Consider the following 57,772-nt stretch of genomic DNA (forward strand, 5'->3'; position numbering starts at 1 on the left):
AACAGATCTTCTTGACCCTCTCTCAGCCGTCAAACCTCCCCCATGCCTTTAGCAGGAATCGGGACACACCCGTGGTCATCACCCCCCGCCCCTCACTCAAACAGCTGCCCGCAGGGCTGCGAAACTGAGCTCACGTTCTCTTTGTCCTCTTCAGAGTCACAGGACTGAAAGGTGCTGCAGCCCAGCACATCCGAATGGCTCCTCTTCAGAGCAGGGCTACATCCCAGAAGGCTTTGCTGTAAAGTTGGAGGGGGGGGAGAATTAATCGAGAAGTTGAAAGCTGTCACTTAGAGGAGGGAATGGAGCTGTTGGCAGCAGAGGATAGGACTTTCAATAATGGTTTTAAATTGAGGGCAGAAAGGTACCGGCTGGATATTAGGAAAATTTTGTTTACAGTCAGAGTTGTTCGACAGTGGAATCAGCTACCTAGGGAGGTGGGTGAGCTCCCCCTCACTGGCAGTCTCTAAGCAGAGGCTGGACAAGCACTTGTCAGGGATGCTCGAGTCTAGGCTGATCCTGCATTGAGCAGAGGGTTGGACTAGATGGCCTGTATGGCCCCTTCCAACTCTATGATTCTATAAGTGAATTACAACACTTTCCCCCCCAAGACCACCCCAAATGAACACCAACCCAATCCAATTTGCTGGAAACAAAGTGTTACGGCTACCCTCATATTTAAGTCCAAAGCGGATGGAAAGTGAATAGGGGTGCCAGGCTGCTACCGGGCACCCTGGGAGCTTTAGGAGCAGACGTAGCGTCAGCCAATGCTCTGGAAGCTCTATGGTATTACCAGTTTCCAGAGCATTAGCTGATGCACAGACGTCACACACCCAGGTTTTCACCCAAATGTGACATCAAAGCATTACGTGGTGCCATTTCTGCCCTCTGCTGTTCTCCTGCCAGTCCAGACCCAAGGGTAGGTAGAAGGGCCCACCTAATGGGAGAATGCCCATCAGAAGCGGGCAAATGGCATGCCTAAAAGCAAATCATATCATACCCTAATCTTTCTCTCCTCCCCTGCTGCTGAGCACTTTCCCCCATTTTGGGGGGAGGTTAGAGCCAACCATTGAGCTGCAGCCAGCTATTTCTGTGATTTTAGCACCATCGGGGGGGGGGAGTATTATTCACCCTATTTATTGAACTGACTGGGTTATTTTTAAATGTATTTACCGTATATACTCGCGTATAAGCCAAGTTTTTTAGCCATGATTTTTGGCTTTAAAAACTCACCTCGACTTATACTCGGGTCAATACGGTAATTTGCGGTAGGCGGCAGTTTCTTCAGAGCCGCGCTGAATCTCCTGCCGGGCCCTCTCCCAGCGCGCTCCCGCCAGCCAACTGATGGGCAGGCTGTCCCGCCTTCCCCCCCACACCCAATCGCGCCTTCTGCGCGGAGGCGGTTTCTTCCCCCTCCCACCCCACCCGATCGCGCCTTCTGCGTGGCGGCGGCAGTTTCTTCCCACCCCACCCCACCGTGCCTTCTGCTGGGTGGCGGCAGCGGTTTCTTCTCCCCCCCCCACCTCACCCGGGCCGGTCCTCCAGCTTGTCAGCTGATCCGCGGGCCTTGTCCTCCCGCTCTAAAATGGTGGCCGCCATTTTAGAGCGCAGCATCGCTGCCTCTCCCAGTGAGTAGGGGGTTCAGGGGCTCTTCCCCCTCCCCCCCTTGGATGGCGCTGGGGTCGGGGTGGGTCTGGAGGGCTCGGGAGGCCGGGCGGGAGGGCGACCTGGGGCAGGGGCGAGATCGTCCTGGTGCTCTAAAATGGCGGCCGCCATTTTAGAGTGTAGCATTTCCGACCCTCGGCTTATACTCGGGTCAATTAAAAATTCCCTTTTCTGGCCTCAAATTTGGTGCCTCGGCTTATACTAGGGTCGGCTTATACGCGAGTATATACGGTAAATTATATTTTAATGTTTTATTGGTTTTATTATTCTGGATTTTGTAAGCTGCCCTGACCTTTGGGCTGAGGACAGCGGGGCAAAAATGTAATTAATAAACAAAGCCTGAAGCATCAAGGGCCAAGACAGGGCCACCAGGACAGTGAGAAGACCGTTTTTGAATGCGGTACTCAAGCTTAAAATGCTATTGTTTGACAGACAGCCATATAATACACACACAAGCAGGGTTGGGTTCCCCCCCCCCCCCCCGCGAATTTCTAGATACCAGCAGCATTCACACTTGCAAAACGCTTTATGTGAGAATCATCATCAGGTGATATAACAGCTAGGGTTCCCAACCCCCCAAACCCTTCACCTGAGGTTTTGTCATGAGTCAGCCTGCAGAGAGTCAGCCTGCAGAGACCTCCTCTGACGAAGAGGAAGTAGAGGCCAGAATAGAGGATCAGCCAAAGTCAGGAGATGACTCACCATGCCTGCAGCCTGCCAGCTCAAGGACTCCAGTTGGACCTGACACCTTGCAACATGGAGTGTCTCCAGAGGCCTCGCCAAGGCCACTGGAGCAGAAAAGAAAACAGGTTCGTCTGGCAATGCAGCAGAGACGGCAGAGTGCTAGACTGAAGGCTTTACACAGGAACCTCCCCAGTAGCAGTGATGAGGAAGAGCAGGGCTGAAGCACCACCTGTGAACTCAGCCTCATCAGCATCAGCTGGCTCTGCTACAGCAGCAGGGGAAGGGATTTAAGCCATCAGTTAGGCTTGGCTGTTGTGCAAGCAACTTGTCACCAACCTCCTGGTGTACCGGCCTTGTTTCCCTGCTATCCTTTGGATTCCTGGTATCCTGACTTCTTGGACTGGCTCTGACTAACACCTTGGACTTCCCTTGCCTGTACTGATATCTCGGACTCTGCCTTCACTGTGAATGATCTTGGACTGTTCCTCAGACTACGCTTACAGCTTACAGCCCTCGCTCCTCGCCTGCACCACAACAGGTTTATGAAATGTGATCACTCTATCGCACACAAAAAGCAGCAGAACGTAGAAGTCACAGCAAGGGAGTCTCTTTCCCAAGCCACTTACCGGGATGGAATGCATCCTTTGCACTGGAAGTCGGAAGCTGAAATGAGAAAGCGCACACAGGCCTCAGCCTGGATTCCGGCCAACACCCAACATCTAAGCTCAAACTGTATTGGCAGCAAGCTAGCGGCACGACCTCAGACTTCCAAATACTTTTTTCAATTTTTTCTGATAGGAGTCTTTTTTCAACGCTACCCAATTTTTCTTTTTTAGAATGAGTAAAATGCTTCATAAGGCAAGGTTTTTCACACTAAAATGTACAGCAAAAACAAAACAAAAACTGAGGCCTTTTTTTTTTCTTTCAATTTTTCCAAGTTAAAAATTGGGAAATTTTGAAAAATGTTAAAAATACTTTCTACAAAATATTGTCTCTTTTGAGTGAGCAAAACTTTGCCTTGTAACACATTTCATTTCATTCATTGGTTTTGTTTTCATTTGGAGGTGACCAGTGGCTGCTCTTGTGTATTCAGCTGTTGGCTTCTTTGCACCAGGGAAGGCATGGATTTTTTTCTCCCAAAGGAAACACGGGAGACCAATAGGATGGCTGGTGGCACATTGTTTTTAAGGGCCTATAGAATTGGACCCCTTGACCCAAGTTGCTTGAAATGGGGGAAGGAATCTTTAGTGGACAAGGCAGGACTAGGTTCCCTGCAATTGTGGTCTAATTTGCTTGAAGAACACTCCAGCTCCCTGAAAGAGCCCCCAAGAGGGAGTGGACTTGAAAAATGTTGGATTCAGGAGCGAAACCCAAATCTGAATCCCAAAATAGTATTAGGGATCCTAGTAATCCAGGATATCAGCATGGAAACCATCCCTGAAATCCAAATCCAAGAAATACTGATTTTTGGCGTGCACATCCATACCATCCACACCTTCCAAATGTTTAATGCAAACCCCTCTGAACCCGACTCTCTTGGGCTAACCCCCTCCCAGAAGCTTTAAACAACAGACAAAGCCCAAAGGTGGGTGTGTTTTCTACATACGGGTCATCGAGGTCCTTCATGCCCTGCAAGGTGGGAGAATCCATACAGCAGCCTGTGGAAGAGAAATATTCTTTCAGATGAAAGATGCCTCATAGCTCTTTAAAGTAGTCAGTAGCACTAAATCGTAGTAATTTTCATAACAGCAGTACATACAGCAAAACTTGAAAGGAATCTCTTCCACCTGAGAGAATGGAACTTCAGTGTAAGTATAAAATGAAACATACTGGGTACAAAAATAAATCCTAACGTCATACATACACTGACAGACTATGACCGGCACTGCCTGAGAAGGAGTGAGACCTTGGGAGTCATGACAGATAGAAATAATGAAAAGATTCTTACAAAAGGGTTTGGAAAACATAACCTTGGTATAGTACTGCCCTTATAAAGATCTATAGTGCAGCCACATTTGGAACACTGTCTACAGTTCTAGTCACTCCCATCGAAAAAGGGACACCATAAAACTGGAAAAGGTACAGAAAAAGACAACCAAAACGATCAAGGGGATGAAGCACAGGAACACATGAAGGTGCCTTGTGCTGGGTCACACCATTGATCCAGTCAGCATAGAATCATAGAGTTGGAAGGGACCACCAGGGTCATCTAGTCCAACCCCCCGCACAATGCAGGAAATTCACAACTACCTCCCCCCCACACCCCCAGTGACCCATACTCCATGCCCAGAAGATGGCCACGGTGCCTTCCCTCTCATCATCTGCCTAAGGTCATAGAATCATCAGCATTGCTGACAGATGGCCATCTAGCCTCTGCTTAAAAACCTCCAGGGAAGGAGAGCTTAGCACCTCCCGAGGAAGCCTGTTCCACTGAGGAACCGCTCTGTTAGAAAATTCTTCCTAATGTCTAGACACTAGTCAAACTGAACGTGACTCTCCAGGGTCCAACATATAGAGGTCCTTAACAGGACCTGCTACTTGATCATTTTTACTGGAGAAGCTGGGGATTGAACCTGGGGCCTTCTCTACCACTGAGCCACAGTCCCTCCCTGGCAGGGAAAGACTGAGAAGCATTGGATTCAGGGACACCCAATTCCAACTAATAAAATACTTCTTCACTTAACATATACTTAACAGAATTCACTGACAGGTGACATGGCCACAAGTTTAGATGACCAGAAAAGTGAATCAGACAGATCCTTGGAGGACAGCTCTGACAACAGTTACTAGCCATGATGGAGCCTCCATATTCAGGGGCTGTATGCCTCTGAAAGCTAGTTGCTGAGGGGGGAGAGTTACAGTGGAAGGCCATGGACTTCATGTCCTGCTTGTGAACTCCCTGGAGGCATCTGGTTGGGCTTTCTGGGACACAGGATGCTGGACGTTTGATTATGATCCCCTCCACCTCTTCTTCTGCCTAAGGCCCTCTAGCAATCTCATGGCTGAACCGATATTTGAATCAAGGGCTTTTCAATTTACAGTGCAGCTATCCAAAAATTTGCACACAGAAATAAGATACAGACCTGAATCTGTAGAATCAGAGGAGGTGGTCCTTTGCAGATTGATATTCCTTTCTTCCAACATCTGCACACAATTTTCACTTTGGCTGTAAAGATTCAGAGATGTTCCTGTTATCTTACAGAACATTACGAACAAAAAGCATTCCCACTGCATTCAAATGGAGCACACTACGAGTTAGATGCCCCTGACACATGCAGTGCCCAAAGGGTGGCTGGGAAAGCCAGACAGACCTTGCTTCTGAGTATGAACGTCTGTCACAAGCAACAGACATACAAGCGTTTCCACATTCCAGGCAGCAGCCGTCCACCTGACTGTAGCGCCCATTTGTTTGGCAAACTTTTACTCAGTTTATTTGTGTCAATGGTAGGGTAGAGGTTGAGGATCCTCACTACATGCTGTGTTGTCCTCTACATTGGGAACCCAGATATAAATTTCTGGCAGCCATTTTAGCTAATATAACTGCATACACAGTTGCAGAGAAAGCAATATTCCTCCTTCAGGATGTAGACCTATCTGCTACATACATGGCAGTCCTATATGCTCTGGTAGCCAAGAAAATATTAGCAAAAATAGTGCCTGAAACTTAAAATCTCTAGGTTTTTAAGCTATTTCAATTGTGTGGCATCTTATCTTGGTGACTATTTTAATTCTTTTTATATTTTATTTAGACCAACTTTGTAATGGCCTTTGGCCTCATGCAATAAACAAGTACAATTACAAATTTTGCAAACTAGCCTGTTGCCAGAAAATGCCAGAAATTAATTTTCATCAAAATATTTATTTATTTATTGCACTTTTATCCCGCCCTCCCCAGCCAAAAGCTTCTATCTAGCTTCTTCACATGAGGAAATGAGAAATCGGTTGGGGGCTAGCAAAAGCCTTCCAAGATTTTTCACAGTACTAGTTTACAGGAATTAACACCGTGCAAAATCTCATGGGAATGTTCTAAACTGGGAAGGCCAGATTATCTGGTGTAGGAGTGGCAAATTTTACTGGCTCTGCTCAAAACACATCGAATCAGGCCACTGCACAGATCTATAAGTGAAATGGCATTCAAGAGAAGCTTAATCTCATCCAAGCTCCACATGCATAGAATTTCAAGGGTGATTTACATATACACACAAAGACATTAGTCAGTTGCTGATGAACATGTGAACTGATTCCAGGAAGAATGCCTTGTTGAAGGGAATGATCTCAACTGTCCCTTTGTCCACCCCACTTATCATTGACTAAAACAATGTAATTTCGTCAGCATATATTCTACCCTACTCCTCAAGGGAGTATACATGAACTCCCACGCCCTAATCTCTCAGTTCTAAGAGGCAGTTTAAGGTGAGAAACTGAGTGGATGGGGCTAGTTGGAGGTTTGGACCTGGGTGACATAAACCAGTATTTCCAGCTACAAAATTATTCTGGCTTTTCGCAGTTGCTGCCTCTCACCTGCCTGTCCCTCATCTGGGATCTCTCTAGATCAGAGTCTCCCTGCATTTTTCAGGTACATTCCTGCACTGCAAGACTGCATGCATATAAGGCGCATTCACACCACCCCTTAAGCAAGGAGACCCCCACATTCCCACCTAACATTGCCTGACTGAAAGAGAGAAGTGGGAGCCTCTCCCCATGAGACACATGAAGCTGCCTTATACTGAATCAGACCCTTGGTGCATCCAAGTTAGTATTGTCTACTCAGACCGGCTGCGGCTCTCTAGGGTCCTCAGGCAGGGGTCTTTCACATCACCCACTTGCCTAGTCCCTTTCTGGAGATGCTGGGGATTGAACCTGGGATCTTCTGCACGCCAAGCAGATGCTCTACCACTGAGCCACAGCCCCTCCCCTAAGGAGACCCACTGACTCATCCCTTCCTGCCCTCCCTCTCATGATCTGCTTAAGTACACAGAATCCCACAAAAAAGTGAGATAAAAACACAATAGACCGATCTCGGGCTACACACCCTCTCTCAGCCTCAAAGCATTGTTAGGATAAAATGAAGAAACTAGAGCCACAAGCACCACCACAGAAGAAGGGTGAGATAAAAAATGTGCTAGAGCAGACGGTGACAAAGACCCAGGCGCCTGGTCACCATGGCCATTAGAAACTTCATTTTGGTGCGCAGTATTAGGTTTCGTGGTAGCCGTAATTAAGAGATCCAGCATGGTGTAGTGGAGAGAGTGTCAGACTAGGGTCTGAGCATAAGAAAGGCCCTGCTGGATCAGACCCAGGCCCATCAAGTCCAGCAGTGGGCTCACACAGTGGCCAACCAGGTGCCTCTAGGAAGCCCACAAACAAGACGACTGCAGCAGCATTGTCCTGCCTGGGTTCCACAGCACCCAATATAATGGGCATGCTCCTCTGATCCTGGAGAGAAAAGGCATGCATCATGACTTATACTCATAAGAACATAAGAAAGGCCATGCTGGATCAGAACCAGGAGGCCCATCAAGTCCAGTGGTCTGTTCACACAGTGGCTAACCAGGCACCTCCAGGAAGCCCACAAACAAGACGACTGCAGCAGCATTTATCCTGCCTGTGTTCCACAGCACCTAATATATTCGGCTTGCTCCTCTGATCCTGGAGAGAATAGGGATGCATCATGACTAGTATCCATTTTGACTAGTAGCTATGAATAGCCCTCCATGAGCATGTCTACTCCCCTCTTAAAGCCTTAAAATGTAAGAAAGGCCCTGTTGGATCAGACCCAGGCCCACCAAGTCCAGCAGTCTGTTCACACAGTGGCCAACCAGGTGCCTCCAGGAAGCCCCCAAACAAGACAACTGCAGCAGCATTTATCCTGCCTGTGTTCCACAGCACCTAAGATAATAGGCGTGCTCCTCTGATACCGTAGGGAATAGGTATGTATAATGACTAGTATTCATACGAATGTAAGAAAAGCCATGCTGGATCCAAGCAAGGTCCATCAAGTCCAGCAGTCTGTTCACACAGCGGCCAACCAGGTGCCTCTAGGAAGCCACAAACAAGACGACTGCAGTAGCATTTATCCTGCCTGTTGTCCACAGCACCTGATATGATGGGCCTGCTCCTATTAGTAGGGTTCAAATTCTCCCTGATATGGGAGCTCACCGGGGGACCTCGGGCCGGTCACACCCTTCCCGGCCTAGCCTTCCTCACAGGGTCGTTGTGAGGATAAACGGGAAGACACAGGAACTATGCAAGCCCCCGTGGGGTGAAAAAATGGGAGTATAAATAAGGCAAGTAGCCAATTAATTAGAAAAGGTGGTCATTGGAACAGGGAGCCCTGGAGGCGGGAATGCCGGTCCGGCTCCTACAGCCACTGGGGGCTACCGCACTTTGTATTCCCAGCGATATATTAACAGTTTGAAAACGTTATAAAAAAACATCGCTTTAAAAGGGTTTTTGGATACCACGGCTTACAAATGGTTGGAAGACGCCTTCACGGCTAAAGGGGCCCAAGTGCGGACAGTACTTTGTTTGGCCCCTTTAGCCGTGAAGGCGTCTTCCAACCATTTGTAAGCCGTGGTATCCAAAAACCCTTTTAAAGCGATGTTTTTTATAACGTTTCCAAAGTCTTTATACATTGCTGGGGATACAAAGTGCGGTGACCCTGATTGTCTTTGCGAGGAGGAGTCGAAGCGCGTATTGGAGAACCTGCAGGGGGGGGGCAAGGCAGGGGGGGGCATTGAGATGTTGGTGGGGAGGGGGGGTCATACAAACCAAGCCCCACGTGACTGTCCGGGGCGCAACGAGGCGGCGGAGGCGCGACTCACCCGCCGCAGTCCGTGTCCATACGGGGGCCCGCGGCGGCGCAGAGGTCGCCCCCCTGCGCGGGGAAGCGGTGGTGGTGGTGGGGCACGAGCAGGAGGCGGCGGCGGTGGGAGGCCCGCAGCGAGACGGGGGAACCGGCGGCCTCCATGGCGAGGCGAGGCTGGGCCGGCGGGCAGCGCTCTCACCTCCCTCTCGCCGCCTCAACCCTCGGAGGCGGAATGACCCCTCCGGCCCCCCGTCGCCCCGACACAGCCAACCGAAGCGCCGCGAGCGCGCCTGCGCGAGAAAAAGGCGCCCCCGGGACGGCTTCCCTCGCGGCGCCGCCCACTCTGGGAAGGCTTCGCGTCCTCCCGCCAAAAGTGGGAGCCGCCAATGGGAGAACGGGAGCGGCCGGCTGCCGCGCGTACGCCCGCCCCCTCGCATCCCAGGGATGATCGACAGCAACTCTGGACGGCAGAACGTCAGGTCTGTTTTCAAGCAACCAATCAGATCGACAGCAACTCTGGCCGGTAGAACGTCAGGTCTGTTTTCAAGCAACCAATCAGATCGACAGCAACTCTGGACGGTAGAACGTCAGGTCTGTTTTCAAGCAACCAATCAGATCGACAGCAACTCTGGACGGTAGAACGTCAGGTCTGTTTTCAAGCAACCAATCAGATCGACAGCAACTCTGGACGGTAGAACGTCAGGTCTGTTTTCAAGCAACCAATCAGATCGACAGCAACTCTGGACGGTAGAACGTCAGGTCTGTTTTCAAGCAACCAATCAGATCGACAGCAACTCTGGACGGTAGAACGTCAGGTCTGTTTTCAAGCAACCAATCAGATCGACAGCAACTCTGGACGGTAGAACGTCAGGTCTGTTTTCAAGCAACCAATCAGATCGACAGGACGGTCGAATCCCCGGTGGGGAAACTCCTGAAGATTTGGGGGTGGAGCCTGGGGCGGGCTGGGACTTCCGTGGGGTGCAATGCCGAAGAATCCCCCCCCTCCAAAGCATCCATTTCCTCTAGGGCCTCTAGTGGTTCTTGACCTTTTTTGCTCCGTTCCCCCCTTTCACCATTGTTCAGAATATAATTCCCCCCTTCCCAAGAGAGTCTAATTCAAAAAAAAAAAAAACCCTACAATTTTACAGATTGTACATAATCCGCAGGACATCACACTTTGCTGAATAGTGGTCCCAATTCCCCCCCTGAAACCCAAAAATTTCCCCCTGGGGGGGATTCCCCCCCTGTTGAGAACCCCTGCTCTAGGGGAACTGATTTCTGTAGTCTGAACATCAGTTGTAATTCCAGGATATCTCCAGACCCCACCTGGAAGAGGGCATCCCTAGTCCAACACTTTAACCACCCTACTCCAGAAAATCTTATGCCATCTTATCTCTAAAGTGCCACAGACTCCCAACTGATTTTCATTGTATCACTCTGGTTCTCTGCATCCTCATAGGCAACCAACAAAGGGGGAGGGACAAACTAAAAAAACCCTCCCAAATGCGCAGAGAACCTAAGAGTTGAGCTGAGAACTAAAAATTATTTTAAAATATTTTTATATAAAGGGGTACAAAGAAAAGAAAAAGGGGACAAAAGGTATGAGAGGGAAAACAAGAATATCCACCTATCTGTGCCCAAGCCACCATATCATAGTGCATTTTTATCCCTGTCGCCAACTTTAGACTTTGATTAATAATCTCCAACCTTTATCAGCATGGCGTAGTGGTTAAGAGCGGTGGTTTGGAGGGGTGGATTCCGATCTGGAGAACTGGGCCACTCCTACACGCGAAGCCAGCTGGGTTACCTTGGGCTAGTCACACTCAGCCCCACCTACCTCACAAGGTGTCTTGTGCGGAAAGGAAGGTGATTGTAAACCGGTTTGAGTGTCCCTTAAGTGGCAAAGAAAGTCGCCATATAAAAACCAACTCTTCTTCTATCAATAATATATTCTTAAAATATTGTATTTATATATTTATCGGGTATTAGGGTTGCCAGGTCCCTCTTCGCTACTGGTGGGAAATTTTTGGGGCGGAGCCTGAGTAGGGTGGGGTATGGGGAGGGGAGGGACTTCAATGCCACAGAGTCCAATTGCCAAAGCGGCCGTTTTCTCCAGGGGAACTGATCTTGTTGTGCAACAATCTCTATCGGCTGGAGATCAGTTGTAATAGCAGATCTCCAGCTAGTACCTGGAGGTTGGCAACCCTATTGGGTGTACACAATAAAATGGATAAAAACAATGGGCCTGGACTGCAGGCTACATATAAAACCACAAGTATAAGCCGTTTAAAAATAGCACCGTTGATGATATAACAAAATATGAATGACCAATAGACCATATGTGTTTCTGCATGGTAATTTGCTCACACAAGTATCTGGTGCAAAAAAAACATATTTATGTCTCCAGATGTGCTGTGACATCAACACGTGACAAAATCTGTTAGCCATTGGTGTTATTAATTTACATCTACCCACACAGGATATAAGGTTTACAAATTTCAGATAAAATACTCTGTAAAGGGCATTTTCAGATGTGTTTTTGATTAATCATGTTTTGTATAATTTGACCACTGCGAAAGGCCCAAGAGGCTGAAACACATATGGTCTATTGGTCATTTATATTTTGTTATATCATCAAAGGTATTATTTTTATAACAGTTTATACTTGTGATTTTATATGTAGCCTGCAGCCCAGGCCCATTGTTTTTATCAATTTTGTTGTATACACCTAATAAATATATAAATATAATATTTTAAAATCTGTAATTCTCAGCTCAACTCTTAGTCTCTTTGCATCCTCATACCAACAGTCTCACTGGAATTCTGGCTCCTTCATAGTCCCTCTCCATGGACTCATTTGTGGAGGAGGTTCTTCCAGTGTGTGTTAAATGCGATCAAGTCGCTTCCGACTCAGGCCGACCCTGTAAATCAATGTCCTCCAAAACACCCTATCATTAACAGCCTTGCTCAGGTCTTACAAACTGAGGGCCGTGGTTTTCTTAATCAAGTCCATGTTGGGTTTTCCTCTTTTCCTGCTGCCTTCAACTTTTCCTAGTGTTCTTGTCTTTTCCAGTGACTCTTGTCTTCTCATAATGTGACCAAAGTACGATAGCCTCAGTTATTTTAGCTTCTAGGGTCAGTTCAGGCTTGATTTGATCTAAAACCCACTGATTTATTTATTTTTGTGGCGGTCCACGGTATCTGTAACACTCTCTTCCAATATCACATTTCAAAGTAATCTACTATTTCTGTCAGCTTCCGGAGGGTTTTCCAAATTCCTATTCTAGCTAGCATTCAAAAGCACTTTACAAAACAGAGAAGGATTTTGTGTGGGCCCTGCATAATAAGCAGGAGACTAAATGAATAAGATTAAAGAATGATATGATTGATTTAGGGAAAAGAAAGCATGAAGTAGCAGAGGCACAAACTGTCTTTGAAAACAGAGACAAAAGAGGATCATGATTATTTCAAAGGATGATTGTGTCATGGGAAAGTCTTTTGATCAGGGTGATGTGATGCACAGGCTGAAGTCAATCCCAGAATATTCAGTCTTTAAACCCACTTATAACTGATTTAATCAATATGCAAATAGAACAGGCAGAACAGATTAGCAAGAAGAGGAACTAAGTTAAAATGCATGCATTCTTTCAGTCTGGTCTCCAAGTATATTTAATTTCTCAAATTTGTTTCGCATGGGCATCCCAATGTCTAGGGTTACACAAGTGTAGCAGGAGAAGCAGAAATGTGTACTTTCCATCTGCTCCTGGCTGCATGATTTTCTGTAGCAGTAGAACTTAGTTTGCAAGAGATGTCAATTCAGTTAGTTTTTGTGTTTTGGTGGCTGGAGGCAAAGGAACAGCTGATAAGCTTGTTGACTGTAATAGTCCTGTGAGGTAGGGTCCCAATTCAGAGTCCTCAAAGCCGAGAGACACACCCTGGCACCCTCTCCTGCTCTGAAAGCTGCTCACCCCTCAAGCACTTCTGCATTCTAACAGGCCAATCAATGCTCCTAATGAATTCTTAAGCAGCTGGAGGAAAACTGCTGTGGTCTTGATCTGAGTCTCTCCTGTGAGGCTCTCCTGGCACCTTATTATTGGGCTTTATTTATTAATTTTTAAAATGCCTTTTTACCTTACAGCAACTCAAGGCAGCTTAAAATATAAACAGAAATAAAGTACTATAAAATAAAATTAAACCACTAATTTAAAATCAGTAATTTAAAACTGCCAGTAGGAAGAAGAACTGAATTTAATTGAATGCTGTAATTAATAAAAATGTCTTCAGCTGCCTCCTAAAGGTCAAGAATAAGGGGGTCAGGTACACCTTCATGGGGAGGTTGTTCCATAATCATGAGGCTGCCACTGAAAAGGCCCTCTCTTGTGTACCCAACAACCGAGCTTCTTGGGTTGATGGGACAGTCAAGAGGGCCTCTCCCTGTGATCTGAATTCCCAGGCAGGAACACATAGGACCAGAATTCCTTTTTGTTCTGACATGCTTTCAAGTTGATTCCTACACCTGCTGTGGTTTTTGTTCAGTTACGAGTGATATGGTTGTGTTGATAATATATTAATTTAATTTTAAATATATTAATTTTAAATTTTGCCGGCTGCTTTGAATGATATACAGGCTGTAAATAACAAATTGCACCAAGTCCCCTTGCATAAATCTTGAAAAGCATAAGATGACGCATCTGTCTTACGCTTCTACATTTAATAAGATACATAAAAATGGCCTGGATATTTGCTGCTATTGTGGGATACGGGGGTAGTTCTATAGGTAACAATGATCATAATTTAATTTGAAATCTTTTGATGGCAGCAAAGACCGTGGGGAGGGGAAGGGAAGGTGATTGTAAGCCGGTTTGATTCTTCCTTAAGTGGTAGAGACAGTCGGCATATAAAAACCAACACTTCTTCTTCTAGTAGTTTGAAGTAGCTATTTTCTGATAACTTTAACTGTTAAAATGGTTAAGTCATGCCTGGAAAACGTGGACGGAATTGTCCCAAATTGCTGAATTTGACCAAGTAAAGAGAATGAAAAATAACAGCAAAACATGTTAAAGATTAGTCACCTTTTATTGATTGTGTAAACAGCTGTTCAATCTCAATATATGTAAATATGGTCGATTCTTTCATTTAAACCATTTTTTTACTATGTCAGCTCCTTTATTTCAAAGACATGTATTAAGTGCTTATTGTTGAGCCTTTATTCTAGATTGTGCCTTGCAAGAATTTCGACAATACTGTATGTACGGTATTTGTTTCAGTACTAAAAATGAGCATCAGAAGTGTTTCATTTGCTAAGAGGGCCAAGGAGGGATTGTCCCCTGCTCCATCTTTGGTCTGCATCGTCTACAAAAGATCTACTTTGCTCAGAAAACACAAGCGAAAATAATTTTTTTCCTTTAGGCCAAAAATGCTGCTTTGACACTGATGAAACAAGATGTCTCAGTCTTAGAAGTGAAAAAGATTTCTGCTGCATTTTAGTTACGTTTCAGAATATACACTATTTTCCCTGTAGGCAAAATGGGAAGATTCAGTAGCATTAGGATTCAGAAGTACACACATGATTACTACGTATTTGGGAGCAAATACATCCTCCATACAGTAATATTTTGAGTTCAAATGTACTCAGTACATTATGACAAAGTTTGACAAAAAGGAGAAAATTTGTTTGCATGGGAAATCTATAAATGCTTACTTCCCACTCTCCATATCTTTATAGACAAGAGGTGGGTTCAGAAAAAGATACTTAAAATTGGCAAGAAATAAAGCACAACTTTAAGAAAGGATAAGAAGCCAGGAATCTATGCTGGTATCAATAACCAAAGTAGGATTTGGTATCTCCAATTCAGTTTTATATTACTTGGAATCAATTCTAGCAAAACCAAAAGTCTTAGTTGGAAGAAACTAAGAATTATGGACAGCAAGACCATTTAGATTTCCTCCTAATTGCTTACTACAAATTAAATGCTAATTATTTGACAGGCACCATTTAATCAATTCATTATTTAACTTCTTGGGATATATCTAAATGTTGAGCTAGTGCCAGTTTTCCTCCCTGGGCTTCTTATCTTGAACCGCAAACATGTTCCCTCAGTCTAACTGCAAAATTCTGTACTGTGAAATGTAGTTTATGACCATTTTAGTCAATGTAATAATAACCATGGCTTCATAACTGGATATAATATGGTTGGACTAGCATCAAAACACATTTGGAAACTGACTAGAAGGCACATTCTTGCATTAGCAGAACACACTTTTATAACTGGCTTTTTCATAGGTAACCTTTTGTTCTGTAATGGGACTCTATAAAACAAGCCATGCTGCTGTTTGAATTTGGCCTGTTTAACTGCTGTGGGTTGGACCATGATGCTCCATTGAGCCATGACAGTGATGATGAATTCCACTGGCACAAGGCGCATCCTTCCGCCAGCCGAACATGCCTGGATTTCTTTATTTGAAGATTTATACCTCACCTTTGTTTAAAAATAAATATGCATGGCAGTTTACAATAAAATCCACACACAACCATTAAAAATAGAAAAGTTTTAGCCACTAAAATTTACAAACACTAATAACAAATTTTGACTAAAGAAATTCTGGGGGGGGGGGAAGGTCTTAGTTTGACACCAGAAAGCCTCTCAAAGAACCACAGTGCAAGAAGGAACAATTCCCAGAGAAGGAGAAGAGTTGGTTTTTATATGCCGACTTTCTCTACCACTTAAGGAAGACTCAAACCGTATTACAATCACCTTCCCTTCCCCTCCCCACAACAGACACCCTGGGAGGTAGGTGGGGCTGAGAGAGCTGTGACTAGCCAAGGTCACCCAGAAGGCTTCATGTGGAGGAGTCGGGAAACAAATCCAGTTCACCAGATTAGCCTCCGCCGCTCATGTGGAGGAGTGGGGAATCAAACCCAGTTCTCCAGATCAGACTCCACCGTGCCAAATCACCGCTCTTAACCACTTCACCACGCTGCAGAGAAAGCCTGTATGTGGGTTACCACTGATCAGATTATACCAGCAGAGGCTTCCCACTGTAAGGTTTCCTTAGCAAACCTCAGAATGCCAGCTGGTATGTACAGGGGGAAGCCTACAGCCAGGGTGCTTGGTCCAAAACCATTTAAGGCCTTAAATGGCTCCAGAAGCACACTGGTAGTCAATATAATTAGCCCAGGATAGAAGAGTTGTACTCGCCGCAGCCAGCCCCTATACGTATCCAACTGCAGCATTCTGAACCATCTTCAAAGGCAGACCCACAGAGAGTGTTACAGTAGTCCATCCTGCATGTTACCAAAGTAGGTATGACTGCAGCTGGTCTCCCTTTCCCAGAAAAAGTCACAGCTGGTGAACCTACATTGGAAAAATGAATTCATGTCTACCCTGGTCATTGGGATATCCAGGATCAACGAGATATCCAGAAGTACACCTAAAGCACAACCCCCTCCAACACAGACTGAAACCTATTTGGGTGGATCAGGTTAACCTCAGGCCCACAACACTTTTGTTGTATCTACTAGAAGCAGGCGAAATTTAAACCCAAGCCTTGCAATTTTCTAATGAAGGGAAGACCACCACTTGCTCTGGGTCACAGGGTTCTGGGTGGGGCAGGTGCCACATGGATGTTCTTGGCAGACTTGGTGAAGGCCAAGGCTCCATTCAAATATAGGCAATCAGTGACCGCGCTGGTTCATACGGTTCCATTGGGTCGTTCGCACCATACCCCTTGGTCCAGTCCTCCTGACTCTCACTCTCTTGGTTTCCTGTCCTTGGCCACCTCCCAACTCCTCTGCACCACTAGCTTAAGAGCTCACCCTAACAACTGGCAATGCCCTTCCTCCCTACCGGGGTCCCTGCCTGCAGGCCTCCAGCCTCCCCAAGTGTGTAGACCCAGTGGGATTCCTTCACCCGTGTAGATTAGCCAACCCCACCCAGCTGTCAGCGTTCTCAGCAATACTCTCCGTATGGGACAACTAGTGCTCCCAGCTCCTGTAGGCTCTCCCCATGAACCCTGATGGCTCCAGGCGACCTGATCCCTTGACCCCTGTGACGGGCCCCTGCCCCAGGGTCTGTCACACCCTGTCATGTCACCAATGCCTATGCTAGAGTGTTTCCAGGAAGTGGCCAGCGCTCAAAGGGCCAAAAAATGTGCAAAGCAAGTTCCCATAACAGTATTCCCCAGCACTACAAAGTGTAAAAATAAAAGTAAGTAAAGTGTGCTGTCGAGTTGCAACCGACTCGTGGCAATCCCATAAATGTCCACCTCATGGAGTTTTCAATGCAAGAGATGAGCACAGGTCACATGAACATATGAAGCTGCCTTACACTGAATCAGACCCTTGGTCCACCAAAGTCAGTATTGTCTACTCAGACCAGCAGCATCACTCCAGGGTCTCAGGCAGAGGCCTTTCACATCACCTGCTTGCCTAGTCTCTATTAACCGGAAAGGCTGGGAATTGAACCTGGGACCTTCTGCATGCCAAGCAGATGCTCTACCACTGAGCCACTGACCCCACCAGAATCTGCGGGCCTTGGCACCAGCCCCACTTCAGGGTATGCTGATGCAGGGCCTGGACCAGTGACACGATCATCAGACAACCTACAGCTGTACTGCTGATGCGCAACTGAGCATCAGCAAAGAGAGAAAGTAGGTTCAGCAACAATTATGTTGTATGCTACAAAAGTGGTCTACTGGAATCTTTTTGGCACGAGGTCTTCAAGGCAGTAACAGAGAAATGGGAACAGTAAGCTGTTTCAGGGGGAGGTTAATGCATAATCTGAATATCTGCACTAACAAATTTTATGGTCGCACTGGAGAGTTGCAATCAGAAATACCGGAAAGCTAGAAATCCTCCCAACATAGCTTTAGATGTCATAAACGTTAATTCTGTTCATATTTTTAAAAAATGTTATAATACTTTAAGAAAGATCCTGGACTATTACTTCAATATCAGATATTAGTACTTTATCTTTTTCTAATAAGATGCTATATAGTTTCTTAAAAATTGTGTCTTGCATAAACCACATTTAGATTGCACTGACTATTATAGGACACAGACAATTAATGAGGGCTAGTCCAGAAGAACATTATTCAGAAAAGTTTTTTTAATGTCACGTGCCCAGATCATTAGAGGCAAAAGTATGGGAACACAGTCTGCAATATAGCTCCCATGTCCTTTAATCAATCAATGTTAAAAAAGTAGAGACCATATGAAGGGGGCTTTTAGAGGACAAAAAAATATGATTCAAAATTGCTTTTGCTAAATCAGACCAAACATGGCCACGCTTCTGGAACTGAGACAACCATGTCTATGAAAGGAATAATTGGATATTTCACTCATTTTAAAAAATGAGTAACTATTTGGATTGCATCCTCTGTCGTGCACTGGCTTTGAGCAGGTCTCAGGACTTTGGTGCACAGACATCGCATTTCTTTCTCCACAGGCGTCCATCCAGGAGAGGGTTCTGCTCAACAACCACCCTCACACCGGGAGAGTTTTAGACACACGACGCCGTACAAAACCGGTTAAGAACCCACCAACATAGCGCAGTCCTGTGGTGCCGCCTGGCAGAGAGGCCAACAAATAGGCCCCACCAGCCACCAGCTGGACAGCAGCCCCCAGAGTAGTAAGCAAGGTGCTCCGGAGACCAAGGGCAGCATACAGGGTGGCGCCCACAGAGCCCAAGTAAAGAAGGGCAAGGCCCCGGCGGTCAGGTTCACCAAGGAGACGACTTGGGCCCCGCAGGAAGCCAGCGGCACCCAATGCAAAGGCCGAGCCCAGGGACCAAAGCAGAGCAAACTTTCTCAGCAGCAGGAGCGAGCCATACAGGGCAGCGAGGCCGAAGCAAAGAACTGCCAGCAAAACACACAAGGCACTCCCCACCAGGCGCTGCCAACGCGACAGGCCAGTTGGCAGCCATGGGTCTGGCTCCGGTTCGGCTGCCCAAGGCAACGTTCCTGTGGCAGGGAAAGGGTTCATCCGGCCGAACCAAGCTCCCAAGCCTGACCCACGCTCAACCATTTCATCTTGTGGTGGGCTCTGAGGTGCTGATGGGACTGCTGAGCCGCTGCCCCCCTTTGACTGGGCCAGGTATTCTTGCAACTGCCGGTTCAGATCCGCCATCTTGAACAAGAAGTGGGCGGTCAGCAACTTGGCAGGGATGGGATGCAAAGACAGTAGCCTATCTGCAGCTTCTTCACTGCTCCTTGCTTGAACAATGCACTTCAAGGTTGCCGCCTGCCGCCTAGACAATAGTGCCAGCGCAGTCCCACCATCATGTTGGTCTTCAAGCAGAGGAAAGCCAGCCCATGTTTAATCGCCACATGAAGCCTCCTTCTCCAGGGTTTGGTAGTCCACGTGTTCAAACAAAGTCCTGCCGGGCGTCTCACAACTGAAGGGAAGACAAAAGTTACAACAATCATCTGAGGACAGAGAAAGCCCGTTCTCACTGTCGGAGCCCATCCACTGCTCAGCTAGTGCTGCCAACCTACAGGGAGGGCCTGAAATTCTTCTGGGATTAGAAATATTTACATAAGAAAGGCCCTGCTGGACCAGACCCAGGCCCATCAAGTCCAGCAGGCTGTTCACACAGTGGCCAAGACGACTGCAGCAGCATTTATCCGGCCTGTGTTCCACAGCACCTAATAGCGTGCCTTTCTGACCGACAGTCAAGGCAGACGATACAGTAGAAAGCAAGACAACCAACTGGATGTAAGGTTGCCAACCTCCAGGTGGGGCCTGGAGATCCCACGCTTTTGCAACTGATCTCCAGGCAAAAGGGATCCGTTCCCCTGGAGAGAATGGCTGCTGGGGAGGGGGGAGCCCCGTGGCATCACTGAGGCCCCTCCGCAAACCCTGCCCTCCCCGCCCCCACCCACAAACCCCCCGGAATTTCTCAAGCCGCAGTTGGCAACCGGAGCCCACCAGCGCCTCTCCGTCCGCCATCTCTTCACCTGACGGAGAAGAGGGCACCGCCCGCCCACCGGAAGCGCCCGCGACGCCCGCCTCCTCTCCGCCTATCCCGTCAAGCGATTCTAGGAACAAGCCCCGCCCCTCCCTTCGAGAGTCCGCAGCGTCTCAGCGTTCATTGGACGCGGGTCCGGGTGGTATTAAAAACAAAAAACCCTCAGTAAAGATGGCGCTGCCGGTACTTCCGCTCCCTTGTCTGGACGCGACGCCAAGGAGGGGGCGAGAGAGGTGCGCGTCGCAGAGGAAATGACGCCGTTGTCGCGCGACGGGCGCCGGTCTTTCCTGGCGGCTGTGCACGCGCGGGCGATTGCTCGAGGTCAGCGCTGGCGGAGGAGGAGGAGGAGGAGGAGGAGACCCGCGCAAGTGAGGGAGGGGGTGGCGGGGGCGGGTCGCTGCGCCCTGCGTCACCGGCACTGGGGGCGGGTCGCGGGCTGGAAGCGGGCTTGGGGGGGGCAGGAGGGGGGGGCGCGCCCCCAGGCCCATGGAAGGTGGGCGCTCCCCATTAGGGGCTCCTGCTTCTTTCTTTCCTTTCTTTGTATCTCCTTTTTTCTCCCCAATGGGGATCCAGAGAAGCTTACACTGCCCTCCTCTCTCCCGTTTTATCCTCACAACAACCCTGCGAGGTGGGCGAGGCCGTAGGGTTGCCAGCCTCCAGGTACTAGCTGGAGATTTGCTGTGACGACTGATCTCCAGGCGATAGAGATCAGTTCCCCTGGGGGAAATGACCGTTTGGACTCTATGGCATTGAAGTCCCCAAACCCCGCCCTCCTCAGGCTCCGCCCAAAAACCTCCCGCCAGTGGTGAAGAGGGACCTGGCAATCCTACTAGGCGAAGAGATTTGCCAGATGTTGGCATGTGACGCCTGGACCCTATTTTTGCGTTGCCTCTTCCTTTATCCCATTCTAATCCCTTCTCGTCTTTGCAAGGTGCTCTGGATACCGAGCATAGCTCTTCTCTGTCTGTGGTTGCCAACCTCCAGGTAGGACATGGAGAACTCCCAGTATTACAACTGATCCCACACGACAGAGTTTGGCTTCCTTGAAGAAAATGGCATATTTGGCAGGTGGACTCTGGCATTATACCTCTCCCTAAACTCTGCCCTCCCCAGGCTCCATCCCTCCCCCTAAATCACCAGATATTTCCCAACCCAGAGCTGGCAATTCTACATTCCTCTACCTTTTTTTTATTGTTCTTACAACAACTTTGTTAGGTAGGTTTTATCCTACCCCAAGCCTTCCTCAAAACTGACACTCAGTAGGGTTTTGAGTCTTTAAAAGGTAAAGGTCCCCTGTGCAAGCACCGGGTCATTCCTGACCCATGGGGTGACGTCACATCCCGACGTTTCCAAGGCAGACTTTGTTTGCGGGGTGGTTTGCCAGTGCCTTCCCCAGCACTTAATTGGTTGCGCTTTTCTACAGCAATGACAACCGGGAACTGGGTACAATGTTAAAAAAAGGATTCAGTATGAATTTGCTTGTTCCCAAGGTAATTGAGTAGATATTTCTTTATAGCTGGAGATCCTGATCCTGCAAGCATGTCAGATTTCAGTGCTCTAAGCGCAAAATACACTTCCATAGGATTTCCTGGGTTAATTCAAAATCCATACTTCTAATTTGCCATGAATGAGTTAATCACATTGATTTTTCCTTTAGTGTTTTGAACTCTGGTGAGCACAACGGGAGCTGAGAAGAATCCCAATAGTTGTATAGTTCAGATCTCTTTTACTGAAATGCCATTGTCAATTGCATGGCATTCCCAAGTGGTGCAGGTCCAGCTCATTCATCAAAGGAGATGTGGAAGGAAATGCCTCAGTCTCCTCTCGTGATTCAGTTCCTCTAGGACTGTATTTTTCATTGATTTTTAGCAGATGCTTATTATTAACAGCAACAAGATTTTTCACCCTGTCTTTCTGCCCTTATAGGGCAACTAAGGCTGCTAACAAATTAAGACACACCGATCAAAATCTCAAAAAGCCATTAAAACCAATGCATGAATGCATTGTTTAAATAATTTAAAATCAGAGCTTAAAGTAAGTACCAAAGCTAAAAGCTGCAGTTAAAACATTTGGGAGGAAGGAGAAATCAGGCCACTTTCCTGTGCTGTAGAGCTCGTATGATTCTCATTGTACTTTATTTGGCATTCTTGCATCCCTTTATTTTTGCTCAGCGGGTCTCTTTCCGAGTGTTGTATCCAGAATTTATTGCAGGGCTCTAAAATGGATCTCAGTGCTGTCTAGAGTGGTGTATTTATTTCCCTAGGCTTGGAAATGGTGTTTTGTACATTCTGGCAACCTTGTGTTTTTCTTTTTCCTTTTTCTGTTTGATCTTATGCAGAACCTTGGAAATGATATGTTGATGTCAATACCACTCTCTCCCACCCTCATCCCTCCCTAGAGATATAAAATGGCTGCCAAGTTGATGCAGCGCTGCCATCGATTGTTTGGTCTCTCGTCTCCCTTGTGCATCCACACGAATGCAATGTGTGCAGGGAGCAAGATGGTAATTTCTAGAGCACCATCCCAGATCCCTCTTGCCTCATTCAGAGTTCTGAGCTTCACGCAACGAACAGACAAACTCTCAGTCCAAGAGCAAGTATACAGAACTCCCCACAACCGCGATGAGATGGAAGGCCTCATTGGCTCAGCAGCCACCATAGAGGACCTCTTGCATTGCGGGGAACTTCACCACGTAAACGCAAACCAGGCTGCCTTAATAATCACCCGGCTCTCCCGTATGGTGGTGGAACAAAAATTGGAACCTGGCAGTGTTTTGGAGGATGCACGCTTCCAGCGCCTGCTTCAAACTGTGCATACTGAGGTAGGTTCCATAGCTCTGGAGAGAGTGGACAAAAAACCCTTTCCTGGGAAAAGCTGATTACAGGGGCAAGAAGTGTTGTAATAATGCACCTGATTCCCAAGGTTAGACCCGGCCACAGGGATCTGCTGAGACTGGGCCTTTCTCTTTCAGGCACTACTTGTTGTGCTGAGCAAATAGCCATTCGTTCATAGCTCAGGCTTATAGGTAGTGGATAGCTCAATGAAGGCATCAACCCAGTGTGCGGCTGCTGTAAAAAAGGCAGATTCCATGCTGGCCATAACTAGACAAGGACTAAAGGATAAAACTGCTGCTGTTATACTGGCCTAGTACAAATTTATGGTGAGACCACACTTGGAATACTGTGTACAGTTCTGGTCACCACACTTCAAAAAAGATATTGCAGAGCTTGAGGAGGTGCAGAAAAGAGCAACCAAAATGATCAAGGGGCTAGAGCAACTGCGCTATGAGGAGCAGTTAAAACACTTAGGGCTGTTTAGCTTAGAAAGAAGGCGGTTTAGGGGAGACATGATAAAGGTCTAGAAAATTATGCATGGTTTGGAGAGAGTGGATAGGGAGAAGTTTTTCTCCCTCTCTCAGTATTAGATCACAGGGTCATCGGCTGAAGCTGGAGGGTGAGAGATTCAAAATTGATAAAAGGAAGTATTTCTTCATGCAATGCATAGTTAAGTTGTGGAACTCCCTGCCCCAGGATGTGGTGATAGCTGCCAACTTGGAAGGCCTTAAGAGGGGAGTGGACATGTTCATGGAGGAGAGGGCTATCCATAGCGAATAGTCAAAATGGATACTAGTCATGATGCATACCTGTACTCTCCAGGATCAGAGGCGCAGGCCTATTATCTTAAGTGCTGTGGAACACAGGCAGGATAATGCTGCTGCAGAAGTCTTGTTTGTGGGCTTCCTAGAGGCACCTGGTTGGCCATCAGATCCCAGAAGAGGCTGAGCAGAACTTTCTATTATTGGAGTGGGCGGGCTTGTCACAAATTTAGCCATAGTATCAATTTTCACGTTATATCCTTGAGAACTTCCTCTCTCTTCTTGACTATCAGTTGCTTATAAAATGCTTTTTATACTGTGTGTCCTCCCAAAAAAGGGAGTACCAGGAAGTTTACAGAAACAATTCTCCCAAGACAGGCCATAAACCCCAGCATGCTCATCAAAGAGTAAATGTTTAAACCAAGTATAGTTTACCAAGCTGGCAGTCTAAAAAGCAGCAGGCGGCAATTTAACTAAACATTCTTCCGGCTTGGTTTCATTGGGCACAGTGGGAAACACTGCACCCACACACACACCAGCGTGGTTAAGAGTGGTGGTTTGGAGTGGTGGATTCTGATCTGAAGAACCGGGTTTGATTCCCCACTCTTCCACATGAGCAGTGGAGGCTAATCTGGTGAACCAGGTTGGTTTCCCCTCTCCTACACACGAAGCCAACTGGGTGACCTTGGGCTAGTCACAGCTCTCTCAGCCCCACATACCTCACAGGGTGTCTGTTGTGGGGAGGGGAAGGGAAGGTGATTGTAAGCTGGTTTGATTCTCCCTTAAGTGGTAGAGAAAATCGGCATATAAAAACCAGCTCTTCTTCTATCTGCATCCAATATCTTACCTGCCTTCCTGTTGTCTCCAGATCTCTCACGTCTGGAACACAGCTTTGGTGAACCTCCTGAAGAGCCTCTCTTTGCTGGGCCTGGAGCACAACAAGTGGCGCTCGGTAGAGCAGGAGGTGCGGTGGCGGCTGAGGCGCCTGCCCTTCAGGCAACTGGCCTCCCTGGCTGAGCACTTGGCAGTGGGAGCTCGCAGGGGCGAGCCGAGTGACCTTCTGGACGACCTGCTGAAGCAGCTGGAGCTGCGCTGGACAGAGATCGAGGACCCCCGGACTCTGGTCACGCTGATGGCCAAAGTGGGGGCTTTCTCTCCGGCCCTGATGGACCGTCTGGAGGACAAGGTACAGGTGGAGGGGCGGCTGCAGACCGGCTTGGGAGGAGGTGTTGCAGGGGGATTCCCTAGTGCAGAACTCACTCATTTTAGGCCCCTGTTCTTGGGCAGCCAGACCCTTCCAGCCCCACCCCAAACGATGCTCCTATAGGGCTGTTGGTGAGTCCTGCCTGGGCCCACCAGAGATTCTGCAGCTGTGTCAAATTCATTGCTCACCTTTTCCGTGGTGAGGATTGGTCCAAACAGTTGCCACAGTAAATACCTGTAGCTCATGGGCCTCGGAGTTCTTTGTGGGCTCCGGGGATAGTTTTGCTGCAGACAGGCGGTGGCACCCCAGGGCCAAGCAACCAATACACAGGGGAGTCATGGCTTTGTGATAGAGCATCTGCTTGGTGTGCAGAAGGTCCCCGGTTCGATCCCCAGCATCTCTAGTTAAAGGGACTAGGCAAGTAGGTGATGTGAAAGACCTCAGCCTGAGACCCTGGAGAGCCGGTGCCGGTCTGGGTAGACAATACTGACTTTGATGGACCGAGGGTCTGATTCAGTATAAGGCAGCTTCATGTGTCCATGTGTGTCCATGGAGGGTTTTGCTCAGCACCTGAAGGCTCGTAATGTAACCTTGGGGTTTAATGTCATGAAACCTGTGCACAGTGTTTATGTTCCCCATGCCCATTTGCCAGTTTCTCATGCCAAACACATTCGCCAACAGGGCTTAGAGCTGGCAGAGCAGTTCAGTCCCGAGGATGCTCGGAAAATAGCCATGGCGTTAGCATTTCAGAACCGGCGGTCCATCCCTCTGCTCCGGGCCATTTCGTACCACTTGGTCCAGAAGCATTTCACGCTGAGCACTGGCGTCCTCCTCGACGTGGCTTTCGCCTACGGTAAGTTAAAAAATAACATAGAAAGGCCATACACAAATAATGAAATATAAATGTCTAATTATCTCATATACAACGGATGACACAAAGATTATACTGTACAATCCACAGAAACCAAACGTGTCAATCAACACAGGAGTTGTACATGAGACAGAACAATCTATAGAAAAACTCTGTGGTGCATAACAGGACTCAGAGTCCAATAACTGGATAAAACGTGTTGTTCGCAAAAGGCCAGTCACCCACAACGCCAGCAGGCGTGTAACGTAGGTGCCAAATTGAAAATCTCCTATGGTAAGCAGCAGCAGCAGCTGGTCTCTCCTCTCAGGCCCTTCTTTGGGTCTCCGCTGTGACTGGTTCCTTTGTCCTGACCTCGGGCTGTCAGAGGGGTTTTTAAGGGGCAGCTGCTTTGCCACAGGCTGTTCCAGATTGCGCTCTGTTGCTGTCTCAATTGCCAGTGGGGCGTTGGGTAGTGTACAGAGTCCAGAAGTGGCTTGTTTCCTTCCCAGATTATTTGCAATCGGGGGAGCGGGTAGGAGCAGTGAAGACGCAGGCGGGAGAGGGTTGATGGGGTGGTGTGTTCAGCAGCAACAGCTAATGCAGAACACTGCAGTAGACTGCTGGTTGGGGCCAGCTACATAAGATCATAAGAAAAGCCATGCTGGATCAGACCAAGGTCCATCAAGTCCAACAGTCCGTTCACACAGTGGCCAATCAGGTGCCTCTAGGAAGCCCACAAACAAGACGATTGCAGCAGCATTCTCCTGCCTGAGTTTCACAGCACCTAATATAACAGGCCTGCTCCTCTGATCCTGGAGAGAATAGGTATGCATCATGACTAGTAGCCATTTTGACTAGTAGCCATGAATACCCTCCTCCTCCATGAACGTGTCCACTCCCCTCTTAAAGCCTTCCACGTTGGCAGCCATCACCACACCCTGGGGCAGGGAGTTCCATAATTTCACTATGCATTGTGTGAAGAAATACTTCCTTTTATCAGTTTTGAATCTCTCACCCTCCAGCTTCAGCAGGTGACCCTGCGTTCTGGTATTATGAAAGAGGGAGAAAAGCTCCTCTCTGTCCACTCTCGCCACACCATGCATTGTTTTATAAACCTCTCATGTCTCCCTTCAGCTGCCTCCTTTCCAAGCTAAACAGCCCTAAGCGTTTTAACTGCTCCTCATAGGGCAGTTGCTCTAGTCCCCTATTGGGAGGACGTGACCCTTATACCACAGCAATTACACTGACTACTGATCTGCTCCCGAGCCCAATTCAAGGTGTTGTTTTTGACCTTTAAAGCCTTCCATGGTTTGGGACCGGGCATTCTGAAGGACAGTCCACTCCCATATGTTCCTCTCTGGGAATTAAGATCACAGGGAAAGGCCCTCCGGACTGTCCCATCACTCAAGCTCATTTGGTGGGTACACAAGAGAGGGCCTTCTCAGAGGCAGCCCCACAATTAGGGAAAAGCCGCCCCAGCAAGATGCACCTGGGCCCCCTCACTTTCGATCTTTAGGAGGCAATTGAAGACCGTTGTATTTAGGACCGCAATTTGATTAATTTGCCAGCAGTCCTAAATGGTGATTTTTAAATTTTGGTTTTTAATGCATTCTGTGTTATGTATTCTGCATGTATCGTGAGCTGCCTTGAGCCTTGTATGGAAAAAAGTGCAGCTAATATATGTTTTATAGTGCTGTTAAACAGGTGAGTGTGTGACTGATTAAGGAAGGCTTTAGGAACTGGGTTATTTGATGAAGGAACAGCTTTCTCCTTTGTCTCTCTAAGTAACTGCTGGTTTCTTCTTCCCTTCCTCCAAGGGAAGCTGAATTTCCACCAGACGCAGGTTTTCCAGAAGATAGCGTCCGACCTGCATCCCCGCGTTGCTGAGATGGCACCCTGGGACGTGGTGCGCTGCCTCAAGTCCTTCGCCTTCCTCAAATGGCTCAACCTGCCCCTGTTTGAGGCCTTTGCGCAGGTGAGTTGGGGCTTTCTGAGCTCATTAACACAGCTTGAATCTCTGTCCAATCAAAGTGGGGAAGGTAGGATCTCACAGATCTCTTCCGCTAACTTTTCCTCGAGTGAGGAAGCTTCCTGACAGTTCCTTGCTACTGTGACAAGAACCACCACTAATTTGGGGCCTGGAGAAGTATATTTGCATTTATGTATTGATGTTGATTTGACTATGGATTGTTAGCTGCTCTGAGCCCGGCCTTGGCTGGGCAAGTAAAAGGTAAAGGTAGACCCCTGTGCAAGCACTAGGTCATTCCTGACCCATGAGGTGACGTCACATCCCAGCGTTTACTAGGCAGACTGTGCTTACGGGGTGGTTTGCCGTAGCCTTCTCCAGTCGTCTACACTTTACCCCCAGCAAGCTGGGTACTCATTTGACCGATCTCGGAAGGATGGAAGGCTGAGTCAACCTTGAACCGGCTACCTGAAACCAACTTCTATCGAGATCAAACTCAGGTTGTGAGCAGAGCTTTGTCTGCAGTACTGCAGCTTACCACTCTGCACCACAGGACTCACCTTGGCTGGGAAAGAGCAGGTTAATAAAAATTTATTTGCTTTGTGAATTGCCATGGTGAGAAAAGCAATATAGAGAACTTTGAAACTAAGCCCTCTCTTCCTTTCTCCTCAGTACACTGTGGACAACGCCCACAAATTCAGCCCCGTCCACCTGAGCAATGTCGTCCTGGCGTTTGCGCGCCTGAACTTCCAGCCCAGCTGTGGGGAGGCCTTCTTCAGCACGGTAATTCCCTTCTTGATCCTGCATGGGATGCTGTAGCTGTGCTGAGTGTTGGGGGGGGGGGGCTTCTCTGTCTCTTGATCCTGAGCATCAGAATGACAAAAAAAGGCAAATGCGATGTTGGGGTGCATCAACAGAGGCATAACATCCAAATTGCAAGATGTCATAGTTCCGCTGTACACTGCATTGGTCAGGCCAAACCTGGAGTATTGTGTGCGGTTCTGGAGGCCTCACTTCAAAAAGGATGTGGACAGAATGGAGCGGGTCCAGAGGAGAGTGACGGGGATGATCAGGGGCCCGGAGACCAAGCCCTGCGAGGAAAGGCTGAGGGATTTGGGAATGTTAAGTCTGGAGAAGAGGAGGTTGAAGGGGGACAGGATTGCTCTCTTGAAGTATTTGAAGGGCTGTCGCTTAGAGGAGGGCAGGGAGCTGTTCCTGTTGGCAGCAGAGGATAGGACTCGCAATAATGGGTCTAGATTGCGGGCAGAGAGGAACTGGCTGGATATGAGGAAAAAGTGTTATACAGTAAGAGTTGTTGGACAGTGGAATCAGCTTCCCAGGGAGGTGGTGAGCTCCCCCTCACTGGCAGTCTTTAAACAGAAGCTGGACAAACACTTGTCAGGGACACTCTAGGCTGATCCTGCATTAAGCAGGGAGTTGGACTAGATGGCCTGTGTGGCCCTTCCAACTCTATGATTCTTTGATTCTTGTACTGGGAAATACCAGCGATGGCTGTAATCGGGAGGTTTCTCCTGGTAACGGTTGCTGTGTTCTCTTCCTCAGATCCAAGGACATCTGGATGACCACCTGGACTTCCTGGACCCGTACCTGCTGGTGGACTTGGTGTGGTCACTCTGCGTGCTGCAGCAAGCAAAGGCTGGCCACCTGCGAACAGTGCTGGTTCCGGAGTTTTGCGCTCACTTCTTAGGTATAAGCAGGTGATGCATCGAGGGCTTGAGGGGGGTGGGGACGGAGGGAATGTTTTCCGTGGGTGCCTACGGGGAGCTTCCTTGGCCAGGGATTATTCAGCATGAAGGCTCGGTGCTCTTGGCTCAGGGGGTCCCAACCTTTTCAAGGCTGCGATCATTCTGTCGCAGGGTGGTGGGCACAGCCACAAAATGACCACCGCAAGAGGGGGGAGCTAACCACAAAATGTCGGGGAGTGAATTCATGCATCACCAATAGAAACTCTTCAACATTGCAGGGCCAAAGATCTGCTTAACAGGACGCCTTTTACAATGAACCTACTGTTTTAGAATATTTTCTTGCATATACACAGCTTACCTTCAGTCATCCTTGTGCTGTAGTAGCAGCTGCTGCTGGAGCAACTAAAAAAAAATCTTCACAGCCCGTCAGATCTCCAGTGGCTCATCAGGAACACCACAGGGCGACAGCCCCACCTGGCCCTGTCCACTTTCTAAAAACACTTGGTGGGCTCTGGGAAAGTTTCGGTGGGTGCCATGGCGCCCATGGGCACCACATTGGGGACACCTGTGTTAGCTCTTCTTCCAGGAGGAGGTTGGAATCAGGATCTGCCATTAGATGGCAGCACCACAAAGGAAACTGGGTGGTTTTGTAAGGGCTTGTTTCCAAAAGAGAGGCGTGGAAGTCCATGTTGACCTGTAGCTTTCCAGCACATTGGAGACCTAAAACTGCCGCTTTCATACTGCCCTTGTACAAATCTATGGTGAGACCTCACTTGGAATACTGTGTACAGTTCTGGTCACCCCACCTAAAAAGGATATTGCAGAGCTTGAGAAGGTGCAGAAAAGAGCAACCCAAATGATAAGGGGGCTAGAGCAACTGCCCTATGAGGAGCGGTTAAAACGCTTAGGGTGTTTAGCTTAGAAAGAAGGCGGTTAAGGAGAGTTGTGATAGAAGTCTATACAATTATGCATGGGCCTATACAATTATGCATGGGCCTTTCTAATGACTTCCAGCTGATGTCGTGGTGGGAAAAGTGGGACGCACATGTTCCTGTGATCTCCCTCTTTGCCTCTGTTCATGAGCAGGCTCAGTCAGTGATGTAGCCATGGGGTGGTCTGAGCAATACTGTGAGTTAGAGAATTGGTAGGTAAACATGTCAACTTGCACCATTGACAGGCACATTTGTCCTATGAACTGAGAAGGGTTTTTGGCTATCTTAAGCAGTCATGGTCCTCCCCACCACTCCAAACTGTTCACTGCAAATTCTGTGCACGTGTTCTTTGGGAGCTAAAACAGGCTTGCTGAATTTCAGAGTAAGACATATATGCAGTTCCGAGCCAGCCTGGTGTAGTGTCACTCTGGGACTTGGGAGGGCTGAGTTCAAATCCTTGCTCTGCCATGAAGCTTAGTAGCCGACCTGGGGCCAGGTTCTCTCTCAGCCTAACTGTCCTTACAGGGTTGTTGTCAGGATAAAATGGAGGAGTGCCGAACAACGCATGCTGCCCTGAGCTCCTTAGAGCATGCATCAGAGTCTTGCTTTTTTGAATCCTGACTTTTGTGTGCTCCAGGCAATGTAAGGACATCAGAAGAGCCCTGCTGGGTTAGACCAGCGAGGGTCCGTCTAGTCCAGCAGTACTGTTTCATACAGCAGCCAAGCAGCTGCCCTGGAGAGATGACCAACAAACAGGGCATAGAAGTCCAGGCCCTCCCCTGCCACTGCCTCCTAGCACTCCTAGAGAGCCAGCGTGGCGTAGAGGTTAAGAGCAGTGGACTCTAATCTGGTGAGGGGCCGTGGCTCAGTGGTAGAGCATCTGGCATGCAGAAGGTCCCAGGTTCAATCCCCGGCATCTCCAGTTAAAGGGAAAGGACTAGGCAAGTAGGTGATGTGAAAGTCCTCTGCCTGAGACCCTGGAGAGCCGCTGTTGGTCTGAGTAGACAATACTGATTTTGATGGACCCAGGGTCTAATTCAGTATAAGGTGGGTGACCTTGGGCTAGTCACAGTTCTCTCAGAACTCTCTCTGCCTCACTTACCTCACAAGGTGTCTTGTGGGGAGAGGTAGGGAAGGCGATTGTAAGCCGCTTTGAGACTCCTTAAAGGTAGAGAAAAGCAGAGTATACAAACCAACTCTTCCTTCTTAGTTGCCTCTGAATGTGGAGGTTCCCTTTAGTTGCCATGGCTAGTAGCCATTGATAGACTTCTCCTCCATGAATCTGTCCAATCCCCTTTTAAAGTTCTTTATGCCTGTGGCCATCGGTATATCCTCAGGCAGCGAATCCCACATGTTCTTAAGGACACGTTTACTTTCCACTGATGGATCCCTCCTCCATTAATCTAATTCCCACTTAAAGCCATCTCCTCTTGTAACCATCACTACATCCACTGGCAGTGAATGCCACAACTGAATTACTCATTGAGTAAAGTAGTTTTTCCCAGTGTCTGTCCTGAACCTGTTGCCTGTGACTTAATTGGGCGTCCCTGAGTCCTATTGTGAGAGAAGGAGGAAAAACGCTTACGCACTTTCTCCATCCCATTAATAATTTTGTCAGCTTTTATCATCCCCCCCGTATTCAGTTCAGTAAAATACAAACAGACCATACAGTATAGTAAGTAACACCAAAACAGACATATCATTGCAATATACTGAAACATTCCTTAACAGGGTCTTTATTCTATCCTATGATATAAGAATCTGAGTATAATGATATTACAAACTGCCTTTTATACTAACATTCAAGTCATAATATATATGCTTTATTTTTGCCTACTACGATGACCTATATATCCACTTGTATATATTCAATGGGATTGTAAAAAACGTTACCAATATAGTCTTTTATCTAGGCAACTCATCTCTAAATATACTTTACTCTTACATAATAATTCTAGCCAGGATTAAATGCTATTTCCAATATAATTCATGTAAGATTTTCATGTAATGGCTGACTTCTATAATGCTGAATCCAATACAGTCTTATAACTAAACAGTTTCTATTTATACAGACTTTACGAAACACATGAAAAATACAGTTCCTATTTTTTTTTAAAAAAACTTCACTGGATATTTGTTGGTTTTCCAAATTGTACAGTCCCAGCCTGTTCAGCCTTTCTTCAAAGGACAGTTGGTTGTTCTCATTGCTCTCCAATTCTGTTGTCCTCATCCTCTTGCGTATGTTCATTGGCAGTCGTACGATGTCTGACTGTACCACTTTGTATCCTGTAATCCACCTTGAGTCACTGCGAGAAATGTGGACTATAAATATAGTAAATGAATGAGAAAAGTGTTCCAGCCCCTTAATCTCGGTTGCCCCCGTCTGCGCTTATTCCAGGGCTGCAATATCCTTTTTGGATACAGCAACCAGAACTGTAGACAGTGTTCCAAATGTAGACACATCATAATTTTATACAAGGGCATTACAATACTGGCCATTTTTATTCCAGTCCCTTTCCTAATAATTCCCAGCCAGGAGTTTGCTTTTTTCACTGCTGCCACACACGGAGTTGACCTTTTCATCAAGGTTTCCTCTACAGCCCCCAAGATCTCTTTTCCTCTCAATCTTGGCTAGTTCAGACCCTGTCGCTATATATTTAAATTTTGGATTCTTTGTTCACCTTGCCTACTTTGAACTTCATTTGCCACTTCATTTGCCTGCTCACCCGATTTGGAGAGCTCTTCCACAGAGTCACAGTTCTCTTAGAGCTCTCTCAGCCCCACCCACCTTACAGGGTGCCTGTTGTGGGGAGGGAAAGGGAAGGTGGTTGTAAGCCGGTTTGAGTCTCCGTTAAGTGGTAGAGAAAGTTGGCATATAAAAACCAACTCTTCTTCTTCTAGAGCTCTTCTCAATCCACATTGGTTTTCACTATCCCCAATAGTGTTGTACCCTCTGCAAACATGGCTAACTATGCTGCCTGCCTCCAATCGCAAATCATTTATGAACACATTAAATAGTCAAAGTCCGTGTGCCCACTGCTCACTTCCCACCCTTGCAGGAACTGTCTGTTTATTCTTACTCTCTGTTTCCTGTCATTTAACCAATTTTAAGCCATAAAAGGACCTATTGGTTTATCCCATGACCGCTAAGCTCTCTCATGAGTCTTTGGAGAGGTACTCAGCAGCACTCCCCTGGAGCTCCCCAGTGCACCCTTGTCAAATTCATAGAATCACAGAGTAGGAAGGGACCACCAGGGTCATCTAGTCCAACCCCCTGCACAATGCAGGAAATTCCAAACTACCTCCTCCCCACACCCCCAGTGACCCCTACTCCATGCCCAGAAGATGGCCAAGGTGCCCTCCCTCTCATGATCTGCCTAAGGTCACACAATCAGCATTGCTGACAGATGGCCATCTAGCCTCTGCTTAAAAGTCTCCAGGGAAGGAGAGCTCACCCCCTCCCGAGGAAGCCTGTTCCACTGAGGAACCGCTCTGACTGTTAGAAAGTTCTTCCTAATGTCTAGACGGAAACTCTTTTGATTTAATTTCAACCCGTTGGTTCTGATCCGACCTTCTGGGGCAACGGAAAACAACTCGGCACCCTCCTCTCTATGACAGCCCTTCAAGTACTTGAACATGGTTATCATATCCCCTCTCAGCCTTCTTCTCTCCAGGTTAAACACACTCAGCTCCTTCAACCTTTCCTCATAGGGCTTGGTCTGTGCTTGCCCCTTCGGTGGTAAAGACCGGCCTGGCGGCTGCCACAAACACCAGGTCATTCATGGGCCTCAGTTCCATGCTGTTGGACCTGGGGGAAAAGACACGCTACAGAGAAGAACATAGTCCGGGGGGTGGGGAGGCTCAAAAAGAGCCCTTTTCTGCCCCCTTCCAAAGCTATTTTGGGCCCTGACCTCCAAAGCGTCCTTCGGGCGAAGCAGGCTTGTCTTGTTCAGTGGCAGCAAGCCAGAGATTTGAGGTGGAAAATTTTTACTGTCTTATGTTTCTGTGGAAAATGTTCCGTTCCTCAAGATTTATTGTTTCATACAGTTAAGAACATCAAATGGATGTTTTTGCCAATGCAGGACTGAGCAAGCTTGGCAGTTTCGCAGATGTAGTTAATGTTTTTCGGCCAATTATCCCTGGGGTGGATAAAGCCACAAATACATAATCCAAATTTTAAAAAAGAAAAGACAAGTTAGAATTCACCAGATTGGTTTTAGCCAAAGGTAAAATTCTTCTTTGTGTCTCCTGGTTCTCGCATGGTGGATGGGATATTCTAATCACCGGTCTGACATGGAACTGCTGCCCCAATTTGCTTCATGGCCGAAAGTTAAATAATGATGAAACGGACACCCCGTCCACAGTTAATCGGGCCCAATTCTTTGAGAGTGATAAAATGAACATCAGGAGTTTTCCGTTTCAGAGAGCGGCTGTGTGGGTCTGCAGTAGAACAGCTCGATTCGAGTCCCAGCAAGATTTTCGGGGCATAAGCCTTCAAGCTCCTTTCCTCAAAGTTTGCAGGCTCCTTATATTTGTTACTGTTGGGGCAGAAGGTAACAACAAGATACTTAAAAAATGTCTTTAATAATATGTAAGCCAAAGTAAACATGCTAACTTGGATCGGACTCTTATGCAGGGCGCTGGAAAACTTTCCAGGTATTTATTAATTCAGAATATTTCTATGCCTCCTCTTCGAAGTCCAGCTCAAGGCGGCTTATAATAACAAGCCACATTTTTAAAAAGCACAAAACATTAGACATAAGCGGCAAAAAAACTATCCGTGAGACAGAAGCAGACCATTAAAAAGCTAATAAGAGAAAAAACCTCTAATTACAAGGCTGGTAAAAAAAAAAAGACAGGTTTTAGCCCAGTTCCTTAAAGAAAGTAAAGTAGGGGCCAGGGGAGTGTCAAGAATCATATAATCATAAGAGTTGGAAGGGACCACCAGAGTCAACTATTCCAACCCCCTGTACAATGCAAGAAATTCAAAATTACCTCCCCCCACACCCCCAGTGACCCCCTATTCCAACCCGCTGGTTCTGGTCCGACCTTCTGGGGCAACAGAAAACAACTTGGCACCCTCCTCTCTATGACAGCCCTTCAAGTACATGAAGATGGTTATCATACCCCCTCTCAGTCTTCTCCTCTCCAGGCTAAACATCCCCAGCTCCTTCAACCTTTCTTCATAGGACTTGGTCTTTAGACACCCTCACCATCTTTGTTGCCCTCCTCTGGACACACTCCAGCTTGTCTGGGTACCCAAGGTTGGGTGAAAAGTAAATATATATATAAGTCTATGTATAAATACTGAAAGTATAATTTATTAGAAGCGCTATATAAAAGTTAAAATTATTTAAAAGCATTAAAATAGCACAATGGCATTTCTTGAGGTTGATAACTATAACCACATACCAAACGCGTTTCAGCCTGTGGGGCCTTCATCAGTGGTTAATTAAAACCCTTTGTAAACCTGCACACATTTACAGAAATACATTAATGAATACGAATACAAACAGTTCAGACCCAACCAGGCATGTGTATATGTTGTAAATTCTATTCCCAATTACTCAAACATCTGGTATAATAGGTTCTTGTTGTAATACTGGTTAGTATAAGTCTCTAAGTCTCTCTGCACACATAGTATTTGATTTGGTTGTGGTAATGGTATTCCTATGTGTTTGTGATCCCCTGTGTTTTAATTCTTCTGTGTTTTCAGTCTTGGGAGCTTTCAAATGTGTTTGCATGTGTATTTTAAGCTGCATCTTACTGTTGTTAATTGGACTATTCTAATTTGTGTCTTTGCAACTTGGCTGCTGCGTTGTTTTCTTGCCTTGAGTCTGAGGCAAAAAAGAGGATAGAAATGCTTTAGATAAATATATATATTTTAAAAATGAAGTGGAAGGAGCCTTTTCTTTCTTCCTGTTCCTCTGAGACCCGGTGTAGTGGTTAAGAGCGGCGGATTCTAATCTGGTGAACTGGGTTCGATTCCCCACTTCTCCACTCCTCCACATGAAGCCAGCTGGGTGACCTTGGGCTAGTCACAGTTCTCTCTACACTCTCTCAACCCCACCTACCACCCAGGGTGCCTGGTGTGGGGAGAGGTAGGTGATCATAAGCCGCTTTGAGACTCCTTAAAGGTAGAGAAAGGCAGGGTATAAAAACCAACTCTTCTTCTGCGGGATGGCAGGCTGCTGATGGAGCCTGATAGGGTGGGCAAATCCCAGCACAGTGATCATATTTCTACCCGGCTGCAAAATGCCAGCGTAAAAGGTTTTGTGGTGCTGGGGAAAAATGGAGTTGGCACAAATGTTCAAAGATATCGAGTTGCATCATTCTAGGCCAGAACTTCTCCCATGCGACGCTCTGTGTCTTGGGGGCAGTCAGCGAAGGCCAGAGACCTGCTCCCAGGCTAGATTTGATTGATGTTCCCTGAGTGTCTGTGCTCTTCCACTCGGACTGAGAATTATAGAGTTGGAAGGGACCACAAGGGTAATCTAGTCCAACCCCCTGCACAATGCAAGAAATTCACAACTACCTCCACAACCTCAGTGACCCCTACTCCATGCCCAGAAGATGGCCAAGATGCCCTCCGTCTCATGAACTGTCTAAGGTCACAGAATCAGCATTGATGACAGATGGCCATCTAACCTTACATAGTGGTAACTTTTCAGGCTGATCCCGGTCTTGGTTTTTGTTTCCTTTTATTGTTTGCGGTATTGTCTTGTAGCTATTATTGGCCGTAGTTAGTGTGGGGTATATACCCTTTGGATTTCTTGCCATCCCCTGGGCTTCATGGTGCTGCTCCCCCCCCCTTTCTTTCCTGCCCAGGTGATCAGTCCCCCAAGGGGCAGAACTACCAGCTGAAACTGATCCACGTCAACTCCACCGCCCGCCTGGAGTGTGCCGGCTACGATGGGCCTCTCTTGCCACAGGAAGTCCTGGGCATCAAGGAGCTGCAAGGGGAAAGGAAGGCGACCCCCCTACAGAGCAGCCTGAAAGAAACGCTGCAGAGTGTTGCGGGCGACGAGGCCAAGGCCCGTTTCGAGGTGGACACCGTCTACGGCTGGCAGCTGGGTAAGCCCCTGCGCCTGACAAAGTGCAGTTGGGGAAATGGAGCTGCCGCCTGCTGTGCCTCTGCTCCACGGAGCCACACACACACACACACACGCCCCCGGGTCTTGGGCAATGCCTCTGTGCCATTGCTCATAGAATCACAGAGTTGGAAGGGACTACCAGGGTCATCTAGTCCAACCCCCTGCACAGTGCAGGAAATTCACAACTACCACACACCCCAGTGACCCCCTACTCCATGTCCAGAAGATGGTCAAGGTGCCCTCCCTCTCATGATCTGCCTAAAGTCATAGAATCAGTGTTGCTGCCAGATGGCCATCTAGCCTCTGCTTAAAAACCTCCAGGGAAGGAGAGCTCACCACCTCCCGAGGAAGCCTGTTCCACTGAGGAACCGCTCTAACTGTCAGAAAGTTCTTCTTAATGTCTAGACGGAAACTCTTTTGATTTAAATTCAACACATTGGTTCTGGTCCGACTTTCTGGGACAAAAGAAAACAACTTGGCACCATCCTCTATATGAAAGCCCTTCAAGTACTTGAAGAATGTGTAACACCCGTACCCCAAGATCTTGTCCACACACACTGCTACCCAGAAGTGTATCCCCCATCCAGCATGCATGTCCCTCATTTCTGTTACCCAGATGTAGAACTCGGCACTTATCCTTGTTGAATTTCATCTTGTTCACATCTGTCCACTTTTCCAGTGTGTCCAGATCTCGTTGAATTCTGTCTCTGTCTTCTGGTGTGTTCACTTTTCCTCCCAATTTGGTGTCATCTGCAAATTTAATGAGCGGTCCCTCCACTTCCTCATCCAGATCATTTATAAAAATAATCCTTTCTCCAGCTTCATTGCCTCTGTCAAAGTCAGCTGCTTTGATGTAGAAGGGAAACATCTGTTGAGACATCTGGTCAGAGAACATAGAAAGAGCCCCACTGGATCAGGCCGACGGTCCATCTCGTCCAGCTGCCTTTCCCGCAAGGGGTCAAGCCAATGACCCCGGAAGGGCTGCAAGCGGGGAACAGAGGCCGAGGGCTTGCAGCATCTGCAGCACTGTGCTGAAAGAGACAACCAGGGCATGGCAAAGGTTTTCCCTGAAGTCTTGATGTGGGCTGGGGAAGAGTGTTATGTGGCTTACCCATTTGAAAGGAGGCTGAATAGAAGGTGTTGCTCTAGTGTCCCCTGTTTGCTTTCACTCTTAGCAGAAAAGTCAAGTCTTCCTGATAGGAAAGTTCTAAGACAGCAGGTTCATTTGCTTTGGCAGCAACAGAATCAAGGCAGTTCACGAGAGGGAGGGCACCTTGGCCATCTTCTGGGCATGGCGTAGGGGTCACTGGGTGTGTGGAGGGAAGGTAGTTTGGAATTTCCTGCATTGTGCAGGGGGTTGGACTAGATGACCCTGGTGGTCCCTTCCACCTCTATGATTCTATAATCACTTTTCCACCCCCACAGATATATAACTTTCTGAGTTCTCCAGCCTGGTTTAGTGGTCAAGAGCAGTGGTTTGGAGCGGTGGACTCTGATCTGGAGAACCGGGTTTGAGTCCCCACTCCTCCACATGAGCGGCAGAGGCTAATCTGGTGAACTGGGTTTGTTTCCCTGCTTCTACACATGAAGCCAGCTGGGTGACCTTGGGCTAGTCACAGCTCTCTCAGCCCCACCCCAGGGTGTCTGTTGGGGGGGGGAGGGAAGGTGATTGTAAGCCTGTTTGATTCTCCCTTAAGTGATAGAGAGTCAGCATATAAAAATCAACTCTTCTTCTTCCTTCCCAGATGCCGAGATGGTCCTCAACAGTGACAGCCAGCCCCTGCCCGTGGCAGACTTCGATGCGCCCCACCTGCTCCAGCCCGGGGGATCTAAACCCCTCCCGCCAGGGGCCAGGAGGTGAGTCTGGTTCGACGTTGGGCTAAACACTTCATTTTTTAATTAATTAATCAACCCCCAAACAGAAAGAAAATGTATGTGAAGAGAAATCAATATAACAAAATATAACAACAGTGGCAGCCACTCTACAGTTAAGTCCATATAGAAGGTTTCCAAATATCTAAAAAATATGTCCATGCGCAATTGTCATCTATATGCCATACGTTCAAACACTGATAAGGTTTTAAGGTCCTCTATCCATTTGATTCATAGACATGTGCAATTTATCTTTCCCATGTTGTAATAGAAGTCTTTTAGCAACAGTGAGGGCACAGAGGGTCCATTTCTGTGGTAACCAGAAAAAAACCACATGAAAAAAGCCCACACGGAAAAAAGCCCACACGGAAAAAAGCCCACTTCCCTAGTAAGCCTTCCTTCATTCTTCAAGATGCGCTATGCAAGTGTTCTGGGAGCCACCCTAAAGGGGTGGCCAGGCTCTGCATGGCCAGGGAAGCCTTCTGGATCTCTTCCTGATCTCTACCCCACCAATATTTGGGGTTTAATTTCCCTTCCACTGTAGGCCAGTGCCCTGTTTTCCATGGTGGCCAATCAGGAACATGCTTCTGTGAACGCAGAATCATTGCTGACAGATGGCCATCTAACTTCTGCTTAAAAACCTGCAAAGGAGGACAGCCCACCACCTCTTGAGGAAGCCTGTTCCACTGAGGAACCGCTCTGTCAGGAAGCTCTTCCTAATGTTTAGCCAGAAAACTCTTTTGATTTAATTTCAACCTGTTGGTTCTGGTCCAGCCTTCTGGGGCAACAGAAAACAACTCCGCACAACTCCGTACTCGGTTGTCTTCTCTCCAGGCTAAACATGACCTTCTGCGTGCTCGGGGGTGGAGGGTTCAGCCTGCCACATGTGTGTGTGTCTGGTGGAATCCTGTCTCTGTCATGACGAGACGTCGCTGCCTAGGGTGCCAGAGAGCGTGGGGCAGCGGGCAGCAGTTCTACTCCACTGACTGCCACTGTCTCTTTTTCAACCTTCCGTTGCAGGCTTGCCTTCCTGAGATGGGAGTTCCCAAACTTTAGCAACCGGAGCAAAGACCTGCTGGGGAGATTCGCCATGGCCCGGCGGCACCTTCAAGTGGCGGGGTTCTTGCTTGTTGATGTGAGTAACTCTGCGCTACTGTGATGCGCGCATGTGTGTTCTATGGTTGTGTACAAGGACATATGTTGGTACTTGGTAGGCAACTCTGTACCTTGACAGTTCAGGATTTTTAAACACAAGTTACTATCCCTTATGGTGCCTACGTGTGGGCAGTGCCTTGGAAAGTCTGGGGACCAAGAAGACTTGTCTGACTACTACATTGCTCAGTCCTGTAACTAATATTTTTATTTATTTACTTACTTATTTGGCTTTTTATGCTGCCCTTTACATAAGAAAAGGCTCTGCTGGATCAGACCAAGGTCCATCAGGTCCAGCAGTCTGTTCACACAGGTGCCTCTAGGAAGCTCACAAGCAAGACGACTGCAGCAGCATTCATCCTGCCTGTGTTCCACGGCACCTGATATAATAGACATGCTCCTCTGATCCTGGAGAGAATAGGAATCCATGTTTACTAGTAGCCATGAATACCCCTCTCCTCCATGAGCATGTCCGTTCCCCTCTTAAACTTTCCAAGTTGGCAGCTGTCACCACATCCTGGGACAGGGAGTTCCACCATTTAACTCTGCATTGTGTGAAGAAATATTTCCTTTTGTCTGTTTTGAATCTCCCGCCTTCCAGCTTCAGCAGATGACCCCTCGTTCCCGGTGAGACCAGGTTCAGAGCGGCTTAACTACGGTTAAAGCACAATGAAAACCAGTCACAAGGTCTCACTGGGCCTTCTGCTATGTTTGGTGCCAAGGAGGGGGCCAGTAGGAGCCTGACTTTTCAAAGCAGGACGAATGACCCCCCCCCCCAAGCATCTAAGCTCTTGGCCAAAGCCGGGTGTCCAGCGGCACAAGCTGGCCACAGAATGCCAGTGGGTGGCCAGTCAGTGTGACTGACCTCAGGGAGGACCAAACCTGCCTCCCCTTGAGGTCTTTCCCCGGGAGGCGGCCATCCTGTGCCTGACTGGGGGGAGAGAGGGGGCTGTGTACTTCACCTCTGAGCCACCTAACCCCCCCTCCCCAACCCCCACCAGCAGGTCCTTTTTCTCTTCACGGTAACCTGCAGGTAATGACAGGAGCATTCTGCATTCAGCCCTGAAGTGCAGGAGGGTGGGGAGGGGAGTCCACGGAAGCCCTTGGCCGTTCTGCCAGGCGTCAGGCTGCCTGCCCGAAGACCAGCGGAGAGGGGCTGCATTTCAAGGGGTCATTCATTATTTAGCTCTCCGAAGTAATTATAGCTCTGCAGGCCTCAGCACCCTGCTCTGCTCTCCAGCGGGGGTGGGGGGGAAAGAAGGGAGGTGTGTGTGTGTGATAGGAATGGCACAGTTAGAGTCCCCGTTTGGGGCTGGGGGGGGGGGAGCTAAAACCTGAGAAGACACCCACAAAGGCATGTCAGGTCTCCCGGCGGTTTCCAAGCTCTGTCTGTCCAGCCTTCCCCATGACTGTGTGTGCTTTCCTCTCCCTCTGCCTTTTGTAGCCAGATCGCCTTCTGCCTTGAAGGGAGGGGGGTTGACATATGAATTCGAGTCCTGGAGCACCTTAAAGGCCAGCCAGATTTTCAGGGCACCAGCCTCCACGAGTCGAAACTCCCTTCGTCAGATGTATAAAAGAAGAAGAGTTGGTTTTTATATGCTGACTTTCTCTGCCACTTAAGGGAGACTCAAACCGGCTTACAATCCCCTTCCCTTCCCCTCCCCACAACAGACACCCTGTGCGGTAGGTGGTGAGCTCAAAGACAACTGTGACTAGCCCAAGGTCACCCAGCTGGCTTCATGTGGAGGAGTGGGGAAACCAACCTGGTTCACCAAATTAGCCTCAAGCTGCTCATTTGGAGGAGTGGGGGAATCAAACGTGATTCTCCAGATCAGAGTCCACTGCTCCAAATCACCGCTCTTAACCACCACACCATGCTGGCTCCCAGAGTGCAGGTCTTTCAATCAAGAAAAGCTGAACTATTTAGATTCGAGTCCAGGAGCACACCTTAGAGACTACTAAGATTTTTGGGGTCTGAGCCTTCGAGAGTAAAAGCTCTCCTCGTCAGTGTTTGACGAAGGGAGCTCTGACTCTTGACAGCTCACACCCCCAAAATCTTGTTGGTCTCTGAGGTGCCCCTGGACTCGAATCTAACTATTCTGCTGCAGCCCAACACGGTTTCTCTCTGAATCTGAACCTGGGTAGGCACCGTGTGGAGAAATTTCACAAGCCAAAATGGGTGTGGTTTAATATAGTGTGTCCCCCCCGCAAGTGTCAGGGCCCAGCAGAGCTCCTAGCGCTATCAGCAGTTGAATAAATAATGCAAAATGACTAAATAGATACAGGTTTAATTGGCATCATTGATATGGGTTTCTTTTCTCAGCAGAGAGTGCTTTTCTCATCCTTACAGGCTTCTGTCGCGAGACAGCGTAGCACACTCTGGTCCGGGGGGGGGGGTGCATGCCTCACTCCTTCGGCTTGTGTTAGCTGCAAAGGAGAGAAGAGATTTACTTTCTCTTCCCATGTTGATTTTTCCCTGTCTCTCTACTATGTTTTTATCCCACCTTTCTTCCAGCGAGCTCAGGTCAGCATCTACAGCTGTCTTTCTCATTTTATTTACTTCATTTATACCCCACCTTTCTCCCCAATCGTGATGACCCAACTTCTTGATCTATCAAGCTGATTTGTGTAGTCAAATTCCAGAGGTTATCCCTGCATAGCCAGTCCTGGAGGAACATCCATGTTTACTTGCACCTGGAGATCCCTGGTGCTGTCAGGTGTGCCCTGCAGGTGACTTGTAATTTATTTCATGGTTTGTTTTCAACCCCTCCAGCAACAACCTTTCTGTTTTCTTCAGGGTGGGTGCTTTCGCTCTCCCTGAATGATGTACTTTCAGTCCACTTTAATGTTCATTTGCAAGTGGATTTTACCATTTCACACAGTAAAGTCTGGTTGCAAAGTGCATTGGGAGTGGATTATTCAGCACGGGTGGAAGCACCCTGGAGGGCCAGCCTCAAACAAATTTGGATCGTGTGGCTTGGTTGGTCCTGCCTCAGACGGCTTTCGACTCTCCCCTGCCCATTGAAAAAATACCCCGTCAGAAGGTTTCCTGGGCTCTCTTCTTCCACACATGCTTGTGGTGCACTCAGTAATTTTTTGGGGGGATGTCCTGTAACACCTGATCTCCTGCCTCCGTGCTGTGAAGTGGTCCGGATGCATCATCAGACAGCCCGGCTCTCGTTTCTGCCCCGAGGAAAGCGCTTGCACGAGCAGAACACAACTGCGGGAGATCCATTCCTTCAGCTGTGGCAGCCACAGCCCCTCGCCTTCTGGCGGGGCAGCCGTTGGGGCGGGTTTCAGTTGGCCTTTCCAGAGGCAAAGGGTGGTCCCTTCCAACTCTATGATTCTATGGCGGTGGGCTGGGGTCACCTTCTGGGCGAGAGACTGCGGCTTTCCCGCTCCAAGACACCCGTCTCTGTTGCTCCAGCTTGGGGCTGAGCGCTTTGCAGGGGCTGTGTGGATTTCCCACGCCTGCTGGTCCTCTGATCGGGCGGTGTTGGGTTGGGCTTTAATTCCTGCAGGTGGGGGCCAGTCCCTTGTTTGCACAAGTTTGAGCAGAGGGCATTGAAATCCATCTGGGTGGAAGGGGATGGAGATTATCCCTGAGCAGCCATCTGGACCAGCTGCGGTTCCCATCCTTTCCCCCCACACCACCAGACTGGGCACCGCTGGTCTCCTGCTCGCTCAGAGGCCGCGAGGGGTGACGTCTTCAAAGAACTTTCAGACTGAGGCCAGGAAAGCTTTTCTGTGCTTCATGAAAGCTGAGAGCTCCATGCCTCGATGAGATGTTGAACTAGTGGAAAGTGAAAGAGGCAGTGTGGTGGTGTGCTTAAGAGCATCAGACTAAGATCTGTGAGATCCAGGCTCAAATTCCGTCTCCACTGTGAAGCTAAGAAGCACACCCTGGGACCGCCACCGTTGATCAACCAAACCCTACCTCACAGGGTTGTTAAGAACATAAGAAAAGCCCTGCTGGATCAGACCAAGGTCCATCTCATGCAGCAGTCTGTCCACACAGTGGCCAACCAGGTGCCTCTAGGAAGCCCACAAGCAAGACGACTGCAGCAGCACCGTCCTGCCTGTGTTCCACAGCACCTGATATAACAAGCCTGCTCCTCTAATACTGGAGAGAATAGGGATGCATCATGACTAGTATCCATTTTGACTAGTAGCCATGAATACCCCTCTCCATGAAGATGTCCACTCCCCCTCTTCCAAGTTGGCAGCCATCACCACATCCTGGGGTAGGGAGTTCCACAATTTCACTATGCGTTGTGTGAAGAAATACTTTTATCAGTTTTGAATCTCTCAACCACCAGCTTCAGATGACCCCTCATTCTACCATTATGAGAGAGGGAGAAAAGCTTCTCCCTGTCCACTCTCTCCAAAGCATGCATAATTGCATAGACTTCTATCATATCTCTCCTTAACCACCTTCTTTCTAAGCTAAACAGCCTAAGGGTTTTAACCATTCCTCATAGGACAGCTGCTCTGATCATTTTGGTTGCTCTTTCCTGTACCTTCTCAAGCTCTGCATTATCCTTTTTTAGGTGTGACCAGAACTGTACACAGTATTCCAAGTGTGGTCTCGATTTGTACAAGGGCAGTATGATAGCAGCAGTTTTATTCTATGCTAAAATAGGGCAAGGAGTACCACAAATGCCCACTGAGCTTCTTGGAGGAAACATGGGGCAAAAATGTGCTGGGTAGAAAACAACATTAAAAAAGAAAAAGCCGTCATCAGCCTAATTCAATAGAGAGACTGGGAATCTCTTTACGGAGAAGGGGGGGCATTTTCAGTTCTGTATTCTGCACAGCAGGTTGGTGCTGCATGAATGAATCTGGTCCTCCTTAATAGCAACACCCAGGTGCTTTCCACTTGGGGATGGGTCTTGGCTCAGTGGCTGAGCCTCTGCTTTCTCTGCAGAAGGCCTGGGTTCAAGCCCCACCATCTCCAGTTAAAAGTGCCTGGTGGTGGGTGACGGGAAAGATCTCTGCCAGAGACCCCGAGAAGCCGCTGCCTGTCTGAGTAGACTGACCTTGATGGACCCGGGGGTCTGATTGAGTAGAAGACAGCTTCGTGTGTTTGTTTGAGCTGTGGACTAGAGCCAGCATGCTGTAGTGGTTAAGAGTGGTGGACTCTAATCTGGAGAAACGGGTTCAATTCCCCAGTCCCCCACATGAGGCCAGCTTGTTGACCTTGGCTAGTCACAGTTCTCCCCAGACTCTCTCAGCCTCACCTAATTCACAAGGTGTCTGTTGTGGGAAGAGGAAGGGAAGACGATTGTAAGCCGGGTTGATTCTCCTTAAAAAGTAGACGAAATTGGCATATAAAAACCAACTCATACATAAGAAAGGCCCTGCTGGATCAGACCCAGGCCCATCAAGTCCAGCAGTCTGTTCACACCGTGGCCAACCAGATGCCTCCAGGAAGCCCACAAGCAAGATGACTGCAGCAGCACCATCCTGCCTGGGTTCCACAGCACCTCATTTAATGGGCATGCACCTCTGATACTGGAGAGAATGGGTATGCATCATGACTTGTACCCATTTTTACTAGTCTGATGCTCTTAAGTAGTCTGAATCTCTTAAGCATACCACCACACTGGCTCTTTCAATTTCCACTAGCTCAACATCTTCTTTCTGGCGCTCCCTGGTCTGCCACAGCCACCAAACCCTGTGATTTTCCACCGTGCCAGGAATTCACCTTGCCTTTCAGACCTGGCTAATTTGTGCTGGCAAATCTGGTCTTCTCTCCCCAGGAGCAGGATGGCTTCGATTCAACTTCCTTGTCGAAGCCTGACCTAGTTTCTCCCCCCCCCTTTTTTTCCTTTTGTCACAGGTTCCTTATTATGAATGGCTTGATTTGAAGTCGGAGTGGCAGAAAGCCGCCTTTCTCAGGGACAGGATGAACAAGGCTGTGGCGGAAGACATGGCAAAGTAGAGGCGGACTCAAGGAAGGGGAAGGAGAGAGACTCTTGAGGGCGGCTCATAAGGGAATCCTGCCTGTCTTCCTTCTCCCCGTCGATGGCATAGGTGCTGCGAATCGGGGCTGAGGAGCATCGTGGGCCCTCTCCCACTGTGTACATGAACGTGCATTTGAATAAATGGTCTGTTGTATAGTTCAGATGTCTCCCCTCCCCTGTTCTGCTTCCAGTACAGCCTGGCAAAGAGACTCTCTGAATGCTCGTGTTAAGCAAGAGGAGGGCGGGCTTTGGTCACCAAGTGGAAGTAGGAGAATCAGGCTCAGTTCTGGGTGGCCCGAGGTCCGGTGGAAACACTCATCCTCTCTGATAATTCTGAAGTTTCCTTACTTGTCGAAGGCTTTCACGGTCAGAGTTCATTGGTTCTTGTAGGTTATCCGGGCTGTGTAACCGTGGTCTTGGTATTTTCTTTCCTGACGTTTCGCCAGCAGCTGTGGCAGGCAAGATGCCTGCCACAGCTGCTGGCGAAACGTCAGGAAAGAAAATACCAAGACCACGGTTACACAGCCCGGATAACCTACAAGAACCAATTTCCCTACTTGGTTGTGAAGTGCATGTACAGGAATGGAAAGAGGGTGGCAGAATGGTGTTGGAGCAAAGGTGTTGTGTTCTTTCCCCACATTTTGGGGTCCGGTTCCCCCGCCCTTTCAGGAGAAAAGCAAGCTTAAATATTTAAACAGGAGCCTATGATATCTGTGGAGAAGCATTCTTCTGACAAAGGGTGTGAAGGGAAGAAAACAAGTGGATACATCTGTGCGCAGATTGTAATGCATCTTTCTCCATGCCTGGTCCTTTTAACTGGAGATGCCCGGGATTGAACCTGGGACCCTTCTGCATGCCAAACAGAGGCTCTACCACTTAGCCACAGCCCCTCCCCTAACATATGGAAGGAGACAGTAGGAAAAAAGGCCGCATGGGAAGCACTGGTACACTTGGAACATTTAAAGCAGGTAAGGGGAAGGACTTGTCTACATGTGCGCCCTTCTGCAACCCAACGTGACTGAGTTCTGTGAGCCTTGAGCTCCGTGGCTGCCTCAGGGCCCTTCCTTTCCAGCAGACTTCTCTCGTCCCTCTGTTCCCTTCTCTGGAATCCTGCTGTACTGTTGTCTTTGGGGCAGAGAGGCATCTGGCACGCTCAGTCGCGCATTTCCTGCCCGCCGAAAAGGACCGGGTGCACGCACATTGTGGGCTTCTCGATTTAACTATTAGTTCATCACAAGCTTCTGTCCTCCAGGTGAGAGTTTTGTCCTCTCTTCCCAGAGACTGTTCTGTACCACTGAAGAAGAAGAGAGAAGAGTTGTTTTTTTGTATATGTTGACTTTCTCTACCACTTAAGGGAGAATCAAACCAGCTGACTATCACCTTCCCTTCCCCTCCCCACAACAGACATCCTGTGAGGTTGGTGGGGCTGAGAGAGCTCAGAGAGCTGTGACTAGCCCAAGGCCACCCAGCTGGCTTCATGTGTAGGAGCAGGGAAGCAAATCCAGTTCACCAGATTAGCCTCCCGCTCATGTGGAGGAGTGGGGAATCAAACCAGGTTCTCCAGATCAGAGTCCACCACTCCAAACTACCACTCTTAACCACTACACCACGCTGGCTCTTTTGATAATCTTTGCCATTGAAAATGGGGACAGAGAGGTGAGAGAACAAGGGTGCTCCAGTCTGCTAGAAAGAACAGTCCCTAAGGCAAGACTGGGTCACAGTCAATCTTCGGGTAACCTGCTTGTAGTTATTGTCGAAGGCTTTCACAGTCAGAGTTCATTGGTTCTTGTAGGTTATCTGGGCTGTGTAACCGTGGTCTTGGTATTTTCTTTCCTGACGTTTCACCAGCAGCTGTGGCAGGCATCTTCAGAGGAGTAACACTGAAGGACAGTGTCTCTCAGTGTCAAGTGTGTAGGAAGAGTAATATATAGTCAGTTATTGACTATATTAACTACAACTGCTTGTAGTTATTGCTTGAATGGGCACAGCTGTGGCACCAAAGGAAGCAGAACCCTCTTCCAAGTCAACCAAGAGCACTGGACTGTCATTGTCTTTTAAATTATGTCTTTGAAACATTTATTCCTTACAGAAACATTTATTCTTTGAGGCACCTTATGGTATGGATAAATTACATTAAAACCGAAATGCAAAAATCACAATTTGGATCTGCTAGTAAATTAATCAAATGTGGTCCTAAATAAAACAATTGTCAACTGCCTCCTGAAGATGTAAATTTGAATTTATTTTTGTTATTTAAAACATTTATTAGCTGCCTTTCTGCCTTGCAGTGCTCAAAGCAGCTTGCATTGGAAATAAAACAACTATAAAACACATAAAAGATGACAATTTAAAAGTTAGGACTCCCAATAAATAAAAACTAACTTAGTCAAATGCAGTCCTAAACAAAACCGTCTTCAGCTGCCTCCTAAAGACTGGGAGCCGGACACACCACCCTGGGGAGGCTGTTCCATAATAGTGGGGCTGTCACTGAGGAGGTCCCCCTCTCTTGTACCCACCAAATGAACTTCTTTGATTGATGGGACAGTCAGGAGGGCCTCTCATAAGGACATAAGAAAAGCCCTGCTGGTTCAGGCCAAGGCCCATCACGTCCAGCAGTCTGTTCACACAGCGGCCAGCCAGGTGCCTCCAGGAAGCCCACAAACAAGACTTTGACTGCAGCAGCACCATCCTGCCTGTGTCCCACAGCACCTAATATCATAAGAACCTAAGAAAAGCCCTGCTGGATCAGACCCAGGCCCATCGAGTCCAGCAGTCTGTTCACACAGTGGCCAGCCAGGTGCCTCCAGGAAGCCCTCAAGGAAGACGACTGCAGCAGCATCTATCCTGCCTGTCTTCCCCAGCACCTCATATAATAGGCATGCTCCTCTGATACTGGAGAGAATATGTATGCATCATGACTAGTATCCATTTTGACTAATAGCCATGAATAGCCCTCTCCTCCATGAACATGCTCACTCCCCTCAATCCAACGGCTTTGCTTTGGCCAGGCTCCGTTTCTTCTCCCCAGTTCCTCAAATGGAGCAGTGACTCAACTCTCCCTCGCAGGGCAGTCGTGAGAACAGGCGTAACAAAGGCTGCTAGTGCTTCAAAGCTTAATGAGTAGCAGCACATGCACACACACATGAGAAAGAGAAAGAGAGAGACAGGCTTGAGGGTGAAAGAGAATGCAGAAGCAAAGAGAGCCTCAGCGTCAGATTCAATTAACGGGTAACTAGGTAGTGACCTCCTTTGCAAGAGCTGGAAGGAAAAGCAGGAGCGGCGCCTGGCATATCCATGTGCGCGCATCAAGGGCTCTGCTAGATCAGCGCTGACCTCCTAGGAAGAACTCTGCCTCTGCTTATTCAAACAGCAGCTTTGCCAAGGGGCAGAACGAAGACTTAACAATTACAGCTTTAACGTTATCAAGAATTAGTCAGTCTGTGCTGGGCTTTAATTTAAGCAGGATCCTGGCTAGGGCTAAAGAAGACACCCGTGGGACTTGGTACTTACGCAGAGTCTTATTAATTCATTTACAACATTTATATCCTGCCTTTCTGCCCTTACGAGGACCACCAAAGCGGCTAACAGTTTGAAACGTACGTGATAAAAATCACATTTTAAAATCATTAAAACAAGCCCCCCTCCAAACATATCATTAAAAAAATGTTAAAAAGCAAAGATACGAAATGTTAAAATACATACAAAACATACAATCATTGGTTAGGAAGGAATTGAGGGAATGCCAAACGAAATTGGGGGGGGAAAAGATTTCAATTGCTGGCGGAACACGACAACAGAAGGGAACAGACAAATCTCCCCCGGGACAAGCGTTCCCGAGGTTTGGTGCCATGACTGAGGCCCTGTCCCAGGTTGCCACCCACCTAATCCCAGAAGATTGGGGGCACTGTAGTGGTCAAGTGGGTTGAAAAGGGAATATGTGGTCCTTCACGTATGTTGGTCCCAAACCATATAGGGCTTTTCAGGTCATATGAACACATGAAACTGCCTTGCACTGAATCAGATCTTCGGTCCATCGAGGACAGTATTGACTACTCAGCCTGGAAGCAGCTCTCCAGGGTCTCAGGCAGAGAAAGGCCTTTCACATCACCAACTGGTGGCTACTTTAACGAGATGCTGGGGATGGAACCTGGGACCTTCTGCATGACAAGCAGAGAGATCACGATGGGTAGCCATGTTAGTCTGTCTGTAGTAGTAGAAAAGAGCAAGAGTCCAGTAGTGAGCTGTGATTCACAAAAGCTCATACCCTGCCAGAAATTTTGTTCGTATTTTACTGGACTGTTAGTCTTTAAGATGCTACAGGGGAGGGGTCGTGGCTCAGTGGTGGAGCATCTGCTTGGCATGCAGAAGATCCCAGGTTCAATCCCCAGCATCTCCAGTTAAAGGGACCAGGCAAGTTTAGGTGATGTGAAAGACCTCTCTGCCTGAGACCCTGGAGAGCTACTGCTGGTCTCAGTAGACAATACTGACTTTGATGGACCATGGTGGGGGGTCTGATTCAGCAGAAGGCAGCTTCATGTGTGACTCTTGCCCTTTACTGCTGCTGTATGCCAAGCAAATGCTCTTCCACTGAGCTACAGCCCCTCCCCAAGGTTAAGACCAACACCTTGAATTGTGCCCGGGAACAAATTGGAAGCCAGCCTAGGCTAGCTGCTAGCATGATATGGGCTCCGGTCAACATCCTGGCTGCAGTGTTCTGTGCCAGCTGAAGTTTCCAAATGCTTTCAATGGCAGCCCCACGTAGAGCGCATGAAACAGCGTTTGGGAGTGCAAAGTCCTGCAGGTGAGTTCTGTTGTCATAGAATCATGGAAGGGGCCAGACAGACCAGACCATCTACTCCAACCTCCTGCTCAATGCAGGATTAGCCTAGAACAGTGATGGCGAACCTTTTAGAGACCGAGTGCCCAAACTGCAACCCAAAACCCACTTATTTATCGCCAAGTGCCAACATGGCAATTTAACCTAAATACTGAGGTTTTGGTTTAGAAAAAAACCACTAATACATTAACATCTTTTGTCTTAAAAGAAAAACACAATAACAGAGCTTTTAATTATTCAAACAACTTTTTATGGAAAGGTAAAAGTTTGCATTTGGCATGCTTTTGAACAATCTAGTCTAGCTCCTGTATCTCACAGTGGCCCACATCTATAATAAGGAGGTAGCACATACCCATCAGGGCTAGTAACCCATGATGGACTTTTCCTCCAGAAATTAGTCCAGTCCCTTCTTAAAGACATCTAGGCTAGACGCCATCACCACATCCTGTGGCAAGGAGTTTCACAGGTTAATTACATGCTGGGTAAATGGGTATTCCTCTTTTATTGAGCAGAGGGAGAGTAACTGGTCCTCCGCACCCCAGCAGTGTCTCTTCTGGTGGCTGTCTGCTGGTCTTCTTTTGCTTCTTTTTACATTGTGAGCCCCTTAGGGACAGGGAGCAGTTAGAAAAGTGAAATATAAATACTGTCAATAATAGTAATACTGTGCAAGATTGCATTTATTTTTTTATTAAGCCAGCAGTATTTCCAGGATCTCGGGGGGGGGGGGGAGAGATCAAACCTCACTGAGATTCCGGAGATGCCAACAGACCGAAAATTGATGACATCCGGCTTGCAACAGAAAACACCAAGGTGACAAATGCTTACAGAGCAGATCACCTGGGGTTCCCTGAGGCAGGATAAGAGTTAATTGCAGGACCATTTGTTACTATGCCAACAAGTGGTCTGGCAGATGGGGGAAGCAATTGCATTTTTTACCAATGTTAATTGAGCCGCCCCTCTTCCCAGTTTTTGTTTCTGCCCGGGCTCCAGATTCATCTGTATCTTTTATACCATGTTTATGTCATTTTATATGTCATAAGTAATTTATATGCCACTTACACGTAACTGATGCAAAACATAATGTGAAAGCTTGTTCACATTTAATAGGAAAACTTCAGTATGAGGAATCAGGACATGGTTGCTCCAGAAGGCCAGACCGAAACCAACGGGTTGAAATTAAACCAAAAGAGTTTCTGGTTTCTGTTTAGACGTTAGGAAGAATTTTCTAACAGAGCGGTTCCTCAGTGGAACAGGCTTCCTCGGGAGGTGGTGAGCTCTCCTTCCCTGGAGGTCTTTAAGCAGAGGCTAGATGGCCATCTGTCAGCAATGCTGATTCTATGACCTTAGGCAGATGATGAGAGGGAGGGCACCTTGGCCATCTTCTGGGCATGGAGTAGGGGTCACTGGGGTGTGTGTGGGGGAGGTAGTTTGGAATTTCCTGCATTGTGGAGGGGGTTGGACTAGATGACCCTGTAGGTCCCTTCCGACTCTATGATTCTATGGTCCAGGTTTCACAGGCTGGATTTTCACAAAGGATAGGGGAAAAGGAAAAGGGAATTTTCCAGTCAAAATACCAGGCCTGTGAATGTTGGTAGCAGCCATAATTCTAATCTGCTATGAAAAGAAATTGGATTTGTTTTTGTAGTAGGATTATTGCGCTGGGATTTGTGCTTTTTGATTGTAGCGCTCTGGGGTTTTAAAAAAACTCACTGTAGTCCTTCCTGGGGGCTGGATTTTTGGATGTCAGGGGAAGGGTACCAAGGGTTTCTTTGGTTTGGTAAACTGATACAGGTTAGATTCAGAGGGTAGCTAGAATCAAATCCAGTAGCACCTAACGGTATCTGATGAAGGGAGCCTGGACTCTCAAAAGCTCATATCCTGACAATCCTTTTGGTCTCTAAGGTGCTGCTGCACTCGAATCGAGCGGGTGCAGGTTAGAGGGTTCATGCTTCTGGTACGAATGGTGAGTTGGCTTCATAAGAACATAAGAAAGGCCCTGCTGGATCAGACCCAGGCCCATCAAGTCCAGCAGTCTGTTCACACAGTGGCCAACCAGGTGCCTCCCGGAAGCCCACAAATAAGACTTTGACTGCAGCAGCACCATCCTGCCTGTGTCCCACAGCACCTAAGATAACAGGCATGCTCCTCTGATCCTGGAGAGAATAGGGATGCATCATAACTAATATCCATTTTTACTAGTAGCCATGGGTAGCCCACTCCTCCATGAACCTCCCTCTCAAAGCCTTCCAGGTTGGCAGCCATCACCACATCCTGGGGCAGGGAGTTCCACCATTTAACTATGCATTGTGTGAAGAAATACTTCCTTTTATCTGCTTCACACAGAAGAGATCTGGTGGTTACCTATGCTTGTGGATGGCTCAGAGTACATCGTGAAACGTAAACAGAAAGCTTCGATTTTTAAGGAGGAGAGATATTTTATCCCTGGCAGTAGAAGCGATGGGTGAATGAAATCCCGGTTTTTGGTGAAATGTGGTGTTTGCACAGCCAACCCCCTCCGGCCGTGTGGCTTTGCAGTCAGGAACTGACCGCCCCCCAGCCGCTGCTCTGCTTAAGTCTGTGAACATGGAGGAGATTCATACATCTTTTTATGACGTTCCCAGATTGCTTTGATGTAACCGGCCAGCTGGAAGCCCAGTTTTTGCTCACTGTCACCATGGAGACTGAAGCAGGGGGGGCTTCGGTTGCTATGGAAGCAGGCTAGGGATTGACAACAAGAAGAACCAATTGAATATTCCCCCTGCACCCACGCCCCCAAATACATTATAGCGGATAATGGTGAAGGCTGTCCGCGAAAAGCTTGCAGTGCCGTGGGGCGGGGCTTTGCAAAACCTCTAAATTGGGGGCTTCATCCTGCAATATAAAAGAGACTTCACTGTGTTTTTTTTTTGTTTTATTTATATATTATTGACTTTAATTTATACCCTACTTTACTCCTCAATGGGGGCCCCATGGGGGCTTACATCATTCTCCTTTCCTTCTTTTTATCCTCACAGCAGTCTTGTGAGGTCGGTTAGGCTGAGATAACTGGGTAACTGGCCCAGTCACCCAGCAATCTTCCGTGGCAGAGTGGGGATTCGAACCTGGGTCTTCCAGATCCTAGTATGACACTCCAACCACTATACCCTACTACACTGGCTGTGTGTTCTTTAGCTACAGGGTGATCCTTCCTTGCATTTGAAGCGACAGTCCGGCATATCAGAAAACTGAAAGCCATCTCACGCGTCAATTTTGCCACCACACTTAAGGCATGCAGACTCTTCTTTTTAACTTTGAAAAATGCCACATCCATGTTCATATGGGTTCCGATTCATTTATTGCCGTGTTAATTTAAACAAGGAAACTCCCCCCCCCCCGAAAGTGCAAAACTTCTCCAAGAACGGGGGAGCACCATGTGTTCTCGGAAGACATCACGGGCTCTAGCGATTTAATACTGACTGCGTGGGAGAATAGATCTCACCCGCTGCATGGATGCAAAAGTGTCCACAAGACAGGAGGAAAGGAAACTCCACTGTAGGGTTGCCAACTCCAGGTTGGAAAATTCCTGGAAATTTGGGGGTGGAGCCTGGGAACGACAGGGACCTCGGCAGGGTACAATGCCATGGAATCCACCCTCCAAAGCATACATTTAGAATCATAAAGTTGGAAGGGACCACTGGGGTCATCTAGTCCAACCCACTGCACAATGTAGGAAATTCACAACTACCTCTCCCCACACACACATACCCAGTGACCCGTACGCCACGGGAACTATCTCTGTAGTCTGGAGATTAATTGTAATGCCGTGGAATCTCTCTGGGTGACCTTGGGCCATTCACTCCCTCTAACCTACCTCACAGGGTTGTTGTGAGGATAAAATTGAGAGGAGAGGGATGTAAGCTGATTTGGGTTCCTATGAGGGAAGAAAGGTGGGAGCCAGTGTGGTGTAGTGCTTAAGAACGGTGGTTTGGAGCGGTTGACTCTGATCTGGAGAACCGGGTTCGATTCCCCACTCCTCCACATGAGCAGGGGACGCTAATCTGGTGAAGTGGGTTGGTTTCCCCACTCCTCCACATGAAGCCAGCTGGGTGACCTTGGGCTAGTCACCTTCTCTCAGCCCCACCGGCCCTGCAAGGTGTCTATTGCGGGGAGGGGAAGGGAAGGTGATTTTAAGCCGGTTTGAGTCTCCCTTAAGTGGTAGAGAAAGTTGGCATATAAAAACCAACTCTTCTTCTTCTCTTCTATCAATGAAGTCCATAAATAAATCCAGGATTGTTAGAATGAGGAGCGAATGATGTAAGTTGCTTTGGGTCCCTATTGGGGAGAAAGGTGGGGTACAAATGAAGTAAACAATTTTTAAAAAATAATGAGAATAAAAATATAGGGGAAGCTACTGTGATGTTGTATTGGGAAGACCTACGTCTGCCATCAGACCACCAAAGCACTGGATTTAGTGTTGGCTAGAGAATTCAGCATCCTGTAAATGCTGGGATGTCATTCTCCAAAAAGGCAAGCTCCTTCAGGCAAAGATATAGAGCAATGGTTCCTAAACTTTTTGGGTCACCGCCCCCTTGGTTCCACAAACTCAACCCCAGTGCCCCCTAACCTATCCAACAACACAGTTGAAGGGGCCCACTTTAAGCACCCCCCTGCTGCCCCCTTGCCTCTTAGTACCCCCTAGGTAATCCCACTGCCCCCCAGGGGGTGGTACTGCTCACTTTGGGAACCACTGATATAGAGGCTTGAATCAAGTGATGCTGGAATTGTCCAGAATCTCAGGTCTGAGCACAATTGAGGAAGAAAATACCTGGCCCATAAACCGCCGACCTCACTTAAGTACTTGAAGGGCTGTCATAGAGAGGATGGTGCTGAGTAGTTTTCTGTTGCCCCAGAAGGTTGGACCAGAACCAGTGGATAAAAATTAAATCAAAAGAGTTTCCGTCTAGGCATTAGGAAGAATTTTCTAACAGTGAGAGCAGTTCCTCAGTGGAACAGGCTTCCTCGGGAGGTGGTGAGCGCTCCTTCCCTGGAGGTTTTAAAGCAGAGGCTAGATGGCCATCTGTCAGCAATGGTGATTCTATGATCATGAGAGGGAGGGCATCTTGGCCATCTTCTGGGCATGGAGTAGGGGTCACTGGTGTGTGTGTGTGTGGGAGGTAGTTGTGAATTTCCTGCATTGTGCAGAGGGTTCGACTAGATGACCCTGGTGGTCCCTTTCAACTCTAGGATTCTATGATTCTCTCTCTGTGGGGGATATTCTGTGAATTTTGCAGTGCAGTTCTATATCACCCGCTCAGAAGTAACTCCCATTGTGTTCACCATGGCTTCAGTCATGAGACTGCAGCTCTGTCCTTCTTGCTCTGGGTTTCATGCTCATCAATGGAGCCATAAGTGTGAAAACAGGAAGGTCCATAAACAAAGAAGCGTTCTTTATCGCTGTCCCAAATGTCTGGATTTCTGCATCCTTTTTCCACATTGGTGGATAACAATCCTACAGCGAGAGAGAAAAAGATTTTCACATCAGCGTCTACTTTCATTGCAAAGTGGCATCTGCAACGCTCACCAAAAAAGCCTGCTTCCTACCTTGCATGGTTATTGTACACACAAAAGTTATGTTTCCATTTATCAAGAAAAAGAGATGGCTGCACCAAAGTAAAAAATAATAATTGGTGCAAGGGAATTATATATTAATAAATTCTGTAACCTCTGGGGTTACAGAGTTTATTAAAATATAATTCCCTTGCACCAATTATTATTTTTTGCCTTGACAATTCCATTTATGCAACTCCTACGTCTCATCAGATCTCAGATCTCCATGCTTGGGAGACAGCCTGCAGGAGGGGGGAGGACGCCCGATATTGCAAGGCTGGCTGCTTTCGGGGGAAGGAGGCAGGCAGGCAGGCGTGGGCCAGACACTCTCTCGACCCAGCCTACCTCAAAGGGTCGTTGTGAGGCTCAAATGGGGGTGGGGGATATTTGCAGCGCGCTGCCCTCTCTTTGCAAGAAGGGTGGGGGAGAGAGGTAGGCCATTTATGCATGGGAGGTTTGGCCTTGTATTCGCCCCTGTCTAGCTGCACATTTCCCCCCATCCAAATTCTCAAAACTCCACAATATTGGCCATATTAGGCAGTTCATGAAAGGGAGGGAATCTTGTCCATCTTCTGGGCACCGGGTGTGTGTGTGGGGGGAGGCAGCTGTGAATGTCCTGCACTGTGCAGGGGGTTGGACTAGATGACCCTGGTGGTCTCTTCCAACTGTATGATTTATGCCTGGGAAGTTTTGCCTTGGATTTGCCGCTCTCTAGTCTAGCTGCACATTTCCCCCCATCCAAATTCTCAAAACTCCACAATATTGGCCATATTAGGCAGTTCATGAAAGGGAGGGAATCTTGTCCATCTTCTGGGCACCGGGTGTGTGTGGGGGGGGAGGCAGCTGTGAATGTCCTGCACTGTGCAGGGGGTTGGACTAGATGACCCTGGT

At 47.9% G+C, this 57,772-nt stretch overlaps 3 protein-coding genes and 1 non-coding gene across 4 annotated transcripts in view; 2 read left to right on the plus strand and 2 right to left on the minus strand.

The window, feature by feature from the left end:
• CDC25A (cell division cycle 25A) overlaps nt 1-5,490 on the minus strand; it is a 17,667-nt gene extending 12,177 nt beyond the window's left edge. Inside the window, exons 1-4 of the mRNA XM_056857750.1 lie at nt 5,430-5,490; nt 3,953-4,004; nt 2,973-3,009; nt 135-236 (exon numbers count right to left, since the gene is read on the minus strand). Coding sequence (XP_056713728.1) covers nt 135-236; nt 2,973-3,009; nt 3,953-4,004; nt 5,430-5,490 — 252 coding nt within the window. The remainder of the gene's footprint in view (nt 1-134; nt 237-2,972; nt 3,010-3,952; nt 4,005-5,429) is intronic.
• Nucleotides 5,491-18,629: 13,139 nt separating this feature from the next.
• SFT2D3 (SFT2 domain containing 3) lies at nt 18,630-19,324 on the minus strand. The gene has a single exon (XM_056857753.1). The coding sequence runs from the start codon at nt 19,278-19,280 to the stop codon at nt 18,639-18,641; it is 642 nt and encodes a 213-aa protein (XP_056713731.1). The 5' UTR covers nt 19,281-19,324; the 3' UTR covers nt 18,630-18,638.
• Nucleotides 19,325-20,372: 1,048 nt separating this feature from the next.
• TBRG4 (transforming growth factor beta regulator 4) lies at nt 20,373-46,472 on the plus strand. The gene is made up of 12 exons (XM_056857165.1): nt 20,373-20,442; nt 21,053-21,105; nt 22,520-22,942; nt 24,585-24,902; nt 25,602-25,773; nt 27,588-27,745; nt 28,409-28,519; nt 29,300-29,444; nt 37,203-37,448; nt 39,214-39,325; nt 40,361-40,475; nt 46,335-46,472. The coding sequence occupies exons 1-12, from the start codon at nt 20,373-20,375 to the stop codon at nt 46,434-46,436; spliced, it is 2,025 nt and encodes a 674-aa protein (XP_056713143.1). The 3' UTR covers nt 46,437-46,472.
• On the plus strand, nt 25,082-25,216 carry LOC130484899 (small nucleolar RNA SNORA5). The gene has a single exon (XR_008933709.1). It is a non-coding gene; the product is annotated as a small nucleolar RNA SNORA5 (small nucleolar RNA).
• Nucleotides 46,473-57,772: the final 11,300 nt, after the last annotated feature.

This window comes from Euleptes europaea, chromosome 11 (genome assembly GCF_029931775.1).
Source record: "Euleptes europaea isolate rEulEur1 chromosome 11, rEulEur1.hap1, whole genome shotgun sequence".
Lineage (NCBI taxonomy): Eukaryota > Metazoa > Chordata > Lepidosauria > Squamata > Sphaerodactylidae > Euleptes > Euleptes europaea.

Coding starts and splice junctions, on each gene's coding strand:
- SFT2D3 (XM_056857753.1), bottom strand. CDS start 19,280: ATGGCGGATCTGAACCGGCAGTTGCAAGAATACCTGGCCCAGTCAAAG.
- TBRG4 (XM_056857165.1), top strand. CDS start 20,373: ATGACGCCGTTGTCGCGCGACGGGCGCCGGTCTTTCCTGGCGGCTGTG. Junction 21,106..22,519: donor CTGTGGTTGCCAACCTCCAG/GTAGGACATGGA, acceptor ATCCCTCCCTAG/AGATATAAAATGGCTGCCAA. Junction 40,476..46,334: donor CGGGGTTCTTGCTTGTTGAT/GTGAGTAACTCT, acceptor CTTTTGTCACAG/GTTCCTTATTATGAATGGCT.